Source organism: Patella vulgata, chromosome 4 (assembly GCF_932274485.2).
Source record: "Patella vulgata chromosome 4, xgPatVulg1.2, whole genome shotgun sequence".
In the NCBI taxonomy this organism is placed as follows: domain Eukaryota; kingdom Metazoa; phylum Mollusca; class Gastropoda; family Patellidae; genus Patella; species Patella vulgata.
Window position 1 is genome coordinate 79,629,259 of NC_065882.2, and position 72,089 is coordinate 79,701,347.

Here is a 72,089-nt window from a genome sequence, read left to right on the forward strand (position 1 = left end):
GAGACACAGACATGGAATTTAAAATGGATTTCATTGACTGGTATTCATGTTGCAGTACTGATTCTGATATGTCAACACTCTTCATTACACAACCAAAATGTTAAACTAAATTATGTAGTTCTTGTACATCATGTTTAGAGAGAGTTGCTGTCTGTCCTTAGGCCAAGAAGAAAAGACAAACACTGCTGCAAAATCTTTCAGTGGGCTCTCGTTAAAGACAGAAAACCTGATAATATATTTTAAAGAAAGTGTTATTAGTTTACAGAGTATGGCAATTGGTTTCCATTCACTACCTTAGCTCACACATGTAGAATGTAGTTTACCATAAGATCATCAGTGATTCATATGCATCAGAAAATGTCTATTTGATTGAACACCAATTGTTAATTATGTAATAAGTTATTAACTGAAGATTATCATTTAATCTAGATTAAATAAAAATATACATACCTTGTGTCTATGTAGTTGATGGGTTTTTTTCTATTATAGTTTTTGTTGTTATCATTTAAAAAATCAATAGGTGGACAAGATCCTGACTTCAAATCAGTTGTTCCAAATTTCTTTTCTGATGAATTATAAGATTGTAAAAACTCAAGCATATTAAGACCAGGGTATTCTTGCAGTGTCATTAATTTCAATACTGTGGCTTCCACCTCAGGCATCACTTCACTAACTAGTAACTTGTCATCCTGAAAAAAACAATGAACAACAACAATTTTTAAGATGGCAATAATATAAATCAACTCAATTCTAGATTATTTTCACTGAAATTTTAAATTGTCAAATATAACAGACACCAACCTTTGATAAAGTAGCTAGGGTCTGTAATAAATCAAGCAAGAGAAACATCACTTTTAAAACATGTGGATGTTTCAGTTGATTTAGATAATTTCTGGCCACTCCAGCATTTACATCATTCCGTGTGCTTGCCTCATCTAGATGAATGCAGACAATATTTAGGTTGGATTTCAGTGCCATTAAAGCTCTACCTTGACTAGCAACCCATCGTACCTAAAATGTAAAGAAAGAAAACATGAAAAAAACTATACAGGTATTCTCAGTATTCTGAAAAAAAACCTTTCCAAGACAGTGGCCTAACGGATTTTTTTACATAAACTTTCTAAAAATACAGCATATTAATAAAGCTTAAACTTGCCTCTTTAACATCTGGAATGTTGGCTATATCTTCATCAATAACTTCTGAAATAGCCTCTATTTCTCTTCGTCTACGTTGATTCGTTCGTTTCTAAACTCGAACAATCTTTAATTAAAACGCATAAATTAGCCGCGATAAATTAAAGTAGCTAAGTCTCTAACTCAATATCATCCAAAATCTTCAACATTGAAAACACGATTTATTTGTCAAATTAAATCAACATTCATGTTGTGATCTTACCGGAAAAAGATGGGCTTTTGATATCCAATATTTAAGACAAAATAAACATTTTACCATTGGTACACGAATCGTGTACCATAATGCGCTTCAGCCCCAGTTGTATCAAGAGACTCGTGGGACGAGGCTAGACACATTGCACCAAATCAAACGGCGTATATAGACTGAAATAACCAAACGCTAGAAATTTGCAGTCCCTTGAGACTGCTGGCATATTTCGCCGAACATAACTGATTTGAAATTGGAGTAAAAACGGAAACCATTGAATGTAAATCATTTTATATACATTCATAATACAGTATTATATGCGTTGCGACCCAAATGTTAGCGATTTAGCTCCTTTAAATACGAGCCAAGATATCAATTACGCAGTTTATATTTTGAACACCGCTACTAAAACGGGGAAAAGTCGCAAATTTTCCCCCACATGGAAGGGCCCGGGAGTTATAACGCAAGTAATTACGCCGTATTTATTCCGAATCAAGACACGGAAAGGTGAAACGCTTTAAATCACGACCGCATAAAAGCTTGTCATGATAGGGAAGTGCCGTCGTGATTTTAAGACTCCGTAGAAGATCAGAAACTAGTATAAATCCGATTGATGCCGGAAATATCGATATTTATTGTATTTGCCGAAAACCCGATGACGGTCATCCTATGATATGCTGTGACCGATGTGAAGAGCGGTTCCATTACCGCTGTGTTACTATAGACCCGAGCAGGGCTCGAATTAGTGGGCGAAATAGTCGCCTAACCCATTGATGAATTTGCCCTAAAAGGCAATAGGGCGAAGTTGAAGTCGCCCTCACTTCGCCGTACATTTGTGCAAGGGCGAAGTAGGTAACAGGCATCGATATCAACGGTAAACAAAGCATTTTCAAAACAACACAACACGTGTTCGCATTGTGAGCTTCGAAAGGAAAACTGAAAATTAAACAAGTTGTGAAAAGCAAAACATGTATTAATATTTTGTTTTTCGACTTTCTCTGTGTTGGCTGTGATAATGTTTAATAGTTTCAATGATAAACATTGTATTTGATGTCAACAGGAAATACAATTCTTTCAAATAAAGCGAAGGAATCGAATCATAAATCTCCGTTACAACCTCTGGCTTCGTCCAGAAATAACAGCCAATCAAAAGCTGCGATGGCCAATATGGCGGCGGATACGATATTTTTCATGTATTTCTGTCTAAGAATAGACACAGTAGCCTACTGAATTGGTCCTCTTTCTTTGAAATAATTTAATAATAAAAAGAATAATAAACATGAAACTTGTGATTGAAAGGTAACGAAAGGTGTACATTGTTGTGTCAACATGGTACAGTCAATAAAGAACAACACATGTGACGAGTGAAAATAGCGTTGACGTACATTTCTGAAGACGAATGGAGATATTAAAACAATTGTTATCAGAATGATTACAACATGTATTTAGAATGTGTTGATAGGTATAATGTCGGGTCCATAATTAAATCTACGTCAATATAATTAAATCTACGTCAATTTTATTAGTTCCACTAATCTAAACACATAAACGTAAAACAAAGAAGGTAAGTGAGTGGTGTGTCAAAAGAATAATTTCATACATTGTCGTACTACGTAACAATATGACTATCCTATTGAAGGCTATTGTGAAAGGTGCTAAAGCAATCACACAATAGACCCAGGACTAGTAATTAAATGTATTTAGGCACGAAAGGGTATAAATATTGATGTATTTGATAGAGGGGTATCACAAATCTTATTTGTATTGCTAAAGTCAAGTCTGTCTTAGTACTAGTATATAGTATATATAATTTATTATCACAGTAATTTTGATACCAGTAAGAGTATGATGACATGTACTGAAATAAATATACGTGTGCAGCTAAACGATGTTTGTTTATTTATTTAGCATATTGACTGTGTAACGACTTGGTAAGATTGGTTGCAGCAATGCATGAAATATGACCTCTCCTTCAAGTCCCCCTTACTTCTCCCTATTCTGTCTGTAGGGAGAAGTTCTCCCTAAAATTTGTCCCTAGTTTGAGCCCTGGACCCGAGTACAGAATGGGACGATAAGGAATATTATTGTCCCAATTGTTCTCTGTAATTATCCGTCGTGACGTTTATATGTAAGAGGGGGTGGACTTAACTAATCCAGTTACTGTCTTTACCGCCATAACAGTAAAGGCAGTGCTAGCTTTTTATTTTTTAGGAAATGGATAAACAAGGTAGACGATCATGGGCTCCATACAATTCTGGGAGGCGTCGTCAAACTCCGAACAGACAGGGTTATCAAGTACCTATGGGGTTCCAGGATTTCACCCCAGCTCCGCAATTACCCACGCCAACTCCCGTGGCTCTGCCTTCGTTTGAGGATTTTTTCAAGGAAGGGATAGGGTCCATTCCCATTGTTTTGTCATCAGAGAGGCCAGTCTCCCCTCATCCCGTAACCACCAACCCATTATTCCTTGACTATACCCGGACCGGTGTGGTTCCCAGGCTTTCGCGTAGTCATCTAAATAGCCCTAGAGTAGTCAGGAGGACCCAGGGGAGGAATCAGACCTGCCCCTTGATTGGATGCGGTTACAGGGATCGCAAGATTAAATTTCATTGTCTCCGGAACCATCTTTCGGATTGTTTTTCAGACGAGTATTCTACCAGTAATGCCGTGGTTGGAAAAGAAAACAGAAAGTATTGCAGTCTTATGTAGGGTCTTGGGGGTGACGCCCCATTCAATCGGTGGAAGCTTTTATCGGACGAAAGTCAGATCCGAGAAAAGAGTATCCCGGCCTGAGCATTATGTGCTCCCTAAACCACTGGCCCCGGGTCGCCAGAATCTCCCTGAGACCATTAAATTCACCCGCCTGTCTGTCCTACTGGCAATGCATGATCATTATGTTGAACTACCTCGGCCCCACAGATCAAGGGGAATTTGTAAATTTTTTGAGAACCTCCAGGTTACCTACACTTAACTCCGGTCGAGAACTGGGATGACGAGGCGGTGGTATTTAATCCTTAGGGCCACTGGTGTACTTGTATACCGTTGATGAGTGGGAGTGAATGCCTGATTTAACAAAAAAGTATATAGAAGAAAAAAAAAGGAAACAAATGTGTATATAGAAGGGGGAAAATGAACAGTATATAAAAGAAAAAAAAGTGTATATAGAAGGGGAAAAATGAACAGTTTTTTTTTCAGATGTGCAGGTAGCACCTTTCTTCTTTAAATAAAAACGGAGAAGAGTGTTGTGATTTTACCGACCTGACCAACTTCCGGTATAAAATCTGAGACCCGACTGGATATCCGGGACTACGGACAACCCTCAACCCGAGTTCCCGTATTCCTACGCCGTCAATGGATCGGTCTTCAAACCTTCACAGAAATTATAGAGAGACTTAAAACGGTAAATACATTTTGGGGACTTGACTCGGCAGCCAAGTTGGCTGGAAAATTCTGAACTTTTTTTTAACATGGCGGATCTCCATAGACATCGTGGACTGTGAACTCTGTGACCCGTGAACTCTATTGAATTAGAACTGTCAACAAAGAAAAATGTCAGCTTGTTTATGTTTGTACTGTAACTCCTGTTTCTTGTATATGTTTATTTACAAAATTTATTTACATTAACATTACGAAGCCTTATCATTTCAAGTGTTATCCCGTGATTTGATTGACCGTTGTCCCACACCGAATAACACGTGTGGAGAGGGTCAACAGCTTCTCTTACTCAGCTAGATCAGGAGAGTAAGCTAGGTGAGGAAGTCTCCTTTGCAGCGCTCATGGCTACTAAGGCTCTGTTTACTGACGCAGTGAGTCGCTTTGCATGGCGATATTTATCTCGAGGGTTTTCTGTGATTTGATAACGTAACATTCATTATGTTGGAACCCTTTTTTAGATATTTTATTATGATTACGCCCTCGAAATGTACACTGCATGGCGTATGCCGATCTTTATTAACCCAACTAGAAAAAGTTAAATCCCATTTAGTTTACTTAAAACATGTCAATGAGCTTCGGGATGTTAAACGCACATAGAACATATTTCATTACCAGCCCCCCCCCCCCCACACACACCAGTCTCAAACAAATAACAACATCAAACAAATACAAGTATTACTTTATATATGTTATTTATTGGGTGGTCTAGCAAGCAGTTTCCGTGCAGACTATTGAGCCATCGCTTCGACACCCGCACGTGTTGCAGCCATCGGAGCCCGGGAACGAGTCGCCTAGATGGTAACTTGTACCGTTGTACATACAGTTAATGCACACGACATCCGTGCATGCCACACTTCTATCTGGGAGACATTGGCAAGTGTTACAGCCATCGGTAGCATTAAAGTTATCCCCTGGTTGGTAACGTGTACCGTTGTACAGACAATTGATGCAGGCAATTTCGGTGCATGGTACGGTTCCATTTTCCGAACACCAACAAGTGTTACAACCATCGGTAGCATTAAATTTGTCCCCTGGTTTGTAAAGTTTACCGTCGTACAGGCAGTTATTGCAAGCCATGTCTGTGCATTGTATGGTTCTTGATTCCAAACACATGCAATGATTACAACCATCGGTAGCTCTAAATATTTCCTTTGGTTGATAAAGAGTGCCGTCGTACAGACAGTCATCGCAATTGAATTTAGTGCAAGATACCGTTCCAACTTCCATACACCGACAAGTGTTACAACCATCTGTGGCTCGAAACAGTTCCCCTGCTTGGTAAGGTGTACCGCCATACCTACAGCATTTATAGTCACTACAATTTGTCGTTCCATCTCGGAGACATTGGCAAGTATTACAACCATCGGAAGCAGTAAATGTATCCCCAGGTCGGAGGGGACCACCCAAGTCGTTGTATCCGCAGAAATAGCAAAAGGTATCGGAACATGATACGCGTCCATGACTTACACACCAACAACTGTTACAATCATCTGGCGCTGGGAGCACATCTCCTTCGCGGTAAAGTGTACCGTTGTACGTACAACACACGAATTTGGTACACCAGGTTCCAGATTTCGTACAATGACACTCGTTACAATCATCGGTAGCATTAAATGCATTGATGTTCCATGATTGGTAAAGTGTTCCGTTGAACATACATTCACTGCAATTGAAATTGGTACAGGTAACGGTTCCAGATTCTGTACACCGACAACTGTTGCATTCATCATCAATAACCGGGAATACTACGTGTTGCTCATAAACTCCACCTTCATAAAAACACCTAGACACTGAAAACAATTTAAAAAAAACATACTGATAATTTTGAGAGATTCACTATGAACGATTGGTAGATATGGTAACTTGGCACCATGAAATGTTGATAAATATATATGGTAATCTGGCAACACGAAAGGTTGATGGTTGATTTGGTAACCTTGCAACATGAACGGGTTAACTGTAGATCCAATTTGTAACCCCCTTTGTTTCAATGAAAGACCTAACATTCTGAATAACCGTCTATGTAAAGCCCCAGTTTGGTCAATAAAAAGACCAAATAAATCAATTTGTAGAGCAGTTTGGTTCGAAATTATTCACATTGATTTGCGACGGCCAAAGCAATTCGGCTGTTTAAGGATATATTAGTTAAGAGTTTAATAAAGGGTTAGCCGTTCTTGCTATAATAATTCAAAAATAGATGATACAAACAGAACATATTGAAAATTTCAGTCAAATTACTTTATTCAGAACGGTAGTTTGGATTAGAAATCGGCATCAGCTATCTCCGTCCCAAAGAATTATGCCCTACCGATCATTTGATTGACAGACGATAACTCCACCTATATATTCTTGATCACGTAACATTCTAAATGGCTATGGTATCTTCGATTGGAAGGCCTTTCATCGGCAGTCTCCTGTAGTTACGTCAGTGACTAACGGTAAACGTTAGCTTGGTCAGCCAGTTATTGAATTAATTAATACAATGAACAACTGTTTACACACAAGCCACCCGAGCATCTACGGGGTTGATTTTGAGCTTGGCATGTAAATAAAGGTCTAATTAATAATTTTCTATAACATCTGAAGAAAGACTGGCAATAGGCTTGTCTACGATATCACCTTAGGTGGAAGTGGACGTAAAACCCCAGAAACGAACGAATGGCAATAGGCAGATTTAGCTCCGAACTAATGTATCTTTAACCTATGCATCTGAAAGGCATACAACTGTTTTTAGGTCGAAACCAAACGACTTACTAACAAAATTGTGTTGAAGATTAGACTTACAGTTAGTTTCACCATGTACCCATGCTAGAGTTGAGACGACAGCCAAGAAGATATACAGTATCCATGATGTTGTCTTCGCCTAAAAATATACAATGAAAATATAGGGAATAAATCCATTAAATGAAATGTGGGTTAACGTCCTACTGTTCTGCCCTCATTAGGCTACATGTTACGCCATACAGAGTGATATGGGGAAATTTTGCCTACTATTATACCAACTGCCAAGGGATCTTTTACGCACACCAACCTCGGTTTTTCGTACCATCCGAACGACTAGACAGCTGTCATTGTCAGGCCCTCCGTCCTGCATCACTGATAAAGGGGAAACCACGCCGGAAAATCTGGATGAATTTTCTCGGCCAATGCAGGAATCGACGCCCGACCTCCAGGCTAGCGAGCCAGCGTCTTACCCACCGTGATCCCCTAATGAAGACAGAAAAAAGGAAATACGGCCGCATAGCGAATGTGTTTCGAATCAGGTCGCCACAGACAGAGGCGTATCTGGAATTAAAACTTGGATGTCATTGAGAGAGAGAGAACTTATTACGGGAGTAACATGGTTCAATTTTATTTTAAAAATTCGCTTGCGCAAAGGGGGGTCTTTATTGGCCGGCAGCAAAAATTTCTAGGGTGCAATTCCGCTACGTGGTCATACCTAATATAATCTGCGACCATTAAAAAGTAGATGAGCATGTTTTAAAGAAAATTTACGGGTGTTCCAAGCACCGGCAGCGCAATAAAGGCTGCTATAAATTTATTCGTACGGGATTTATTTAATTCGCGATGTTATAAAGCGTAGGAAAATAACTGGCGATTGGTCACCATGGGCCAATCTGAAGCTCGTATGGTGACCCGCTTACCCCGCCTAGAAAGTTGTAAACAACAACACACATGTAATGGCTGCGCCCATGAAAGAACGTGAATCGACTGATACTTCATATTTACGCGGTATTGTTTATTACGAGGGATTACGAAAGGAACGAGAACAACCATTTACAAAATCTCGTTGGGATTAATTCCGTGAATTTGCCTAGAAATGGCTAGAACTTGATGTGCGGGGAATTGCCTCGCTGAACAGGTGACTTCGAGTGATATAATCAGCAAGGAATTTATCGACGCGCCAAAAGATGCAGGACTTCACGCAATATGTTACAGGCCTTTTACAAATTCCGAATTGTATCTGCCCGTAATTGATTAGAGAAAGAAAAATTAAAAGCTCCGGCTACAAGTCAACCAGGGTGCAGCCGATCTGGGACTTAGCTCTCCAAAGAAATTAAGATAAAAAAACAGAATACATACAGTCACTTCAGCCGTTCCAGAAGTAAAAAGAAAGAGTAGATCGGTGCTGCCTGTTGTGCGTATAATATGTAAAAAAATAACTTGAAAGATTTGTCACTGTTGGCGAAAATAGGAAGAATGATGTATTAAACCAGACCCAAACAGCAGGTATGTTACTTACATTCAAATTGTAATTACTAAAAATTATATTCATACACTGTCCTACAGTTTTTAATGGTTGTGTCGTTGCAAATGGGATCAGCAGTGCTACTGCGATCACTGTAAAATTGTTATGAAACTGGCCAGTAAAGCCCTTTACCCCATTTTTATACGCCTTCATGTTCATGTGGACGTACATTGTCGTCGCCGCTGACCACAATATTGTTTGTGGACACTCTACAGGTCACAAATTTTATCCGATTTCATTGAAACTTGAAATACAGGTTTATCTCCCTACGATCTCGGTTCCTTTCGAAATTGGCATGTATCGCACCGTAGTTTCGCGGATTATGGCCTCTGATTGTACGAATAATCGCGCTTTTGGCTTTTGGACACTCTAGAGGTCACAATTTTGATCCGATTGTGATGAAACTTGAAATGCATATTTATAACCCAAAGATCTTGGTTCCTTTGGATATTCGTGCATATCGGATCGTAACTTCCTGAATTATGGCCCCTGATTGTACGAAAAATCGCGTTTTTGGCTTGTGGTCCATCCAGAGGTCACAATTTTGATTCGATTTAAAAAATAAAACAAAATTTGATTATATCACTGTTACACAGTAATGAAGGTTGACCAAAACTGCCGGACAAAATGGCCGCCGCTTGTACGCGAATAGTGTAAACATATGGTATATCAAGGTTGTGAACCCTGTTGAGGTCACAATTTTAATCCGATTTTGATGAAACTTGAAATGCATGTTTATAACCCAAAGATCTTGGGTTTTTTTTCGATATTTGCGCATATCGGGTCACAATTATTATCCGATTTAAAAAACCGTTTGATTATATCACCGTTACATCGTAATGAAGGTTGGGTTCAAAACTGCCAGACACAATGTTCTCCCCTCGTACGCTAATGGTGTAAACATCTGGTATATCAAGGTTGTGGACCCTCTAGAGGTCACAATGCATGTTTATAACTCGAAAAACTTGGTTGCTTTCGTTATTCGCGCATATTGGATCAAAACATCATGAATTATGGCCCCTGATTGTACGAAAAATCGCGTTTTTAGCTTGTGGACACTCTATAGAGGTCACAATTTTGATCTGATTTAAAAAAAAAAAAACGTATTATTATCACCGTTACACCCTAAGGACGACTGAGTTCGAATTTCGTGAAAATCGGCTCAAAATTGACAGACAAAATGGCCGCCGTTCGTTCTCAAATAGCGTAAAAATATGGTATATCAAGGTTGTGGACCCTATAGAGGTCACAATTTTTATCCGATTTTGTTGAAACTTAAAATGTAAGTTTATTACACAAAGATCTCAGTTCCTTTCGATATTCGCGCATATCGGACAGTAACTGTCTGAATTATGGCCCCTGATTGTACGAAAAATCACGTTTTTAGCTTGTGGACCCTATAGAGGTGATAATTTTTATCCGATTTAAAAAACCGTATTATTATATCACCGTTAGAGGAAACTGGAAATGCATGTTAATAAGCCATTAATAAGACAAAGATCTTGGTTCCTTACGATATTCGTGCATATCAGATCGTTAAACTTCCTGGATTATGGCCCCTGATTTGTCTAAAAATCGCATTTTTAGCTTGTGGATTCTCTAGAAGTCACAATTATTTTTCTGATTTTAAAAACCGTTTAGATACGTCACCATTACACCATAATAAAGGTTGAATGGGAATTTCCGGAAAATCGAAATGAAACTGACCGACAAAATGACCGCTCCTTGTATGCAAATTGTATATAATTATGTAATTCAAAGGTTATGGACCCTGTAGAGGTCACAATTTTTATCTGATTTTAATGAACCTTAAAACAAATCTTTATATTCTAAAAATCTCAGTCCCTTTTGATATTTGCGCATTTCAGGCCATAACTTTCTGGATTATGGCCCCTGATTGTACAAAAAATCGTTTTTGTTTTTAGCTGGTTCTCTATCCTGCCTGGCAGTCGCTGGTTTGATTTGGCACAGTCGTTGGTTGTAGTGTTGAACATTCGCTTCCACAAGGGGTGAAACACAGTTTTTTCTTTTATTTTCTTGCCCCCCGTCAAGGTGTTTCCGCTCACACAAGGAATCTGAACCATAACCGCATGCAAGAGTGGACCAGCCAGGTACATATAGGCCGCAAAGTGGCATCCCCCCCACCCTTTGATACACTCAACATTCAACGCTATATTATATGGTGTATAATTTGTTTTGTTTGTAGGCCAACTGTTGAAAGCTGCTGAATTGAATGGGGATATGTTAAGGCATATCAGAGGGCAAGAGTGTGTAACCATTGAGGGCAGGATATCGCCAAAAATGCTATTGGCAGTATACCGAATTTGTTAATAGACGGTTATTAGAAAGGTAAATATTTGCGATGTTTTGTTTTTATATTTGTAGCTGCACCCTGCTTCATAGATTTATGTCAGTAAAATTTATGCTTCTTTCTTTATGTTGATATTCCAGTTGCAGTTAATTTTTTATCTCGTCCTATAATGTCGATTACTTGAACCATCCACTAAAATTTATCATCTCTACGTAGCCCCCACTCACTGTCAAAGTGTGAAAGTATGTCTGCCCCATTAATAATTCCTTTGTTTTCTCCGGATGCTTCGCTTTCCTACCTCTGGTAAAGACTCTTGTGCACAAGCGTATTATTGAAATAAAACTGAACCATGGGTTAGTCCTGAAATGACTATGTTTGTGTCCAGTGGACGTTAAACCCCAATTCTCCCTCTCTTTGTACTGCTAATGCATTCCTATCTTCATTAGCTGGTTGCGGCATGAAAATAAGATGTTAAAACATGTGCAAATCTCTTATGCCCCTTACGTCTATGAAATTAATGAGAGTTAACCAAACTCCAGAATTTTGTCTCAATTGTGTACATTTATATGATTATTTATATTTTTCACCAAAGGTGACAAGCCCCCCCCCCCCCGTCAAATATTTAACCACTTACAAAATATTCTGTAATGATGTCATAAGCGAAAGACTCATAAATGGTCAGGAAAACATTCGACTGGTCAAGCTTTATGATATATGCAGGCAAAGAATTTGGAAACATTTGTATTTGAGTCCAGACGACACAGATGTGGCAATTATATCTGTAACTTTGCAGTCAAAAATAAGTGCTGACCTTTATACTTTGACAGGAGTGAAAAATAAGGCTAGGATTATTGATATACAGAAAGTTGTACATTGCATTGGACAAGATTTTTCCCGAGTCACTAGTTGGACTGCACGTCTTTACCGGGTGTGATTTTACTAGTGCCTTTTATGGAAAAGGAAAGAAACGTGCCTTTCAGATAGTTAAAGAAAATAAATAATTTTTAAAGGCATTTGAAAGTCTTGGTACAACATTTACTCTAAAAGTTCATACACGTATAAGTAGTGCCTTGCGGGAATCTTTTGTATGTAGGCCATATGTACAAAAATGTGATCATGTAAACGAAGATCTGGCTACAAGATCTTTTTTATCAGTTCTTCCTCTGAGCAAAATATGCCACCGACTGATTACGCTTTAAATCAACATATTCTTCGTGTGAACTCTCGGTGTGCCATTCATAAAATAGCCATATGTCAAACCATCAATGCGCCTTACCCGGAAAATCGTGGCTTGGAATTAAAAAAATAACCAACTCCTTATAACATGAATGAAAAAGAAAACCTGCGCCTGATAGTGTTTTAGAATCAGTGGCATGTGTGTCAAGGAAATGCATCAGTGGGCGCTGCTCTTGCCATTCAGCAAAATTGTTTTGTACAGAAAAATGAAAAAAGAAAACCTGTTTTAACTTATATCTACATGTATGTTTGTAATTTGACCTTTAATCATATCCAAAATAGAGTTTGTCAGCTACGTGTACATGTAGGCTACAGTTGTAAAAATACTGCAGTGGCTAATTGAAAGGGGTTGTGGGGTTAGAATGTTTATCTGAGCGGACAAAATCTTGTGGTTCAATGCGAATTCCAGTGATACTGACCTCCATTATTTCAAAAGCATATTACTCAACTACTGTGAAACATATCCTAAGGCTAGGATATACTACAAATCGATTCTAGCATGTTCCATACAGACGATAATTTCTGAGCAAACATCCACCCACCAACTCTTGTAGGGCTGTATGTTGCTGTATTTAGAGGCAGAAGAGATTTGATTGATCGACAATAGGCACACTCCATCTAAAGCTCAAGCATCCAAAGTCAATCCAGCAATGGCCAGAGAGGGATTTCTCGGGCCATTGCTTCAGGAATATGAGATCTATGTTCTAAACATACATATTCAGTATCATCAGAATTGGATAAACATTATGACCCCTAGAGTGCCCACACTTGATTTTTGGTACAATCAGGGCTCATAATCCGGGAAGTTACAGACCGATATACGCGAAAACCGAACGGAGCCTTAAAATCTGATTGAAATTGTGTCCTGTAGAGTGTCCACAAAAACAAACTGTGAACGGGCGGGCGGACCGCAAGAAAGTTTCACACCTTTAAATTAAGAAGTAATAATATAAATTTTTATATTTACCATCACTTTGATAGGTAGACGTATAATTCTCAACTATCGGGTTCCTAATCATAATTAAATACAACATACCGATCTGGTGCCTTATATAGGCCTAATCAACACACCACACATATTTTAAAGGGACAAAACGCTAAATACTGGGAACATTTTAAATGGACGTAAAACCCTTCTTGGTGGATATTGACCACAGTACCTAGAACGGATGGAAAGACGACAGCCATTTAACGAATTACTAAAATCATTGACATTTTAAAACCCGAGAAAACAATATTGAAACATTACTGATGACGTCACAAGCGCATTCTTTAATAAAGTGTAGCGCTTTAATGGAAGAACCTGTATTATTTTCTAAAAGTTAATCGATTTAGCGAAAGTTAATCGATTTAGCGAGAGAGAGAGAAATAGGGTTTAACGTCCACTCGACACAAACTAGGTCATTTCGGGACTAACATTGTTTAATTTTATTTCAATAATTCGCTTGCGCGTAGGGGTCTTTAGCAGTGGGGGGAAACCGGAGGACCCGAAGAAAACCCACGAGGTTGGACAGGCGACCCTACTCCTTGTCACGTACAACCGGGGATTCGAAACCACGCCAGATTACTCAATGGCAGGCTTTCTGATACAGCGGGCACGTGCTAACCATTCGGCCAGCCAACCCCCCAATCGATTTAGCTGTCATTATTATTTATCGTTGGGTAGAATATAGAAACATGTGGAACAATATGTTTATACATTGAATAATACTTGGACGTGTCAGTATTTTAAATATAATTTTCTAAATGGTTTTCTGTCAACTTACCTGTGTTGAAATGTCATTACTTTCTATTAAGGGAGTTATTTCACAACAAACAAACTGCCAAGCTGTCCATTGAAACGTTTATTTTGTGAAAGGTGTCAAATTGTTTGATTTGCGATATTGTTTACTTTATTTCAACCAGTTCCACCAGCGTGCAAAGTATGGCGACAGCTGTTTAAAGAGACACGTAATGGATACGCCATCTTGTCTACGTTATCACCCTTGGAAGTGGACTTAAAGCTCCAGAAACGAACGACGGATACGCCATTCACAACCCCTGTCACGTGGCTAACAATCGGATTAGAATTCATTGTGTTTCACTGAGTGTTACTCTCGTTTTTAATATAACTATGTTCATAACCCCCTAAACAATTCAGAATATAAGTTTTTGCAACATATTCCGACCGACTGTCATTTATATTTAAATTTAGTTGGATTATGTTGTCGTTGGAGGGGGGGGGGGTGTGCTTGTCGGATTAGCTGCATGTTGTCAGGGTGGTAAATGTCTCATTTGCTGCATGTTGTCAGGGTGGGATTGTCTGATTACCTGCATGTTGTGATTAGTTGCATTTTGTCTTCGATATCTTGGTCGGCAAGTGTCGATTTTATAATGTAATTTTTGTGAAAATACCTAATTTGTTTATATTGTCCTAAGCTGAGTCTCCCCAAAAACGACATGAACATACCTGCCTTAGAGAAATTGGAGGGTTAGGGTTGTCAGCCGAGAAGATCGTCCTTATCCTATTGTACTGCTTCTAAAATCGCATATTTGGCATTTGACCGTTGTTTTGGAAAAAAGGAGCCCTCCTAACAAGTTTATTTCGAATTTCACATGTTAAATGAAAATGGGGTAACTGTGACAACTTTATAGACAATTAACGTTTTGGGAATTGGGTCAAGATTCTGCAATTTGGCATCCATAGCAAAATGTTTGTTTCCTCAATATCCTCTTTGGAGCAGTGAATTATGATGGCCTTCTCAGTTAACTACGTTGCTAGTTGTAAATGTTATCAAAAGGTCCTTTGTCATGGCTTGTAGCGAAAAAAATTCCATACGTTTCTATGGGTAAGTGTCGAACCAGTGTTCTCTTACTTAAACTGATTTGATGGACCATTAGTAAAAAAAAAATAAATGTCTTGAATTTTTAAAAAGAAATTGAACTGGTGAATTTTGTTTTCAAAATTGTAAATTAATATTGTTTTTACTACGCCATTGTCGTCTTGTAAGTAATATGATACAATGACCATTAAATAACCATTAAAGCCCACACAGTGAAAATTGTAATTTGACTGTAGGTGCAACCCAATCTGTTTCACAGAGTATTACGAAAGTCTTCTAATATCTCTGTAAAAGATGACTGCCTTCAACACATGACGTCATATCACGCGGCGTCAATCATTGGCTCAATGGCGCGTGCATTGTTTACATAAGACGTTACTAATTCGAGCAGAATGGCGCATTTTACTCATTTTATTACATATTTACACTAAAATAGGAAATAATTTTTACCTACAACTAATTCAAACGTCTTTATTTATTTTTCTAATGCATAAAAAAAATGGTTTAGAATGTAATTTGTCGGAGGAAAAAAGTTAATAGTCGTGGTTCATTAAGTCGCATCGATGTCATCCTTATCAGTGATTGTCGAAGCCTAGCGAATATTCACTGCGGATAAGTGTGGGTGCAACCTATTTACGTAAAATCACCTGACTACCCATTTCATCTTAATTTTCGTTAACTGATTTAATTTCATTTGTATAATTTTGGAGTGAACTCTTTTGACAAACGTCTATTTAAAAAATATGGAACGAAATTGCAAGTAAATAAAAAAATTATTTTAATAGTCCATGACTTGGATATTAGATGATCAGTTCATCATCAGCTCCCCACTAATTGTAGCTTCACCTGAGCAGGTTGTAAGCGTGCAAACTTTGAATGGGCACAATTCAAATTTAGGTCCCATCATGAAAAATTATGTGAGCTTCTGTTAATGGAGTTAGTACGTTCTGGTTCTGTTTATTTTTTCTTCCTGGGCTTCCAGATTATCACTACATCTTTTTAGCAGGGTGTCCTCAATGTCTTCAGGACAAACCTCAACGCGGATTCCATAGAGCTCATTCTGGTTAGGCCCTAGGGTTTTATAGTGGTGTCAAATCTATATTTGAAGCTAGTGCTGTGATAACTGCAGACCTTTTATTTGGAGAACCAGAGCAGAGTGTCCCAACGTTTACGGTCGAGGCAGTTTTACAGCCAGTTGATCTTCTATTCTTACATTATCGTAGGAGTAGAACGCTCTCCAAAGTAGTTCTTCATAGCTGTCCAATTCTACTTCCGGCACACCCCTTCTTTCCTTCATAAGTCTGTCATTTTCTTTTATTGTTTTATTTCTATAACGTTTTGATTTTTCCCGTGGAATAACTGGCATGATGAATTTGTTAAAGCACTAAGTTTCTGTCAGTTAATAATAGGGATTAATTATAAATTCTGTTTTCAACTTCGACTACATGAAAAATAATTAGGCTTGGGTGGACGAATGCTCTAAGGCGTGTGCTTTAGGTCATTATGTTTGTCAATGGGTCAGATGGCGTGGTTTTGAATCCCCGCTTAACCATACAGAATCTGAGAATCTTCAGCAAATTCAGTCCCACTGCCAATACCACCCCTCTGCAATAATTCAAGTTAGTGTTCGTGAATTAAATCATTTATTTAGGTATGTAGTCTGATGTTGCCAGGGCGCTATTGTATTGTCTGATTGTCGGAATAGCTGCATGGTGGGATTGTCCCAATCAGCCTATTGCAGTTCTTTCTTTAGGCCTTAACTGTTATATAAACTATCAATTAGACATTTACTAACACCACAAGACCATAATCATGGAAACTTCCTCAGTGCCATCAGCAAAATGTATTCCAACTAACTGGGACTAAGTGACTTCATTGCGTGTATTACGGGTACCATACAAGGCTGTATATTAAGCCCGTTATTATTTTCGCTTTTCACAAATCTATATGTCAGGGAGTTGCAATACAAAACATTTAATGGTATCTTTGCATCCAATGTATTTCCCAATGTATTCTCAGCAACAAATTAACGTTCTATAGCATTTTTTTGCGATAAATATGGAATGTCCATCAAAACTCAAAAAACAAGATACGTGTATTCAGAAACGGTGGTCCACTGAGATCTTACGAAAAATGGAGCTACCATAATGTCCGAATAGATACAGTTTCTTTTTACAAATATCTACGTGTTGTGTTCTCAACAACACTGAAATGGTCAAAAACAAATGAAACTCAAATTCTACAATCCGAGAAAGTTATTGATGAAATTCATATACAAAAGGTGTCGAGCTATCATTCTTAGTTGTGCTGTACAAATATGTGATAAAATGATCCTTCCGATGAGGGCATTGTTTTCGCACAAAAATAGAAAATGTTCATTTAAAGTTCTTCAACTTAGATCCGATCTATTTTTCAACTCTGCAAGATGCATCGTAATATTGGGTTAAACTTGTATGCATGCTAAACAAGCGTATGTGATGTTACATAACTTGGATATGGATGGTGGGAAAACATGGGCAAGCGATTTAAAAAAAATCTAGTATTTAGGTATGGCTTTATTTAGTATAGTATGGGATTCCCAAACAACAGGCGATTGTGCTGAATTTATTTATCTATTCATGCAGAGACTCCGTGACTGCTGTGCCCAAGAAGAATGGCATTATTCCTTGAAAACCCAAGACTTGTATATTATAGCCAATTTAAAAGTATCCTTGGTCTAGAACCGTATTAATGTCAAATAATGAACAAAAAGTCGTTATAAATATCTCAAAATATCTATATTTAGCAACTGAAATACGTAAAACATTATTATCCTTTGCATACATCGTGTATCCTGTGTGTCAATTATCACAAGGTAATTATTCATATACAAAAATATAAGATATTATTCCTTATTTTAATAATCGTATTATCACAGGTAGAATTATTAATACACTATTATAACATTGTAAATAGTATTCTACACTAAACTGTTCCTTTCTTACGTATGCAGGACGGAGGGCCTAGTCGTTCGGATGGGACGAAAAATAGAGGTCCCGTGTACACATTGGCGTGCACGTAAAAGATCCCTTGACAGTTGGAATTCGATATAAGAGTAGGCCGCAGTGCCGCTGTCTGGGCAAGATTACCCTCATAGCACACTGTATGACGTATTCCCGTCTTCATTAGCCCCGTCGGAGCAGAACAGTAGGACGTTAAACCCCATTTCATTTTATTTCATTCTTTCTTTCGGTATTTTGTATACCGTTTAATTTATTGTATTTGTATATGTTTTTCATAAATTATTTAGTTAATTGCTTAACACCAACGATGATTGCAATAAGTGTACATAATTTCACTTCAATATGCTAAATTTGTACTTATTATCATTATTATAATCCAGTCTCGATGCCATCGGAAAAGTCTTAAATATTGGATATCAAAAAGCCCATCTTTCCTGGCACGCGATTCGTGTGCGAATTTTAAAATTTTCATTTTGTCTTAAATATTTGATATTAGAAGCCTATCTTTTCACGGTAAGATAACAACACCAATTTCAATTTAAATTGACCAAAAAGCCATGCATGCAATGTCGCAGACTATGGATGATACTGAGTTAAAGACTTTCCTCCTTTAACACCTATGTCAGGTAATATATCAAAACCACCCCTACTGTTAACATGATATATTTTTCTACATAATATTGGATTGGTAACCCCAATCATAATGTGATCGTATTGTGTTGTCGTAATTGGGTCTGTGTCTAATTAGGTTTTGGATCGCCTCAAAATTTTGCATGCTTATTCCTTATACTCTTATATCATTAATCCTAATACCCCGCTCCCCCTCATGTTAATATTTTGTCTGTAAATACTCTGCAGATCGCATTTATTAACCGGCGTCGATAAAGGTGATTGCTGAGAACAGTGTCTAGTTGCTCGGATGGGACAAAACAAGACACCTGGCAATTTGGCAGAAAAGTTGATAAAAGATTACATTTCATTTCCATGGTCGTTGTTGAAATAAATGCAACATGGATTGACAAAACTTCCCTACATCCACCCAAGAAAGCTAATCGATTGTGTTACTTAGATAGGGTGTTCTAAACGTTTCCGGCCTCCCTAAATAACATGTGATCTATATGATAACAGTTATTGTTCAAGATAATCTCTTGATGCACTTATAGCATGGTTTTCCAAGCATATTAAACAACGTCGGAAAACCACGGATTGTCACATGACCCGAAAAACTTCCCCACAGCATCGGTCTGATGACATATTTGAGTTGTGTGAACATGAAGAAGTCAGAGGAAACTAGATTTAGAGAATAAGCAGGGAGAGAGAGGAGGGGGGGTGGTGGAGCCACATTCATGTGTCCCACTCACTGCTGCTTGGGCGTTGTGAACCGTAACATTGTCCTGGAACAATAAAACACCTCGACTGAACACTTCTTGAATCGATAATCCATCATGAGTACGCCCTCGGATATCCTCGCATAGCACACTGCATGAAGAATGTCCATCTTCATTAGCAAAATGAAATGAAATGAAATGGGGTTTAACGTCCTACTGTTCTGCTCCTAAACTGGGCTAATGAAGACGGGCATACGCCATACAGTGTGCCATGAGGGAAAGTTTGTCCGGGCCTATTCTTATATCGAATTCCAACTGCCAAGGGATCTTTTACGTGCACGCCAATATGTACTTTTCGTCCCATCCGAATGACTAGACAGCTGTCCTTGTCAGGCTCTCCGTCCTGCATCATTGACAAGAGGAAACCACGCCGGAAAATCTGGATGAACTTTCTCGTCTATTGCAGGGATTGAACATCCGACCTCCTGGCTAGCGAGCTAGCGTCTTACCCATTTAGCCACGTGATCCCCTATCTGCATTAGCCTGGTTGGTGTATAAAAGTAGGACGTTAAAGCACATTTCATTTGGTTTACTTTAAAAAATGCCACATACCCGGTTAAGCCTCCACCATTCTCAAAATAGCTATCAACAACACCAAACAACTACAAGTATTCATTTATATATATTATTTATTCAATGCTCTGGCAAGCAATTAACGTGCAGACTACTAAGCCATTGCTTCGACATCCGCACCTGTTGCAGCCATCACCAGCTAGGAATGAGTCGCCGGGTTTATAACGTTTACCATTATATAAGCATGTGGCGCAAGCGAGTTCCGTGCAATGTACACTTCCATCCTTGTAACATGTACAAGTGTTGCAGCCATCGGTGGCCGGGAATGAGTCGCCTGGATGGTAGCGCGTACCGTTGTACAGACAGTTAATGCAATAGATTTTGGTGCAAGGTACGGTTCCATCTTCCGTACACCAGCAGGTGTTGCAACCATCGGTGGCATTAAATGTGTCCTCTGGTTGGTAAAGTGTACCGTCGTACAGACAACAGGTGAATTTGGTACATGCTACGAGTCCAAATTCCGTACACCGACAAGTGTTGCAACCATCAGTGGCAGGGAATATTTCTCCGGGTTGGTAATATGTACCGTTGTACATACAGTTATTGCAATAGATTTTGGTGCATGGTACGGTTCCATCTTCCATACACCAGCAGGTGTTGCAACCATCGGTAGCATTAAATGTGTCCCCTGGTTGGTAAAGTGTACCATCGTACAGACAACAGGTGAATTTGGTACATGATACGATTCCGAATTCCGTACACCGACAAGTGTTACATCCTTCAGTAGCAGGAAATATTACGCCCTGCTCATAATATATACCATTATAAAGACACGTAGGAACTGAAAAAAATAAGAAGAGGTTCGCTATGAAAGGTTGACAGATATATGCTAACATGGCAATATGCAAGGTTGAAACTGTTAGACGTTGATTAAACAATTGATAATGATATAGTTGTTTAATTCATACTACTCTCAGGTGTTAGATATTAGAAATAAAGTTGTTTAAGGAAAGAAAACTAGGTTTTTGCGAGTACTCTCCGCTTCATTAAGCTTTTTGGGGCAAACTTCACCAATTCCAAAAATTGATGTTATGGAAATTGGTTAAAGATACATTATGGGAGATAAGATAAAGAGATGGCAGTTCTCGCTATAATAGTTAAAAACTAGATGGTGTAACGGTAATTTGCTGAAAATATCAGTCAAATTGATCCACTATGAGCCGAGAAAAAAGCAGGTGAAATTTTTGCATAGTCTCGGTCATCATTACTAAAATCGTAGAGCAGTTTGGTTCAAAATGAATAACAAAATGGTGTTAAAGATTAAACTTACACTTAGTATCAGCATGTACCACGAATAAAGTTGAGACAAAAGCCAAGAAGACATACGATATCCAGGTTGTTTTCGCCTGAAAATATAGAATGAATAAAATATACCAAGATCAAGAGGGTGTTTATTGTCCAATCGACACAAATATGGTTTACCGATATTCGTTTTTTGCAGCACGGACGACTTTGATTGTGACGGGTGTATCAGCGTACATGGTCTGGAAGAACCCGCATCCAATTGCGAATCGCAATTAAATCAGTTTTATTTAAATAATTCGCTTGCGCGTAGGGTCTTTAGCATTTTGAGGAGACGGGGGGGGGGGGCATGAGAAAATCCACGAAGATGGACATAACGCGTAATGTAGTAGAAAGTCACATAACGCTGAAAATCAACAGATTCATCCCCTAAGGGAATTCTGTCGGGGCCACTGTTACAAACCAGAATTGCGGAGTTGTCTTCTCTTTGAACTTTTAAAGCCTCTGACTGAATTTCAGTATATGAAAGCCCAAGGAGGAACCACAGCAGAATTCAGAGTTGTTTCCCCCGGCATACTTTAGCTTCGAAATTTAAGGCCTGCGAAAACAGTACATGATAGATTTACCGATATTCGTTTTTTGCAGCACGGACGACTTTGATTGTGACGGGTGTATCAGCGTACGTGGTCTGGAAGAACCCGCATCCAATTGCGAATCGCAATTAAATCAATTCCCATGATCAACAAAAACCACATCAAGAACAATCTTTGTACATGAGACTACATGCATTCTCAACGAGCAAGTTCCGCCTATCCAAGTCAAACTAATTAGAAGCCAGGCTGTGATTGTATTTAAAGTCGTACAATAGTCAAAAACAAACCCGAAAATCTCCCAAATGTACGTTACAATACATAAAACACCGCAAGAAAGTTTCACATCTTGAAATTGTGAAGTAATAATATAAATACTTATATTTACCATCTCGTGGATAGGTAGAGTTACAATATTCAGCTATCAGGTTCCTAATCACAAATAAATATATCACAACGATTTTATGCCTTATATATAGGCCTAATCAACAGATGACAGCTTTTAAAGGGACATTACGCCTAATACTGGAAACATTTTAAAGCGACATAACGCCAAATACTGGGAACATTCTTCTTGATAAACCATTAATTTCCTCATTGACTGGCCATAACATTTTCTCACATTTTCATTGGGTTGAACGCTTCGTACCATAGATAAAGCAACATGTGGCAACTATGGTGGGGTATCTGGTTCAAAATTCGATCTAGTTTAAAATGTAGAAAATCAAAAGTAAAAGGAAAAATTCTTACCTAAAAGGATATTTTTATGGTGCAAACCTATAAGTTTGTGTATTTAATCGGCAAAAACATCAAGCTTTTCAACTTTAAATCGTCAGAATTCCATTTTCATTGACACAGTTTCTACTTTCTTTCATCAAAATTTGACTTTCTTCTATCAAAATTTTATGCAAAAAAGAGAAAATTACTTGGCCGCTATGAGCTACCATACTATTTGAGAACTATGCGTTAGCAAATCTCGAGTAGATAGTATCATGAAGAAAGTAGAATATCAAATACCATAAAAATACCCTTATAAGAAAACATTTTCCCCTTTACTTTTGATTTTCTACTTTTTAATCTAGATCGTATTTTGAACCAGATACCCCACCATAGGCAATTTCTTGCTCAAAAGCAGGTATGAGAATCCCCAGGGAAATTTTGAGATACACAAACTGAAAGTAGTATACACGTAAACATGTAATTATCCGCCCTACTTCAACGTAACCAACCTCTTTACTTTCTTATCCTTCCGCCTCAAAATCATGAATATTCACCAAAACCTGGCAGACAACGTGACATTAACTCTCTTCTCATACTAAACCCTCAAATTAACGAAAAGTCGCTAAGTAAAACAGGGAAAGTGGCAAGGGAGACAAAGACTACCAATTAAGGGATTAATGATATCCTGTGTTCTTTTCGTTTCCGGAGACTAAGAGATAACTTCCCATGACCGATACTCTTTTCCTGACAAACTTAATTACAAACTGCCACGTACTTAGAACGAGAGAGAGAGATGGAGTTTAACGTCCACTCGACACAAACTAGGTCATTTCGGGACTAACACATGGTTCAATTTTATTTCATTAATTCGCTTGCGCGAAGGGGGCTGTAGCAGTGGGAGGAAACCGCCTGAGTACCCGTAGAAAACCAAACAATTGTCATTTGGAACGCGTGGAAAGGCAAAAACGATTTAGCGGTCATTATTATTTATTTGTGGTTAAAATATAGAAAAATAAGGACCAACCCCTTCAATATTAATATTGAATAGTACTCGTTAACACTTGGACGTGTCTATATTTCTAATATAATTTAATACATTTTTTTTGTGCCAACTTACATGTTAATGAGTTCTTTTACAACAAAACAAAAACTGGCAGGCTCTTCGTTGAAGCATATAATTTGTGAAAGGTGTCAAATTGTTTGATTTACGATATTGTTTACTTTATTTCAACCAGTTCCACCAGCTTGCAAAGTATGACGTCACAGATATGTCAATCCTCATACAACAAAAAACCTGGCAGGCTCTTCGTTGAAGCATATAATTTGTGAAAGGTGTCAAATTGTTTGATTTACGATATTGTTTACTTTATTACAACCAGTTCCACCAGCTTGCAAAGTATGATGTCACAGATATGTCAATCCTCATAATCTCTGTAACTTGGCCTAGAATCTGATTAAAATTGTTTTTTTTTACTAAGCGATTCTCTAACTTTATTAATGTAACCAAATTCTTGTCCCCATCACTGTCTTAATGTAGACAAGTTCTTGTCACCACAACTGTCTGCCAAATCATATTTTAATCAATGATTCAGAATTTGAGAATTGTCAGCACTTTCAGGCCCACTCTCATTACCATTCCTTGTGGTTAAAAGTTCGGGAGGGGGGTGGATGGCCGAATGGTTAGCACGTGCGCGCTCTATCATAAGGTCTGTCATTGAGTCAGCTGGCGTGGTTTCGATTCCCCGGTTGTACGTGTCCAACCTCGTGGGGTTTCACAGGGTTCTATGCCCCCCCCCCCTCCACTGCTAAAGAGCCCTACGCGCAAGCGAATTATTGAAATAAAATTGAACCATATTTTAGTCCCGAAATGTCCTATTTTGTGTCGAGTGAATGTTACCCCCACACACACACACCCACACCCCTCTCTCTCTCTCTCTCTCTCCCTCTCTTTCTCTTTCTCTCTCTCTCTTGCTTAGCAGCCCCGAAAACATATAAAACAAAATTTCACTTGTCTTGGCGAGAAAATCTATTTTTTATATTTTTCCAAAGCCCAGTTCCTCATGATTGACACGAATATACTTACCCTAGAAAAAGTGGAGGAATCTTTAACAATAATAGCGCAGATAAATTTAGTATATCAAATACCCGAAAACCGGTTTGTTAGTCAGCCAGGGGCTTACGCACTGAGTCACCGTGGCTCCATGAATTGAAACATAAATCAAAGTCAATAAGGTGCTGCGTTTTTCTGTCAAAATACAAATTACAAAAATAAATGTTGGTGAACACTCCCCCTAACATATTATTGAATTCGAACGATATTAATTTTGAATATTTATATGAAGATGAATCCCCTTCCATTAACACCTGTGTCAGGTAATATATCAAAACCATGCCGTTTGTCAAAACAATATACTAGTCTACAAAATCTGTGATCAGCAAAATACATTTTAATTTAATCTTTGGACCTTCAACCGGAATATTAGATTAGACTGATTATGGTAAATATATTTATATCTATATTTTTTTTTAAACATTAAAAAATAAATATATAATGTGGTATTGTTGGTGTCTAAACACACATATTAAGCAGGTAACAGTAGTCTGACTCGATATGAAATTTTACTCAACCAAAATCCGGACAACAATCTCCAACAAAAGAGCGCGCGGGATCCTGCTTTACCGTAGTAACAGGTCACATGACCAAACATGTGACAGGTTAGATCTATTTCTTAATCCCACCTCCAGCCAGGTTTGGTCAAAGGTCACGAGATGTAACATGGCTAGTGCTAACCGCAACCGTAACCCTGGACCTATCCCTTACCCAAACATAAACCCTAACCCACAATCACGTGCCCTAACCATGACGAAATCTGTAGCTATCCTTGAGAAATAGATCTAGTCCGTGTGACAGGGAAACCTGTCAAAGAGCTACCATAAAGGGGTACATTACAAGGAGATACTCTCCACAATAAATATTTCGTTTAAACATACTTTATTCACAGTTATCAAAAGGATGAGGCGCGTTTAAAAACCTTAGAGTAGCCCTTTCCATACGTGTTGTTAAAAACATTAAAATTTAAACAAGATAATATATGCAACAAGTAAATAATTATATTAGAATTTAAGTTGTATCTTAGCAGTATCAACGAGTTAAAAACTAAAGCTTCATAAGTGGGGTATAATTGAAATGAAATGATGTTTAACGTCCTACTGTTCTTCGCCGACTGGGCTATATGAAATTCTAACTGTCATAGTTTTTTTTACGTGAACCTCGGTTTTTCTCTTGTCAACATTGTCCTTTTCCAGGTACTCGGTTCTGCACCAGTGGCAAATGATAACCACGCCGGACAATCCCGATAAACGTTTTCTGCTCCGAGACCTCCAGGCTTGCGAGTTAACGTCATACTCATCGAGTCACCGCGCTTCCCGGATATAAATAAAATGATGTACAACACGATGCCCTTTGCTAATAGTAAGTTCGGGAGAACAGCACCAAACATAACAACCAGGGAGCTACGGTGGCTCAGTAAGTAAGGCTTTGACTCGCTAACCTGGCGGTCCCGTGTTCAATCCCTGCATTGGCCGAGAAAGTTGATCGAGATTTTCTGGTTTGATTTCCTGAGTTGTGCAGTACCGAGGGCCTGCCATGGGACAATGTATAGTCCTACGGATGGGACGAAAAACCGATATAAAAGTAGGCAATATGTCCCTCAGCACATTGTATGGCGTATGCTCGTATTCATTAGCCCCGTCGGAGCAGAACAGTAGGACACACAACACGCAGACAATGTAGGACTTTAAGGAGAAAAACCCACGGATAAGACAAAACAAAAGGACATTGTAAGTTTTAAATACTAGAAGTAACATCACCTGAAGTGAATGAATCGTGGGTCGGCCGTAAGAGCCCACTGAAGTGTGCGGGTATATTATAAATTAATTGGGATAGTTGACAATACCTTATGTAAGAGCTAAATCTGCATTTTGGCTTCAAATGGTATATAAACTGTCATTTAGACATGAATATTTAAGCCTATAATCAACTATCTTGGCCATCGGATCGCTCCGATTTTGAGTAGATTAGAACGCTTCCTTCGACCATTGATGATTTAATTTAAAAATCGAGAAGCGAGATTCAGTCTCAAATAACAAGTACCGTTGTTCCAAATATGAATAATCAATGCACACATCTTGTCAAAATTACAAACCGTGTTAACAGAATAAGCTAAGTTGAATGAAATTTTGAACTGTTATAGCAAGAACGATCAGCTTTAATGCATCTTTATTTACATTTAAATCTTTATTGACCATTTAATCATGTGAGGGAGGGGGTAATTTTGGATTATAAGGTTTACCAATGAGTCAACTGGCATGGCTTCGAATACACATTTGGACCAACAGTCGGGTTACCTGCTCATCCTCGAGGGTGTTCATCCGGTTCTACAGACCCAAACACCATATTATTATGTTAGTCCCGAAGTAAACTGGTTTATGTTGAATGGACACTCTTATTTATTGGAGAAAGGGTGTTTTTTTTTTGTTGTTGTCAGAACAAAATGGCGAGCATATTTTGAAATCGCCGTATTGTCAGTTAAATCTGTATTTATTGTAGGTAGGAATTAATGTGACGCCGTTCCTTTTCTTGTGTTTTACACTTATTTGGAACCAAGTAGAAGGTAAGTATATTCATATATTAATACAGAGAGAAATAAGAAATCGAAGACATTTGGATGGGTTGGGAGGAGTCCTTGGGGGGGCACAGAACGGAATTGAACCATTTTTGACTGATAATTGTATCAAAAAGCAGTGCATGTTGCGATTATTTACAGAGTTATTGTCCTTACCTGTAATGTCCATGCTCCGTAAAAACAGACTTGTGAATTCGTGAACCCACTGTTCACTGAATATATTACACTGATAATCTTCCCTATTTGACGGCACGGACGTTTGCTCTAAGTGGGCCAACTGTTGTTCTTTTGGCAGGTGGTTGTTCATTGAGTTGTTTGAATGGCGGAGTTTGTAAAACAAGGGCGACAACTGGTTCAATACAAGCAGAATATTGTGAATGTCCTAGAGTTGATACGGACACCATTTATACCGGAAATAGATGCGAGAAATTGAGAATTTCAAGTGAGTGGCTTTTGGCAACTGGTAATAACACAACACATTTGTTTTACTACCGATGTTTAGACAACGGTTATTTCACTCTCTTCATAAAAACTAGAGAACCATCGTCGACAAATCGCTAGTAACATAAACCAGTAATGGTTATCTATATCATGTGTTGTGTTATTCAAGTTAGCTAGTTTTTATACATCATGTATTCTTCTATATTAAAATATTATAAAATCAAATTTAATTAGAACACAATTGGAATAATTAATTGGCCAGACTGTGTGGTAACACATGTAATATCCCTTATTTTCAACCACAGGGCGATTATTTTTAAATTTATGAAATCGTTCGTGAGGTTTGATAGGCGTATTAGTTTCCCGGGCTACCTGTCAATTTATGTTTTAATTTAATCGCTTGAAATAGGTTTGACGGCCAGTTGTTATTCACAGTGCATTTTATGCTGAAATTTCTTGATAATATAACTTACCAGAAGGCATGAAATCTCACTCCGTCGCAGCTTCACCTCGATACGAGTTAACAGCACGAAGCCATGGAGAAGACAAGAAATAATAAGTGCGAAGCCAAGTAGTCGAGTCACTTCATAGCTTCGCCTTGTTCATCTCTCGTCTTCTTTTAACTCAGCGAATCGAAGCCGGGAGGATGCGAGATTTCCTGACTTCTTGCCGCCGATCCTTGTAAGTCTGTACCTTTAGGGTCGGCGATTTCTGCTACTAAAACTGGGGTTGGTTGAGTAACTCTAATCGCAGTTATTTTCCAAACAGAAATATTACCGAAGAAGAATAACCCTAACATTTACATTTACCTATAATTGATTTAAGGAAGTTGTAACAAGACATGTCAACATGGCGGCGAGTGTGTATTTACGTATGACCAGGATTCAACTTGTAAAACATTCCATCAACAATGTGACTGTCAAGAACCATATACTGGCGAATTTTGTGAAAAATATTCTGTTGAAGGTAAGAAGCGGCGTGTGCAAGAATGTTTTCTTATAGGGGTGGTACAGGTATTCCGTTGGACGGTACGCAGCGATGGATCGTATAGATATTTCGTTGGACAGACATCTCGATGGATTGTATAGATATTCCATTGGACGGTACGCAATGATGGATCGTATAAATATTCCGTTGGAGGGTACGCAGTGATGGGTTGTATAGATTTTCAATTGGACGGACTGACCGATGTATCGTATAGATATTCCGTTGGACGGACGCAGTGATTAACCACATAGTCTGTTGGACGGCACGCAGTGATGGGTCGCATAGATAGTCAGTTGGACGATATGCAGTGATGGATTCTTTAGATATTCCGTTGGAATGACGCAGCGATAGATAGTATAGATAGTCTGTTGGACGATACGTAGCGATGGATCGTATAGATACGCACTGATGGATCCTATGGTTAGTCCGTTGGGCGGTAAGGGGGTTGGTTCGTCTGTTGGACTGTAAGGAGAGATGGATCGTAAATTACAGTTTACTTTTTATACATAAGGTACAATTAACCGGTAACTCACGATGTAAAGATATCTATTTTTGTTTACTATTTAAGTTGAATGTATGAAAGCTTGCCAGAATGGTGGACGGTGTACTCTGGTTGACAATGGTGATAAGAGGTGTACTCGGGATAGTTGTGTTTGTCCTACAAATTACAGGGGAGAATTCTGTGAGACTTATGCCAACACCCGTGAGTATTAGGTTTTTTGTTGACGTCTTTATTGAGTATTCTAAAGCTCTCCATATTTAAGTGATTTATAAAAAGTCTAATAGGACTCTTGAAATCTCTCACAATCCAGTCTTGAAGTCTCTCACAACCCATCTCTCTTGACATCTCTCTTAAAACAGAATAACCCCCCTTATGCGTCACGATCGCCTAAGGGAGAATGGGCACAGTAATATTTAGCTGTAAATGTGTATATTTTGTAGTTGAGTGTATCCCGCCATGTGTATCCGGACAAGGCGATTGTATTATTATAGAGAATTCCAAACTAGCACCTCATCTAACAGACAAGGCTTACTGCAATTGTTCATCTAATGCTACGGGTTATTTCTTTGGTAGCCAATGTGGGTTTTACAGACAAAGACCTGCTGGTAAGTTAATACTGATGATACAGAAATAATATAGAAGTTAACTACCGGATGTCTGTCTCGTGTTGGTTAAAGTCAGCTAGCCCAGACATATAAGTATGAAGTATGGCGTATAGAGTGGCGTGTGACGTATAGCCATAACGTCAGCGTTTCTCCGTCAGAGAATCATAAAACTTTTTAATCAAAATGTTACTTTTCTTCCTGGCTAAATAAGATGGCAGTAATATCTGAACTTTATGTACAAACTGTGACCCACCCTCCCTCTGAACAATCAGCGACCCTCCCCACCACTTTAACGAACAAAGGTCAGTTATGGAGGACAGAAGGTTCTGCGAAAAGGCCGAAAGGTGCAAATCATTTTCAAATGCGCCAGTTCTAAATTAATGGCCATTTGATTTGATGTGAAGTTTATATTTGTATGGATTCGACGCGGCTGCATTTATGCGTCTCGAGTAACTAATAAATTAATAATTATTTTCCTAGCTTTCCTATTTCGTTGTGCAAATCTAGATTATCGTGATATAGCTCGACTGTGATTTCACCCTTGGTGAAAGCGGACGTTAACGTTTACGAATGAATGATCGGACGAGCTCGGATCCACTTTTTAATAATTCACATGGATTTCACAAGTTGATTTTTTTTCTTTCCAAGGATATATCAAACGTGCCTATATTTCAGAATGTAATATGACTTGTTTAAATGGGGGAACGTGTTTAGGATCAACCTGTAAATGTGCTAGAAATCTGACTGGATTCTACAACGGTGACCATTGTGAAAACTTCACAAGAAATGGTGAGCAAAACATGTTTAAAAAATGACTATTTACGAATAAGGAGAAGTCGCGGTGGCCCAGATTTGGATTGGTTATTCCCCCACCTCTCCGATTCCGCGACAGAAATTATCATAGCGAATACACAAACTCGCGCTTTCCAACTGAAATGTCTAGCTGTGATAATCGCGTTGCAAAGTTTAAGGTTCGTTCAATGTCAAGTTTTCTAGAACTTTTCCGCAATTATTATGCTATGACCAACTTCATGATCATAATAGCGCAATAACTGAGTTGGTTATATAGAGTCAATTTATCGATTAAAGACAGTTGATTAATTTATGTAGATGTTTGTGTGCCATCATGTTTTAATGGATATTGCCAATATGGAAAATGCCTGTGTTTCGACAATTCCACTGGAAGATTCTCTGGAAAGCAGTGTGATCAATTTGAAAGTGCAGACGGTAAGTAGAACTCATTAAGAGATTCGTTAGCATAAACTAAATGTATCTTATTGAAGACAAAGATTAATAATCTAAACCAGCATAGGTTTTCACTCGACCTGACTTTGCCTGTCTGATCCCTTTCTCAACGCGGGTCTAGATTATCAAAGCCCTTCGAAAGATTTTGTGGAAGTTTCAGTATCAAGAACTTAGATTGGTCTTGATTCGACCAAGCCCAAACTTTATTACAGAACGCGCCTATAAAGACATGTCTTTAGGTCAAATCGACCTGAAGCAAACAAACAAGCAATTACAACTAAAATAAATATTGGTGTAATTTTAATTTGGATTTAATGAATCAATGTTATAGGACAAGTAAATTTATTGCCCCAACGTTTGTGATTTTTTTATTTAAACTATATTTTATTCAATAAGAATAGGATTGGGGAACAGGCTAGGCCTACATCTCCCCCCTCCCTTCAACAAAACATTATAATTACAATAAGTTTACTTACATACATGTATATAGTCGAAACTATTCATATTGTGTTATTAATTATTAAAATTCTGAAAGTATACAATAATATTTTTTTCAAATAAAAAGGTTATTTGATATACATAATGACTAAATTTGGTTTAAGGCCTGAAAGTGTTTAATATGTACGATACCACTGGGGGTACCGAGGATACATATCGAGGACCGCCCCTAACAATTGTCACCGAGATGATGTTCATTAAAAGTGGCCCTGCTGTGAAGAGTGGAGCGTTACGAAGATTCTGGAGGGAGAGAAATCGCTGAACCATATCAAATATGAATTTACATTACAGAAGCCTGTAGTCCAGCGTGTGAAAATGGTGGTGTCTGTAGCTATGGTAGATGTGAATGTGAATCTAATTCAACTCATCGTGTTTATGGCTATTATTGTCATCGAACTACAGGTATGTTTCTAAACATTTTAGTGTTGGTAGGCATTGAATTACCCTTGTTAGTGGTGCAGGAACACCGCCTAGTCGTTCGTATGGGACGGCAAAAACACCATGACAGTTGGGATTCGAAATACGAACATGCCTATCAGCCAAACATTCCCTCAATACACTGCATAACATATGCCCGTCTCTATCAGCACAATTGACGCATAAGAGTAAGACATAAAAAGTCCTTTCCTCTCCAATTATTTCCATATATATATATATATATATATATATATATATATATATATATATGTTTTGTACGATTTCGGCGACTATACAGAGATCAGGGGAACAGACAAACTGCCAATGTCATAACTATGTCCAAAGATATTGTGAATAAGGTACGGGGCCTTACAGAAAGCTTTTTTTACTAAAATTGTCGGAGCTAATTGTGGGTTTCGTATACAAACTGTTTGGCGTTTTTGTTTTGTTTCTTGTTTTTTTAGAATGCTCTCCAGAATGTGAAAATGGCGGTATATGTGGCTATAATGAGAAATGTGAATGTCCATTTAGATATACCGGGGAACAATGTCAAGATTACGTACAGGGTACGTTAATTCTTTTTCTCGTAAAGACGATTACCACGTCCACCACGACCACCACGTTAGTCATAACCTCTTAAGAGATCTTTCAATGTGAAAATTAAATCTTAGTTTTCTTTCTACTCATTCCAGTTGACAATTGATAGTTCTGATTCAACTATTGACGAGATGAACACATTTTTTAATATTTCTCCATGTCAAGTTTGTGACGGTTATGATGAAACAGACTATACAGTAGTTTTTTGTAAATTATGTTTAACGCAGCAAGCTTTACATGACGTCTTCAAGCTATGACGATGTTTTTGAAACAAACTATAAAAAGTAATGTTTGTAAATTATTTTTAACGCAGTCATTTTATCATGACATCATGAAGCTTGTGACGATTTTGTTAATAGACTATAAATAGAAGTATATATAACAGTGTCGGTTTTAGGTGAGGAGAGACCCAATCCTATTCCATTATGGGGACCTTTTCATTCCACCATCCTCGTGACTAGAGGAAGACGACACCGAGGATAATGAAGGATGTTTAAGACTACGCGTACGTTAGAACGATTTATGACAGTGTCAAATATATTTATATCTTGGTGCGAGGACGCCTAGATCTTGAGGCCCTAGACTGAAGCTTCCCAAGGCTATAGATACACCCGGCATTTTATGAAGAAGTCATCACACTTGTGATGGTATTATGAAGCGGATGTTGGATTAAAACTTACATGTATTTATAATTACAGAATGCCCGTGTGTAAATGGAGGATTTTGTGCGGACAATAAATGCAATTGTGTATTTAACGAAACTGGAGTTAGTTTTGGGTTATCATGTCAAATTTTCATTCCACTAAGTAAGTACACATTTAGTTCTGACGTATTATATTTGTGTGTTCTAGCACACAAGGTTGGGTCAACGACGAGTCCAGGCATGCGCCGTGCCCGCGATATATGTCCCCCCCCCCTCCATATCTTTTTATATGTTCCATACTAACTAGTGAATAACTGCACGTCGTATATGTTGTAATTTATCCTGTCCCAGTAAACGGTGGATTCTGTGTTGCACTGCTTTAGCCACGTGTTAACCGGTCTCACTTAACGGTTAGATCCCTTTCACAAGGCCACCTGCAGATGTCATCATAGGTCACGAGATGTAAACAGGGCTAGGGCTAATCTAACCCCAGACCTAGTCCTAAGCCTTGCCCTAACCCTAACCCTAACCTAAAATCCTCGGCAACAATCACACACCCTAAACCTGTTTACATCTCGTGACCGTGGCGAATTCGCAGGCGGCCTCTTGAATTAGATCTAACCCCACTTAACGGTGTATTCTATGTTTCACTGTTTTAGTCCCGTGTTATCCTGTCGCACTAAACGGTGGATTTTGTGTGAATGAAGTTACGGCTTGTCCCTATGACGAGTATGGTTATTTCCATGGTGACCAGTGTGTCGAGTACGGCCGCCACAGTAAGTAACCATATGTTAGATTATAAAATCAGCAGAAACTTGTCTAGTTTGCCAAACGTTTTAATATAACCGTTTTGTTAATCAACACATATGCATCGTCTTGTTGATGTACTGATGAATCCTTTAGTAGGCCTATCGACTCTTAATGCTCTGTTGCTTCCAACCCTGTTCCACTGACATTCGTAATGCTCTGATGCTTCTAAACCTATTTCACGGAAATTCGTAATGCTCTGATGCGTCCAACCCTGTTCCACTGATATTCGTAATGCTCTAATGCTCCCAACTCTGGAATTCTAACACATCGTTACAAAAGTTAAATTTTTAGTTAAAATCCATTTTACTGATTTTAGCTTTTGTTTTTGGTGAAACACGGCCCAGACCTTTAATGTCCAATCCCAAATACTACGTATATTTTTACCAAAAAAGTAGAAAATATCTTGCCATTCTTTGCTTGAGAGAACCCTCATCGAAACTTCACCAGAAATAAATCTTTTAAGTAACTTGTATTCCATATAATTGTCTCATGTATTATTCTAATTACATTATTGTAAAACAAGTCACATATTATATACAAGCGGTTGACCCTGTGTAGCGCGAGTATAGCCATGAACCGGAAGTAGCATAACTCCGAAACCGGAGGTAGTAGTCCGTCGCACCCAGGCCTATATTTCTCCCCGGTCCGAGCTACGTCTATACACTAAATTGCAGCCACCAGGCCTAAACAGACAGACACACAAACGACGTTCACAAATATTAGTATAGCTTTATTCTAATTGATAATCTGGTCAGACTTTTCCTAGTTCGACATTTTTTTTTTTGTTATCCAGGTTGCACAACGGCATGTTTAGATTTCCAGGATTGTGTAGGAGACATCTGTTCATGCCCGTTTAATTTGACCACGTCGCCAAGATATCTTACTGAAGGTCTAAGATGCGAAACCACACGATATGTGTAAGCAATGGTTTATTTCAAAGCATATTGAAGCTGCTCATCCACACTTAAACTTGCATTATGCAAAAGGAAATCTGCCTATTGTAGGTCTTTCCTTAGGCCTAAAATGTTATCTAAATTATTAAGTAGACATAAATTAAATTATCCAGACCATAATCAACTCTCGATGCCATCGTTAGCAAGCGATATTTAGTGGATTTGAATACATTTTGTGAGGGATAATATAACGTAAAATAGGATAATGGAGACTTTGTTTATTATAGTACCAACGTCAGTAATGACAATCGAGGCTAGCATAAAATTGAATCGCTCGTATCTAGGTTCACAGTGCAGCAATTTGACTGAAATTTTCAACATATTCTGTTTTCATTATCTATTTTTGTAACTATTATAGCGAAAACTGTCAGCTCTTTATGTAGTCTTACCTAATACCCCTTTAATGAAATTCAGCCGCCATGGTTGCACAGTGGTTGGCTGATTAACAAGACGGTCCCGAATTCGAATGCGATGTTGGTCGAGAAAATACATGCATCTCAGGATTCTGCAGCGCACCTCCTCTCTTGATACCCGCAGAGTAGATGGTTTAGCAAAATAATGATAGATGAGAGTTTACAAGCATTGTAGTAGGATAGATCATTTACATGGATTGTAATAGACCAGAGCGTCTACATGGGTTGTAATAGACTAGAGCGTTTACATGGATTGTAGTAAGCTAGAGCGTTTACGTGGATGGTAATAGGCTAGAGTGTCTACATGGATTGAAATAAACTAGCGCTTCTACATGGATTGCAATAGGCTAGATCGTATACCTGAATTGTAATTGGCTAGAGTCTCTTCAACGCGTACATACCATTATTCCGTTATGTATTCATTTTGTAATAAGCCCGCTGCGATTAATTGTAGCGAATCTAAGCATTTTCTTATCACAATTGTAATTATCCTTAAAGTATTCGTGATAAACTGTAGAGGCTATACAGTGTCAAGAGAACTGTATATATTTGTTGTAAAGATCCACGCTTTTGTCTGTTACCTTAAATAATACGACAGCTGTGTAATAGAATCACCACCGTTGTCATCTAATACCCCCGGATGTGTCACAAATAAACAAGCGTTTAAAAAGGGTGAATCTCCAATGATCTGCAAGGTCATAGTAAGTCCAATTTTGGTGAAAATTGAGTTAGACAAATACGCGTACTTAGTGTATCATAAAGGATTTTATCCTTCATTGAAAACGCTTCTAATTATCTTTAACTAAAACGCCAAAATAAAAAATCTTTTATATTCAGTAGCTAAATCCTGAAACAGAACAGTGTCCTTTGTTTTTCGTTAAATTTGCATTCAACAGACTTACTAGGTTTTCCAGATTACAGGAGAATTTTGATTTGGTGTATTCATGTTATCTGTTTATCGTTTCAGGTAAGGCAGACAGAAAGTGAAATAAAGTTTCATTAAACACCATCATTAACGATCTTCTCTCGTTTTTCTTGATTAAAGTGCGACAATAACAACAATATTAACAGATCTATTACTTCGGGTATTATTGGGTCATATATTTGATCCACAGTAAAGACAATTGATTTAGAGATTGTAGAAAAGGATTCCCTTGCAGTATCTTTGACATTAGATGGTCTCACTCTTCAATAGCTACTTTTAGAACATTTATGGCTCGCTAACCTGGAAGTACCGTGCGGAATCCCAGCGTTGGCCGAGAAAGTTCATCAGGATTTTTCGGCGTGGTTACTCTTTGTCAGTCGTGCAGGACCGAGGGGCTGGTAAGGGACAACGTATAGTCGTTCAGCCGGGGCGAAAAACCGAGGTCCAGTGTACGCAATAGCATGCACGTTAGAGATTCACCTTGGCAGTTGGAATTCGAAATAAAAATAGGCCGTAGCGCCGATGGCCGGGCACAAATCACCTCGTAGCACACTGTATGGCGTATGCCGATCTTCATTAGACCAGTCGGAGCAGAAAAATAGGACGTTAAACCCCATTTCGTTTCATTTCATTTAGAACACCCATAGACGCCCCCCCCCCACCGCCCCATTAAAGAGCTACTTTTCAATAAAGAATACATTCGTAGTGTAATAAACACTATTGGATCTTTCAATATGAAGCCCCCCAGATTAGTCGATAAGTCTGGCGCTATAGTTCTGGGGCCTGTTTCACCAAATTTTAACTAAGATAAAATCCAAATTTTAGTAATTTGATTGGATAATATTAGATTGATTTTAGTGCTTAGCCAATCAAAATTGAAGTATCTACTAAAATTTGGATTTTATTTTCAGTTAAAATTTCGTGAAACAGGCCCCAGAACCAGATTTGCTGAGCAAGTTAGCCGAGAAGTTCCTCGCGGTTTTATAGACTGATTGTCTGTGGTCCAGGTCAAGGGTTGGGGGAGACATGGGTGTCCATCCATGTGCCTGTTGGAGGTGTGGGTAACGGAACCTTTTACAGAGGTGCCGCTGTCTGGGCAAAATTACCCTTCATAGCACACTGAATAGTCAATGCCCTTTTTCGTTATCCCGGTTGGGTGCAGGGAAGTCAATGTGGCTTAAACTTACAATATATTGTAGTACAACATACAAAATGATGAATTGTCCGCTTTTATAGTCGTCGCATCACAAATCTCGGTAGTGATCGGATCAAAACAGGATGTTTGTAATGACCCCGTCAGACCGGGGGGGGGGCGTCCTTATTGCGCTGCTGCGACAGTACAGCGACCAGAAAATCCACATGGTCGCCGGCAAACGTGAACACAACGCAGAAAAAAAGGTCCCCAAAACTTTCAAACTTGGAAAAAGTCGCGTTCTCACAGCTTTCCGTGTCATATCGCAGAACCTTAGCCTTTGCTTTGAACATGCTCAAAACAAACGCCGTCATCCGGCGATCATTGGCGACCATGTAGACCACAGCACGATACCACCACGTTTTTACCACGCTTATGGCGATCTTGACGCAGTAAGGATGCCATCCCGGTCTGACGGGGGTATAAATGATCAACAGTCTTGGTGGGATTAGGTGTGTGTTGGATGGGGGGGGGGGCATTCTAACATGTTCCCCGTTACCTTTCAAGTCAAGGGCACAATCCCGCCGAGTAACTTGTAGGCGACAAGGTGTTGTGACGTCTGCCTAATGTTCACTGTTATCTATGCAAGTCTAGAGTTCAATCCAGAGGTTGTACCCACAACGAGTAGTAATGCCGCCTACCTAATTTCTTAGTTGTTTTTTTTCTTTTGGGACTCCGATGCGCTCCAACTTGTAAAACATTATGTAAATAAACATATTACGTTAAACCCGAAATGGAACAAGTCATAACAATGGCTGAAAGGTAAAATATTATTTTACATTTTATATTTGTGACTTGCTTTAGGTCTTATTTGAGTTAATTAAATACAAGTTCGGTGAAACATATACAAGATTTTTTTTCACTAAATACAATGCGAGTATCTAGGCTGCTATATTTGTGACTTGCTTTAGGTCTTATTTGAGTTAATTAAATACAAGTTCGGTGAAACATATACAAGATTTTTTTTCACTAAATACAATGCGAGTATCTAGGCTGCTATGTTGTTGTTGTTGTCCTTAGTGCTTAACGCCCGCTTCCACCGAAGATGATATCACAGACAAGTTGTCTTATTTTCATTTTTTTTTTATCTTAGCGCACGCGCAGGGGGTCTTTCCTGTGGGAGGAAACCGGAGTACCCGGAGTTAACCCACTAGGTTGAAAAGGCGCCCCTATCTCCACGGCACATACGCTCACATCATGGATCGAAACCAGAACCGCAAGCCAGAGGTGACCGGCCAGCTAGGGGTCGAAGCGCGACATCCCAACCTCCTGTCTGCCATGCTTGCTGTACCATTTATTGTTATGCAATAGTGAGTGCTCGTAATGATTTCTTGCCACGTCAAAGGTTGTTTATATAGAGTTGTGTCCCTTTAACTATAATATTGTCAGCATTATTTATAGCTTAATAATACTCACTACTAGTCGTCCTTACCTTAATTGACGTAGATTCCGTTTTGGTTCGACTCCTTGTACATGTTAAAACGAGAAGCTTTAAAAGGTAAGAAATTGTCCCTACGTCATAACAGCCCGAAACCGTTGCTTCATTTCTTTTGCTTTTGATATTGAATTGTATTTGTTATCTATAAATCTGGATTATTTATTTTTATCTGTATATGGGTTAAGGTGACTCCTAACAAGAAGGTCCTGCAGGTTAGATGCCGGTTTTGGGCTTGACATTTATTCGACATTTGCCACTCTGGCCTCCAGTTATCAGTGATGCAGGACAGAAGGATTGGCAAGTAACAACGTCTAGCCATCTTTTAAAGAACTTTAACATAACACCAGCTGACGAATTCGAGTGTATTGGTATTTTAAACCCCATGTTATTGTTTATCAATTTGACTTTCCTGCTGCTGCTTAACCCATGTTAGTGGTTAAACAATATCCGTTTCCAAGTCCTTCTCATCCATGTTGTAAGTGTTTAAACACCCATGTAAGTGTTTAGCAATCTGACTCCCCTAGTTCGTCCCACCCATGTAAGTGTTCAGCAATCTAACTCCCCTAGTGTTTCTCACCCATGTTAGTGTGTAACATTCTGGCTATCCTAGTGCGTCTCACCAATGATGGGGGTTGGGTGGCCGAATGGTTAGCACGTGCGCGCTGTATCATAAGGTCTGTCATTGAGTCAACTGGCGTGGTTTCGATTCCCCGGTTGTAGGGTTTTCTCCGGGTCCTCCTGTTTCCTAAAATTGCTAAAGACCCCTACGCGCAAGCGAATTATTGAAATAAAATTGAGCCATGTGTTAGTTCCGAAATGACCTAGTTTGTGTCCGAGTGGACGTTAAACCCGATTTCTCTCTCTCTTTCTCTCACGATAATTGATGAAAGATCCTTCAATAGAAACTGCCAAGCAGTGCCCACCACCACACCACCACCCTCAAGTGGCACCAAGAGTACGTGCCATACCTACGTGTATGTCACAGTGACCAGAACCATCCGTGAAGACTTTCTTATGGCTACAGTATAAGATCACCTTACGAGGACAATAATTCTGTTTCTAGCTGATTATCAGTTTATATAGGCTGGACAAGATCTTCCTTAGTGTGGCTAATTATATCTGCTGAAGTTAAACACGTAAATGGTGGGTTCATCACCTACGGTGGGATTTTTTTTGGTTTTTTTTGACTGCCTTATATAGATTGCAGCTGAATTATAGAGCAGTCAGATTTAAATACAGCCTTGAGATAACCATATGGCTATTCTTACTGTGATAAGAATTTCATTCAATAATACTCCACATTCTTGATTCGCAGTCAGACTGCATTTTGTTCGTGTACAGACGGAATACAGTTTATGAACATTCTTTTAACAATGAAGCGTGTTTTTATAGTCTGTTTATTATTCGTGACGTCATATTTTGACCACGTCACGTCAGCGGATATTGTAATAGATGTGACGCATCTAAAACCCATTCAGAATATTGATATGCGCTTTGCTAGTGTTACCATAGATACAAATCTCATTGTTCATTGGGCTGGACGAAATTATAAGTGAGTGAATTTTGTCATCAAATGGAGGTTTTGTACTAAAATAAGAATTGGATTCATTGGCTTTAATGGCAGGCATACCCATCAATGATACAGAGTGGGATGGGGCACACATCAAAAAGAGTACATGTCAATAATGTCGAGCAGTGCGAGTCGTCGAGTTTTCATTTTGGACTAATAATTGTAGATAAATAAAGCTACATGTTGTTTGGAGCTGGGGGAGTTATATAAAAAAAAATATGCGACCTTTAAACATCTTTGAGGAATGAAATAACGTCATCTGGTTTGAATCACAACTGATATTTCTATCAATAATTTCCTTTTAGTTCTCAAAGATTGAGGAATTTAATGAAGGCCCTGACACCATGTTACATGAGAGTTGGGGGTACATCAGCTGATTACATGGCCTTTAATGAAACCAGTCAGGATCATATTCTCAAGGGTAAATATCATGTTTTTATCATATTCTCAAGGGTAAATATCATGTTTTTTATCATATTCTCAAGGGTAAATATCATGTTTTTATCATATTCCAGTTTTAGAGTTGTATACTAGAGATATGTAGAAATGATATTGGGTTTATTTATTTTCTTTTTTTACGTTTCTGCAGCAACCCGTTTAATGTAGAATTAAAGACTTAATATGCATGAAATGCGTCTGTGTGTTCCTATAGGACGTAAAAACCGAGGTCTTGTATACAAATTGTTAGTACCCGTAAAACCGGTGTCTTGTACGCAAATTGTTGGTACCCGTAAAACCAAGGACTTGTATACATATTGTTGGTACCATAAAAAATCTATTCACAGTTGGAATTCGAAGGGTAGTTCCTAATCATCCGTTTAGTCCCGACCCTACCCCTCTTTTGGATAGGACAAAAAAAGATCACGGTCTGGTGTATACGTTACTCATGGGGCTCACGGGCAGCTGCCCAACATGAGTTATGAAAGTCTTTATTTTACATTTATACTGCAAGCATTTGTTTGTATTATATATTCATTATCATATTATTTTTTTGTGATGTATAGTATATATATATTAATTATTATATTTCCCCCCTCTCTCTATATTCCACTAATACACTATTTGTATTATATATTAATTATTATAATTCACCCCCTGTCTATATCCATTTAATACACGGTTTGTAGTATACCTTAATATTATATTTCACCTCTCTCTCTATATTCCATTAATATACTATTTGTATTATATATTAATTATTATATTTCACCTCGCTCTCTATATTCCACTATTACACTGTTTGTATTATATATTAATTATTATTATATTTCACCTCGCTCTCTATATTCCAATATTACACTGTTTGTATTATATATTAATTATTATTATATTTCACCTCGCTCTCTATATTCCACTATTACACTGTTTGTATTATATATTAATTATTATTATATTTCACCTCGCTCTCTATATTCCAATATTACACTGTTTGTATTATATATTAATTATTATTATATTTCACCTCTCTCTCTATATTCCACTAATACACTGTTTGTATTATATATTAATTATTATTATATTTCACCTCTTTCTCTATATTCCACTAATACACTGTTTGTATTATATATTAATTATTATTATATTTCACCTCGCTCTCTATATTCCACTATTACACTGTTTGTATTATATATTAATTATTATTATATTTCACCTCTCTCTCTATATTCCATTAATATACTATTTGTATTATATATTAATTATTATATTTCACCCCTCTCCATATATTCCATTAATACACTGTATTGTCTATATAGCCTGTGAAGAGGACGGTCGCACTTTTAACACAGTGAGATTCACCCATCCGTAACCGTTTTTAGGTTTTCAATTTTTGTTGAAATGGGGCCTGAAATTGCTATTTGGAGGATGCAAATTAGCTGTTGTCGATACAAAAGTGCATCTTTGAAGACATATGTTGGAATTATTCGACAGAATAATAGGATTATGACACTTTTGATAATCTCCACGCTGGTATTGCTGTTATCGGGTGATATCGAGAGTAATCCAGGCCCTTCTACCCGTCAAGGTCAGATCTCAAGGACCGGAGATATTGTTTATCCACAGGACAAAGATAAGGATTTAGACCTTATGACTGTGCTTCAATCATTAAAAGGTGATATAGCCGATATGAGACAAGAAATGCGAGATATGAATATTAAAGAAGAGTTTCTTAAACTAAAATCGGATGTGCATGACATGAAAACGAATTTTGTTAACTTCGGCTCAAAACTGGATTCACTGGAAAATAAAGGCAAAGAGAAAAATATTATTATCTATGGAATAGCAGAAACAGGCGATAGGAATGAAAATGGAGAAGAACTGGTAAGGAAAATTTTGTCTGAGGAATTTAACATTGACGGTTGTAAGAGTGACAAAGATATTGGGATTGAACGAGCTCACCGAATTGGAAAAAGAACGCCAAACGCAACAAGACCAAGACCTATGTTAATAGTGTTAAATAGATTAAAAGACCGAGACACGATTTTACGAAGTTGTAGACTACACCTCAAATCATTTGACTCTAATTTGAGAGTCGGAGAAGATTTCAGTGAACGAGTTCGAAAAATCAGAAGAGCGCTCATACCTAAGTTGAATGAAGTTAAGAAGAATAATCAAAATGCGAGAGCGTATTTGAAATTCGACAAGTTAATAGTTAATCAAGATGTGTATACGTTCGACCTTGAAGCCGAAAAGATAATAGTTCTAAGTGAAAACAACAAATAGCAAATCACATCACATCCGGAAGTTTCTGAATTTTATTCGAGTGTTAAAAAACTAAAATGTGTCTGTTGGAACGTAAATGGACTAAAGAGTAAATGTAAATTTGGCGATTTTAAACATTATTTGAGCCAATTTGATATTATATGTTTAATAGAGACATGGTGTGGAGATGACTTTAAATATTATGAAGTTCTTACAGATTATAAATATGAAGTATGTATTCGAGGAAATGGTAAAGAAAGGGGTGGGTTAGTCGTGTACTTCCGAGAAACTATAGCAGCTGGTATTGTTAGAATAAAGAGTTGTTATACAGAAACTATACTTTTGAAATTTAATGCTGCCTACTTTGGTTGGGAAAAGGATGCAGTGTTCTGTTTTGTTTATATTGCACCTGAAGGGAGTAAAGTACACACGAATGGCTGCCTGTTTGAACAATTTGAAGAAAACTTAGTTGAAGTTGAAAGTGAATATCCTGATGTAAATTTTATATTGGCTGGGGACTTCAATTCCAGATGTGGCCAGCTGAAAGATTATATATTAGATGATAACATAGAATATTTACCGGGTCTCGAAGATGCTGAATACAATACTGACGGTTTTGACATTCCAAGAAATTCGCAGGATAATGAAGTTAACAAATTTGGACTTAAATTAATACGCATGTGTGCTGTATTCAATGTTCATATGCTAAATGGGAGGAGTGATCGTGATAAGTTTGGTGCAATGACTTGTATAAAAAATAATGGTTCTAGTGTTGTAGACTATGTCATTACTTCCACTGAAATGTTCAATCTTATTGACTATTTTTATGTTCAATGTAAAGACGAATCGGATCATCTGCCCTTAGAATTCCATATTCAATGCCATGTAGAAGGTTTCTTAACCGAAAGTACAAATATACAGACAACCCCCTACAACAAATATGTATGGAAGCCCAGTAAAAAGGACGAATTCGCTATGGAGATAAATACGAACTTTGATAATTTTAATTTTGAATTCAAACATTTACTGTTAACGGAGGTGGACCTGGCTATAGAATGTGTAACGAACTTTATTAAATCTTGTGCAAAATCAATGAACAGCAGGAAAAGGTCATATCATTTTAAAACAGAGGAGCAACCGCCATGGTTTGACTCCGACTGTGTAAATAGCAAGAATAGTAAGTACTGCGCATTAGATAAATTTAGACTTAGTAATTCTGTTATTGATTTGAAACTATTTAATACATGCAAAAATAAATTCAAAGAATTGTGTAGTTTTAAAAAAATAGAATATAATCGACATGTCTGTAATCAGTTACTTCAAAATTTAAATGATCCAAGTAAGTTTTGGCAGACTGTAAAAGGTTTTCGTCAAAAGGTTTCGGTATCTGACAGAATAACCCCAAGTCAATGGGTGAACTACTTTGAAACACTGCTAAATCCAATAACTGATTCACAGAGAGTAGATAATATTAATATTAATATTACAATTAGTGAGTCTAGTAATATTTTAAATGAACCTATAACATATTATGAAATTAAGAAATGTATAGACAATATGAAAGCAGGTACTTCACCTGGTCCAGACGGTCTAGGAATTGATTTCTATAAGTCATGTGTAGAACTAATAGGCCCAGTTCTCACAACTTTGTATAATACCCTATTTGATGAAGGCAGATTTCCAAACTCGTGGTCAAGGAGCCTAATCACACCTCTGCACAAGAAAGGAACAAAACATGACCCATCAAACTACAGAGGCATATCTCTGACTGATTGTATCTTTAAAATATACTGTGCTGTGCTCAATAATAGATTACAAAATTGGTGTTGTGTCGAAAATAAGTATTGTGAAGCACAAGCAGGCTTTAGGAAAGGGTACTCTACTGTCGATAATATTTTTACTTTACATGGTCTTATTCAAAAATATCTCACAAAATCAAAGGGGAGAATGTATTCTTTATTTGTAGACTTTTCTCGTGCTTTTGACTCATTGAATCGAAAGAAACTATTAGCATTAATGCTAACAAAAGGTGTGAATGGTAAGATGTATTTAGCATTAAAAAGCATGTACTCCAATGTATTATCAAGTGTAAAAGTAGCATCCAACATAACCCCCTATTTTGACTGTTTATCAGGCGTTAAACAAGGATGCATATTAAGTCCTCTTCTATTTTGTTTTTATGTCAATCAACTCGTAGAAATGATGGAAGCTAGTGATGTAAGAGGGTTGTTCACTACGCAAGAAGCAAACGATATAATTATGTTATTATATGCAGATGATCTTAGCATATTATCAGACTCGGTTGGTGATTTACAAAGAAAACTAAATATTTTGTATAAATTTTGTACTAATTTTAATTTAAATGTAAACCTTTCAAAGACAAAGATTGTAATTTTTAGAAATGGTGGTATTACTAAGAATATCGAAGTGTTTTATTATAATAATGTAAAATTAGAAGTTGTTTCTTATTACAATTATTTAGGTATATTATTTTCGTCGCGATTATGTTGGAGTAAACCTTTGTATAGTTTAAGTGTCAAAGCTGATAAAGCTCTTATACCCGTAAAATGTCTTCTTAGAACTGTCGACTGTATATCCCTAGATCATGCTTTCAAAATATTTGATGTAATTATCAAGCCGGTATTGTTGTATGGGTCACAAGTATGGGGCTTCGAATACAGAGAAGATATTGAGAAAGTTCATAGTGCATATTGTAAATACATTTTAGGCGTACACAAATCTGGCACAACCGTAGGATCACTGGGAGAATGTGGCCGCTATGGTTTATCGGTATCTTATATTTCAAATTGTATTAAATATTGGGTCAAATTATTAAATATGACCTCAGATAGATACCCTAAGCAAGTATATATAATGTTGTGTAATTTAGATAGTGCTGGAAGGGAAACATGGGCGACCAAAGTAAAACATGTGCTTTGTTCTTTGGGATTCGGCTATGTATGGTTTAACCAAAATGTTGGAGACAAACGAATATTTATGACATTATTAAAACAACGATTAACTGATATTAACGCACAGGAATGGTCATCGAAACTAAACGAGAGCAGTAGTCTATCAGAATATAAATGTTTCAAGCTTAATTTAATTCCAGAACAATACTTGTCTGTACATATTCCAAAAGTAGCCAAAAGAAATATCACTCTGTTACGTTTAAACTTATTGCCATTATATGTAAATATGTTTAGAAGAAAATTAAGTAAAACAAATTTGTGTCCATTATGTGAATTAGAACCAGAAGATTCTTTTCATTTCATATGTAAATGTAAATTATTACAAGACACTCGTGTTAAATATTTAGATTTTGTAGACTCTTCCGATATTAATTATTTTTATAAATTGTGTACATATAAAGATAGAGAATTTTTATTATCTTTGTCAAATTTTATAAATGCAGCCATAAAGATTAGAAATCATCAAATTATGAATTAAACTGTTTATTGTAAATAAATTAACACTTTTTAAAATGTTCATAATAGTAGCTAATTTATTTATTTAATGACCTGTTTGATATATTTGTATACATGTATATATTTATTATTTATATATTTACAACCTTGTAACTTTGGGTCGATGACCTGTTTACTGAATAAAACATTATTATTATTATTATTATTAATACACTGTATTGTATAATAATTATTATTTTTCACCCCCTCTATATTTTCCATTAATACACTGTTTGTATTATATATTAATTATTATATTTGTTCGTATTATATGTATTAATTATATTTCAGTATCGGATTGGGATCAGTTGAATCGATTAACGAGAGAAGCCGGCTGGGATTTAATATTTGGTCTCAATTTGAGAATGCGGAAAAATGGTCACTGGGATCCAAAAAACGCCCTGAAATTATTTCAGTATACGATTAAAAAGGGATATCACGTTGCTGGCTGGGAGCTGGGGAATGGTAGGTTACTATAGAAACAAATATATGGGGTTTCACGTCCTAGTTTTATTCACCAAGAAAGTCGGGAGTTAAGTCATGTAGGGTTCTATGCGTAACATTGGGCCAGGACAAAGACTCTAGGGCCTGCTCCGGTAACATTGCTTTCATAGCACCAGAGCCGGATTAAACTTGCATAGGGTCCTTGAATTATCACTAAAAAGGGGGCGTGTCCTGGCTCCGAGTTACAAAGCATTCTTAGACTTAAGTTAAGAATTTACTCAAAGTTGTTCGTCTTATTTTAACTACAATATGGCCCTTTATAAAACTTTTGTTGTATTAATGTATCAAGTATATCAATAAGAAACTATACAAAGTTTTGTGTTTCTGGATCAAAGATATTTCTCATAAACAGTGATTGAAAGTTGAGTAAATTCTTAACTTAAGTCTGAGAATGCTTTGTGAGCTCGGGGCCTGGACATTATCCACCACTCGCAGAAATGCCATTTGTATGTCTGTATAGTAGATAGATAAATAGATGTATATGGCACAAATGCAACATAATGGCACTGAAATATTTTTAGAACTAATTTTGGGACCCCTTTAGTTTTGGCGCCGCTGGCTGCAGGCCAGTCACACTTATTTTTAACTCTTTAATTAATCCTGCACTGCATAGCCCAGTGCATATTCATGCCAATCTTCGTTACTCCGGCCATTGCAGAAAAATAGGACGCCAAGGCGTAGGACCCGGGCAGGAGAGGGGAGGCTGCACCCCCACCCCACCCCACCCCGATTCGGTGAACCGTCTTTTTTTTTCGGGCAATGCATTTCCATTTTTCGGGCACAAACATCAGAGAATGAGAATATATATCACAGAAATATAATTGTATAATTGTTAAATGAAATCGCTCGTGGTTTATGTTTAAATAGTATAATACTTAAGACCTAGTGCAATAACATTTTTGGGAAAACTCTTATAGTTAATAATCGATTTATTCTCGAAATTCGGGTGACAAAGAAAATTTACGGACAAACAGCCTCAGTCTCCAAACCGAGATTGGCCCCTACACCTAATATGGGACGTGAACCCCCATTTCGTTTCATTTAGTTTTAATCTAGTTATATTAAGGTGGTTCTTATTTTAATTTCAGAACCAGAGTATCATCACCCAGAGAAATTTACAGAAGAGAACATCGCATATAATTTTGGTCGTTTGAGAACCATTCTCGATTCTATACCGCAACTGAAACCTTACGTTCTCGTTGGTCCAGATGTAACGCATGTTCAACCACTCAGTCCGTAATAATATATAGATTTTCTTTATGGGTTTCTGTGTTACTCTGCAATCAAGGCTGGGTGAGGTGGGATATTGAAATTAACGTCCACTCTACACAAACTAGGTCATTTCGAGACTAACATAGAGTAAAACCTGTATCACTACAAGCCCGAGACTGTACATCGCAGTGGGCGGTTACGGCTACCACTCGGATCCATTCACTTAATTTGATATTATAAGTTGTTTTTTTCTTGCAATCCAATCACTTGATATGATTTTTGTTGTTTTTTATCTTACAATGTCTGTGTGGCTTGTCTTTGCCGCGGTTTTGTTGCTATTGTTTTGCACGGCGTGCGGTTCTCTTGCACTTGTATACTCTTTCAGTAATTCGCTTTTGCATAAGGACCTTTAGCATGAGAGGAAAACGGAGAACTCGGAGAATACACACGAAGTTGGACAGACGACCCTACTCTTTGTCGCATACAAATGGGAAATCGAAACCAAACCCCTTGATTTAACAGTCCTTATGATTTCAAACATACGCCAACTACCATTCTGCAAGCAAGGAGAATTTTGTTTAATGGTTGAAAGAGAGAGAGAAATGGGGTTTAACGTCCACTTGACACAAACTAGGTCATTTCGGGACTAACATATGGTTTAATTTTATTTCAATAATTCGCTTGCGGTGGGACGAAACCGGAGGACCCGGAGAAAACCCACGAGGTTGGACAGGCGACCTTACTCCTTGTCACATACAACCGAGGATTCGAAACCACGCCAGTCGACTCAATGACAGACTTTATGTTACAGCGCGCGCACGCTAACCATTCAGCCATCCAACCCCCCCTTTAATGGTAGAAAGATGTGAACGTCCAGACCTTACGTCTTCTGAAGACATGTTTTACAGGGATATTTGAATACAAGTTTGGCGACGCCATCTTGATATTTTAAACCAATAACTATTCGATATTTCGCCAAGACACAGGCGCAAAGTCTACTCTTGTTTCAAATTCCAAATGTCTCGACCAACATCGGGATGCAACACGGGACCTCCACGTTTGCCAACCAGAGCCTTGCACACTGAGCCACCATGGGTCTCTATAAATGTCTATTATTATGGTGTTGTTTATTTCAGGTTTCTGAACGGTGGTGCCACCCACGTGGTTGATGCTGTCACTATGCACCAGTACGTTTACTTATGTCACTTATTGTACTGTATGTAACTAGTATTATCATATCACTTTCAATAAATTAAAGGCCGTCACATCTTTATTCAAAAAATAAAATAAACAGGATACAAAATCGTGTATCTACCGTTTTTCGTAACAATGTGCAGCCATAAAAACAATAATAATCGTATAGTTAAACAATAAACGCTACTCGACGGAATTAAAAAGAGACAATACAGTTCATCCAACATTTGTAGTTGCGTTTATTTCTTCCGAAGAGGACTAGGATCTAGTTCTTAAGGCCAACTCAAGATTTCGTCAAGGTCGCTGAGATGTAAATAAGGTTAGGACAGGTGATTGTTGGTGGGATTGTAGGTTAGGTTTAAGAATTTGGGGGAGAGGTTAAGTCTCCACATAAGCACTGACCTAGGATGATGAAAAATTAGTTCGTGATATTTCCTAGTTTTATTAAAAATACATACAATACATTAGATTTATATACAAAGGCGATTTCACTGTTTATTGGTGTTGGTGGCGCTGATGGTCTTCCTTGGGTGGTGCTTCTGGTATTCTGGTATTATTGTTTCTGAAGAAAAAAGAAAATAAATTTGAGGCTCTCGGGAGAGAGCCACATTAGTGTGTTTCCTACTACGGATTGGATTTTCTAAAAAATCGTGTTTGTTCCACATCACCGGGTTAGGGCTAGGGATTCTTACATCTAATTGATTTTATTTACTAACGGTTAGGGATAGGATTTGATATATGGTTTGTTTTGGGTCAGGGTGGAGACTGGTCTTATTTAATCTAATTTACTGTGCACTAGGATGTCGTTCAGATTTTTATTTTTAGAATGTGCAATTATAAGTTTCTGTGTGAATATTTTCGGGTGATTTTCTTGGTGATCAGTATAGTGTTTTCTGATGATTTTGGATGCACTTGCTGCTGTTGCGCTAAATGGAACTACAAAAGGAGCTATTGCGCTAGCCGTATGAATATTCAAACCTAGGGGGGCTGTTGTTTTCAATTTGTCAATCCAGAATTTTTCTCTTGTTAGCCTAAACGTTTTAATTTCTTCTGAAGTTTCAAAGTCGCTCTTGGTCTTTTCTATTGGCGTGAAAATGAGATCAGAAATGTCGTGATTTGGTTGGTTGAAATGAATTGAGACAGGTTTGTCTTTTTTGGTGACTATGTCTGACCGGTGACCGTTAATTCTTTCCCTAAGTGCATTTTGAGTCTCCCCTACGTATTGCTTGTCACATTTTCTGCATGAAATTAGATAAATTATGTTTGAACTACTGCATGAAAGTTGGTCTAATATTGGGAATTTTGTGCCAGATGTTTTGTTATGGAAATGGTTGGATATGTTTAAGATTTTGCATGTTTGACATCTTGGATGGCCACAAATTTTGGTTTTAACTGCTGATTGTATATTAATTGTTTCTTTGGCGGCAAGCTCAGCGAGGTTTAGGATTAGGGTAAGCCTTAGGGCTAGGTCGAGGTTTAGGTTTAGGGTTAGCGCTAGCCCTGTTTACATCTTGTGACATTTGCCCAAATTTGAAGTTGACCTTTTGAAATAGATCTAACATCTGCAGAGGATGTCATATCAGTTATGCGTAATTTTAAAAATGTAGTTCTGCAGACATTGTCCTTGACATTCAATCCGTCCAACCATTTGTAAGTACTGCACACTTAATGTGAGAAGTGCATTTTGTCTTAAAGCAACCGTGCGTAATTTGCTTAATGTAACATTTGATTAAGAAAACAAAATTCAAATATCAACGCTAGCTAATCTCACGACTCGGATTCTATCGGATTTAAAATGTTAAGATGGCGGGTACCACTGATATAGGGGGCAGCATAGAACGGTGGAATTTCAGTTCTTGATATCTTTGAACGGAATTGAACCATTTGTGGGCTGACATTGCAGATTGGAAGAGATTCTGTATCACGCATATAGACTTTAATCAATGATTTTTTGTAGATATTATATGGATGCTAAAAAAGCAGAGATCACCGATTTCTACGATGTGGCCAAGTTGGATGAATTTAAAACTAAATGGATAGCACCAGCCATGTCTATAGCTAGAAACCGCGGTGTTCCACTCTGGTTGGGGGAAACATCTTCAGCATACGGTGGAGGAGTGGTTGATATGTCTGACAGATATGTGGCGGGATACATGTACGTTAATATTCAAACCAAATGATTTAAACCATACGAGATTCGCGATCGATCAGTGTGTAAGACGTTGGGTTGCTAACAAGGAGATCTCGCGTTCGCTCCAGGTGTTATCAGACAAGCCCACGTGGTTCCCTCTTGTCTGTGGTGCAGGACAAGGACGTTGTCCAATTGTTCGGATCGGCCGAAAAACCGAGGTCCAGTGTATACAATTTGGTGGACGGAAAATAACCCTTTACAGACCCACCCACCCCATCGCATAATCGGTGCAGCAAAGTAGGACGTTAAACCACATTCCATTTAAATCATTCGGCTTACACGCATACACGAACCAATAATTATTAAAGGAAGCATGCATGACGCAATACAGACACAGACAAATGGGTTGTCAAAACAAAAATAGTTTATAGTTTATTAAAAATACCTTCAGATGTTCTGGAAGGTATAATACACATATTATCCCAGGCAATACACCACCAATACCTCAGATTACTAGGATTAGTGCTAAATAATAAGGCCAGCTCAATTTTTCGTCATAGGTCACGAAATGTAAACAGGGCTAGCACTAATCCCAACCTTGACTCCAACCATGGATCTAGCCCCAATGCTTACCCTAACCTACAATCTAGCCAACAATCACGTTCCCTAACCTTATTTAAATCTCAGCGACCTTGACAAATATTTGAGCTGTCGTTAACAAATAGATATAGCCGATTACTAGTGATTTACTACTTTCGCTTCCACCAAGTTCAGTAGATTCAGTACTCCCATTTACATACTGCCAGATTACCATTGATGTAGAAAAGTTTATCATCTCTTTATTATTGTTGATGACAGGTGGTTGGATAAGCTCGGTGTGGCTGCATCACTGGGAGTAAAAATAGTCCTAAGACAAGATCTTATAGCTGGGAACTACGCATTGCTCGATGGAAATTATCATCCGTTTCCGGTAAGATGACTATATTATATTGTCTGGTTTGGGTTACAGTTCAAACCTAAGTGGCCGAAACAACGTTCATTCTCAATTATTTACCAGGCGTAGAACGGTCACTGTTTTGGGTTGGTGTGGGGTCTATCATTGAGTCAAGTGGCGTGGTATCGATTTCTCCGGGACCTCCGATCTCCTCTCGCTGCTAAAGATCTCTAAACGCAAGCGAACCATACGTTAGTGCTAAAATGAACTAGTTTTTGTCACTGTTAGATCACGATCTTAGTAGAAAGTCGATCAGTTGAGACGTGGGCTATTTATGGAGAGCGTCGCCAACAAGTTGATTACCAGGTGCATTTCATGTTCCTGAAGCAACGACTGCGAGTTTTACAACATCTGGACGTTGCTAGATTACATCACAATTCTCGAACTTATAGCTACGTTATCTACAGACACATGAACAGTAGCGTCCAATCACAGATTGTGACATTGCGACCTCCACGGAGACCTTGACATTGAACGAACCTTGAACTTTGCAACTCGATTATCACAGGTAGACATTTTAGCTTGAAAGCGCGAGACTTGGTATTGGCGACGACCGAGGAATCTGATAGGCTCACAAACTGGGCGTGTAACCAATCAAAATAAGTGCCAAAATATGCAGGGAATTACGTGAATGCCTTGATAATATTTACGTAGTTAAAGCGAGATCAAGCCTTCTATTGAAGATGTGTGTATTTAGGAGGAGTGGGGTTCTCCATTCGGCAACAAGCACCAGATGCCACCCATTGCCCAAGCTTTACATGTTTCCTCTAAATATATTATGGCGGCCAATTTTGGATCATCAGGATGTATGATATGTTAAAACATATATCTCTGGTATCTAAACCTACATTTTATTTACAAGGTCAAGGAATACGATCATTCCCTATAGAAATGTAACCATTTTCACCAAATATATTATGGCGGCCATATTCTATCTCAAAATTGGAAAGTTAGTGGATACTATTATTTCTCATCCACCCTTAAATCTACTCGTAACCTGCCTGGCTATATCTATAAGGATCAATACCTGACTAATTTATTGTAGGATTATTGGTTAACAGTTTTATATAAAAGACTGGTAGGAAGTCCAGTTTTAACTCCACCAACATCTAACAATAAAAATGTTCGAATCTACGCCCATTGTACCAACACACACAGGTAAAAAAAATAGTTAATCCTTGGTTAAAGTCACTGATACGTACACAGGTAAATAATATACCATCCTTGGATAAATTCTTTGATCGTAATTTAATGGATTTACTCCTACAATATTGTGAAAGTTAAAGCGTTTTTTTTTAATATTAAGTTTAACAATACAATTACAATAAATTTGCTAAAAATAAATAAACGTTAAAATGAGTTTCGACTTCAAATACAACCGGCACTTATCTGGCGGGTGTCATATTGGGTGAGACACGGTGACTCAATGAGTAAGACGTTGGCTCGTTAACCTGCAGGTCCCGTGTTGGCGGATTTTTCCGGCGTGGTTCCTGCTTGTCAGTGGTGCAGGACCGATGGCCAGGAAAGGGACAACATATAGTCATTCCGACGAGACGAAATCCGAGATCTTACGTGCACGCAAAAGATCCCTTGCCAGTTGGAATATGATATAACAGTAGGTCATAGCGCCGCCGTCGGGGCAAAATGTTCTTCATATGGCGTATGCTCGTCTCCATGAGCCCAGTCGGGCAGAACAGTAGGACGTTAAACCCGATTTTATTTCAGTTCCATTTCATTTTTGTTTTCGCTGTAAGAAAACGTTATAATGTGACAATGATTATCTATGTAATCCGTATATTTTGAAATGAAATGAAATGGGGTTTAACGTCCTACTGTTCTGCTATTAAACTTGGCTAATGAAGACGGACATACGTCATACAGTGTGCTATGAGGGAAATATTGCCCGGGCAACGGCGCTACGGCCTACTCTTATATCGAATTCCAACTGCCAAGGGATCTTTTACGTGCACGCCAATGTGTACACGGGACCTTCGAACGACTAGACAGCTGTCCTTGTCAGACCCTCCGTCCTGTATCACTGACAAGGGGAAACCACGCCGGAAAAGCTGGATGAACTTTCTCGGCCAATGCAGGGATGGAACACCCGACCCCCAGGCTAGGGAGCCAGCGCCAGCGTCTTACCCACTTATCCCCCCCCCCCCCCCATATATTTTCATTTTAACTATTTATATATTATATACAGGATTACTTTTAATTATTTAATTATATTATTTTTTAATTTTGTTATTTTTTAATTTTGTTATCTATACATATAAATATATATTTATGTGTATTGTTTAATTTGGCGCCATATAGATCGATTGTAGCTGACGTACCATTGAATTCTTTTTATTTTTCCAAAATGTATTATATTACATCCTCTAGATCCCTCAATGTATTATATTTTATCCTCTAGTTATCTAATACAATGTATTATATTACCTAGATCACAAAGTTATCTAATACAAAGTATTATATCCTCTAAATCACAAAGTTATCTAATACAATGTATTATTTCATCTAGATCACAAAGTTATCTAATACAATCAGGGGCGTACCCCCCCCCCCCCCGAAAGAAAAATAGTCGGTCGCAAAATCACTGCAGTCGGTCGCAAAATAAGAGCAGTCGGTATCAAAATAAGTGCTCGCTGCATACGTCACGCTACTCACGCAAAACTTTAGTATAAAATATCCTTGTCAAATGTGTTTCACTCTTATTCTGTTGTGAGTATGTTGGTCTATGAACAAAATTTCCCCCAGGAAGAAAAATAGTCGGTCGCAAAATAGGAGCAGTCGGTATCAAAATAAGTGCTCACTGCATACGTCACGCTACTCACGCAAAACTTTAGTATATAATAACCTTGTCAACTTATCATGTTTGAAAAAATGTTGTGTTTCACTCTTATTCTGTTGTGAGTATGTTGGTCTATGAACAAAATTTCCCCCAGGGACAAAAATAGTCGGTCTCAAAATAAGTGCAGTCACTGCAGTCGGTCTCAAAATTATGCATCGGCGACTCAATGAATTAATGAGGTAAACAAACAATGCCAGAATAGATCCCAAATACATAGTATTTGGGTCAGTCCGTGAGCCTAAATTGCATACGTCACACAAAACTATAGTATAAAATAACCATGTCTGCTTGTCATGTTTGAAAAAATGTTTGTCACTCTTATTCTGTTGTGATTATGTTGTTCTATGAAATTTTTTTCCCCCATGGCAAAAAAATAGTCGGTCTCAAAAAAAGTACTCACCGCAGTCGGTCTCGGACTAAATGAATTAATGAGATAAACAAACAATTACAAAACAGGCGAAATTGACAGATAGGCCACAAGATTCTGTCTCATTTCTTATCCTCTCGTTAGCGAGAATTTGGTTCCATTTGCCATGACAATGACTTAAATTTTCAGGCCCAGTCCCGAAAAATTAAAAGTTCGGTTACATATCTGAAATTTGTTCGCACCTGCGGCGCTCGATTCCGTTATAACATCATTCTTCTATTCCTCTGTTTTCTTATACTGTCTCAGCACTATCCTACTGGGGTATGTGCATCAGTCGGTCGCATTTTGGCTAAACACCCCCCCCCCCAAACAAAAGTTATGCACGCCCCTGAATACAATCTATTATATTTTATCCTCTAGTACTCACAGTTATCTAATACAATATATTATATTATATCCTCTAGGTCTCACAGTTATTTAATACAATGTATTATATTATATCCTCTAAATCTCAAAGTTATTTAATACAATGTATTATATTTTATCCTCTAGTTCTCACAATTATCTAATACAATGCATTATATATTATCCTCTAGTTCTCACAATTATCTAATACAATCTATTATATTATATCCTCTAGATCTCAAAGTTATCTTATATAATGTATTATATTTTACACTCTAGTTCTCACGGTTATTTAATACAATGTATTATATTTTATCCTCTAGATATCACAGTTATCTAATATAATGTATTATATTTTATCCTCTAGATCTCACAGTTATTTAATACAATGTATTATATTTTATCCTCTAGTTCTCACAATTATCTAATACAATCTATTATATTATCTCTAGATCTCAAAGTTATCTTATACAATGTATTATATTTTACGCTCTACTTCTCACAGTTATTTAATACAATGTATTATATTTTATCCTCTAGATCTCACAGTTATCTAATATAATGTATTATATTTTATTTAATATAATGTATTATATTTATTACAATGTATTATATTTTATCCTCTAGTTCTCACAGTTACCGACGAGGTAGTGTTACTATATATATGATGAATTTTATGAATACTCAAGTGATGATTAATCTAGGGCCATTTTCTAATAAACCGGCGGATGTTTACATTTTGACACCTGGACCTCTTAATGGTCTTAAATCAAGGTAACACATTTGTTTTAACAAGTACCGTTGCTACGATAATAAACAATATATACCACTTCTTATTAAAACTTCAAACAGTGATAACGTGGTTCAGATTACAGTAATGTGAATGAATATTTCAATATATTCAGTTTGCATTATCTATCTTGGAACTATTATAGCAGAAACGGGCATTTCTTTATCTAAATCTTACATAATGGATCTTTAAGACAGCTACTATCCTGTCTTAACTTAAAATGACAAAAATAAGGACCCTAATCAGGACAGCAGGCCCCTCTCACCCCCCACTCCAACCAAAATAAGGCTGGTTACTGTATTATTTTTATATTTGATTTCAGCACGGTGAAGTTGAATGGTAAAGAACTACTACTATTAAATGATCTAGACTTACCTCCCCTGTCACCACAGCAACACACGGGTGATATACAGGTCGGACGAAAAGCCATGGCGTTTATTGTTGTTCCTGATGCTAATCACCAAGCATGTTTATAGAAAACAATAAGTTGTAGGCTAATATAAAGGTTTAATATGGGTATATAGAATCATGTCTTCTTTTCGTCGATTGGACTGCGCAACGATATGGGAGTTCACGTCCTATTTTTCTGCTATATCTAGGATAATGAAGATCGTCCTACGGTACTGCACCAACCGGACTAACGAGAAAGGGCATGCGGCCCAATGCACAACTGTAGTTAACCGCAGTTAGACTTAGTTAACCGCAGTTAGACCTAGTTAACCGCAGTCAGACTTAGTTAACCGTAGTTTAACGTAGTTAGGCCTATAAATGTAGTTTGGATTTAAAGAAACCATGGATTTCAAAGTAGTTCAAAACATCTGTACGGTGATCTTGGATGACAAGTCCCTGCTGCGACCGTAGTTTGGAGGTAGTCTACCCTAGTTAAATCCAGTTGAACGTAATTGCCCTCTTTGTGATGTCCGTAAATTGTGTTATGTCCGTGGGTTTGTCTTGTTTAATTGTGTGGTGCAGAACTTACTATTATGAAAGACAACTGGCGAGATCAATGACAATAATCAAAAGAAATTGCGCATAAACACAAGATGGGATATCTCATTTATCAAATTGTGCAGGTCTAAATAAATATCTGACAATAAATGAAATATTACTATACAATTTATCACATCAGAAATTAATTTATAATAATTTTACTCTCGTTACTTATCTGCGACATGTTTTCATGGTGGTTTCTTTCAAAAATGATTAATAACTATAGTTTCAAATATTGCTATAAAATCACATCCATATTATGCAATACTCATCTGGACGATTGTTTAATTTGTTACTTAGTCATAAATGGGTAAGTTTCTTTACAGTTTAAGAAATTAATTATATTGTACTTTAAATTTGGAAGACGCAGTGGCTCGCTAATCAGGAGGTCTTGGGTTCGCGCCCAGTGTTTGCCGAGAACGTTTCGCGGATTTTCCTATTTTTGCGGCGGGGGGGGGGGGGGCCTGGCAAGGTACAGTGTCTAGTCGTTCGAATGGGACGTAAAAGAACCCTTGGGAGTTTGAATTGGAAATAAGAGTAGGCGGTTGGGTCGCTGTTCGGGCAAAATTTTGATCATAGCCTACTGTATGGGATGTATGCCATAATACGCCAGCGCAGGTCAATAATGGAAATTAAAATATTTTGGCATAACTAGAATATAGAACAAAGGCTGTCGGTGAGATCGAATACTTCTCAGATTCAATCGGGCTAATGAAGACGGACTATGACTGAAATTTGCCAGGACAGAGGCGTTGCCGCATGATCGTCCTCGAATGTCAGCCGTTAAGGGCTGTTATACGTGCTCGCAAATATGTACGTGCCTTTTCCTGTTAAATCCACAGTATTGTACCACTGACAAGGTGGGACCCGGCTGGAAAATCTCGGTCAATACCCAGAACGGTAAAAGTCAGAAATGTAGATCGGATCGTAAGTGCCTGCGCTCGTCAAAGCGTACGCAGACACCTGTAATAGTATAATAAGAAGGTCAAATACCTGACAACTGGGACCCGCATCGAGTTTCTCTCATTCAAAGCGACATTTGACATTTTCCCTAGATAATGGGGGCACTGAGATGTTTTAGAATTTGACATGCTGTGGTTAATTTCTACAATTAAGAGACAATCCTCTATGTTATTGGGGGGTCACGGTGACTAAGTGGGTAAGACGCTGGCTCGCTAGCCTGGAGGTCGGGTGTTAGATCCCTGCATTGGCCAAGAAAGTTCATCCAGATTTTCCGGTGTGGTCCCCCCCTTGTCAGTGATGCAGGACGGAGGGCCTGACAAGGACAGCTGTCTAGTAAAAACCGAGGTTCCGTGTACACATTGGCGTGCACGTAAAAGATCCCTTGACAGTTGGAATTCGATGTAGTGCCATTGTCCGGGCAAACTTTCACTCATAGCACACTGTAAGGCGTATGCCCGTCTTCATCAGCCCAGTTCGGAGCAAAACAGTAGGACGTTAAACCCCATTTCATTTCATTTTCATTTCTATGTTATTGGGGGCGGGGTTAGTTGGCCGAATGGTTAGCACGTGCATGCTGTGTCATAAGGTCTATTATTGAGTCAACTGCCGTGGTTTCCTTTCCCCGGTTGCACGTGACAAGGAGCAGGGACGCCTGTCCAACCTAGTGGGGTTTCTACAGGACCTCCGGTTTCCTCCCACTGCTAAAGAACCCAACGCGTAAGCGAATTATTGAAATAAAATTGAACCATGAGTTAGTCCCGAAATAGCTAAGTTTGTGTCGAGTGGACGTTAAACCCCATTCATCTCTCTCTCTCTCTCTCTCTCTCTCTCTCTCTCACTCTCTCAGACGTTAAACCCCATTTTATTTCATTTAATTCATATTTTTATTTTAAATCGCAGGTGTGGTAATTTTATCAAATCCCGTAAAGATGTTTGTATGCCTCGTGGTGATCACTCTTGTGTCTGTTGGTGCTGGTACAAAGAATGAATTTACGTGTTTTAAGTCTATGAAGAGGTGTAGGAATTGGTGTGGTGGGCATGCCCAAAGTCCTGATGGTGCTGGATATTACTGCAACGATTACTGTCAAATTGTCGAAAGAAAACGGTTTGGTTATTGTGAAGTACAAACAAATACATTATATTGCCCAAACCAGGTTGATATCCCATATGCTTACCAATGTAGATGTTCAAATGAACCACCATCTCAGTCTTCGAATGAAGTCGGTCCCGATCCATTGTCTCGTTCTGGAAGTAAATCGAAGAAAGACTCCAAATCTGATTCTGAAAATAACTCCAAATCTGATTCTGAAAATAACTCCAAATCTGACTCTGAAAATAACTCCAAAACTGACTCTGAAAATAACTCCAAATCTAATTCTGATTCTAACTCCAATTCTGATTCTAACTCCAATTCTGATTCTAACTTAAAATCTGATTCTAACTCAAAATTTGATTCTAACTCTAAATCTGATTCTTCCGAAGACGAAAATGGGAGAATTTGTTTCAGTACCAGACAGAGTTGTGAGGCTTGGTGTGGTGGATACGATGAGAGTCCGTTTGGTGATGGATATTACTGTAATGAGTATTGTCAGTTTGTGGAGGGTCTGGCTGGCGGTCGATGTGTATACCACGGTCATACCGGAACATGCCCAAATAGAATCGGCGTACCATATGCGTACCAATGCTTATGTTATGGAAGAAAATCTCCAACAAATTGGAGGGGTTGATGAATAAAACTGACGCATTGTATTCCAGTAATAATAATAAATTATACAGCAAGCCTACTCGCTGTGTTTGTCGATTTTATTATTTTAGCGAATATTATATGTAAGCCGATTAGTAACCTTTCAAAGTGCCACGGTGAAATGCAGGACCGGTATTACGGGGGGCGGAGGCGGGGCCCTTCTCCATGAGACCCAGCAAGCTGCCCCCTTGAGACAAAAGAAGAAATTATTGCAAAAATGGACTTTTTTGCAAAACATGGTTCCCTCGACGTTCTACTTTTACAATATATCAACCATTTTTGCAATGAAATTTCGATAATGAAAAAACATTTCTCTGTAATGAAAAATAGGTATGAAAATGAAGTTACTGGTGATAAGAAGAATGATGAATGCATCAATAATGATTCTAACAATCATCAGTGGTTTAAAAAAAATGACTATGATGAAATCGACAAAAGAGACAATTATTGCAGAAATAGTTTTTTTGCAAAAAGAGAAAATTATTGCAGAAATAGTTTTTTTGCAAAAAGAGAAAATTATTGCAGAAATGGTTGTTATTGCAAAAATGGTCCCGTGCTGTTTCTAATTTTGCAAGATCGCAATAATTTCATTTTATTGCAAACAATGGTTGATATTGCAAAAGGTCTGCTTGATTCCATTATGTCATTATTCTACCACTCCCCTGTGGTCTTATACTATCTCATCATTATCAGTTATTAGTACCACAAGTGATAGGGTACCACTTCACGTTGCTCACATCCAAGCACCCCCACTCCCTTCCTAAAAATCCTGCCCACTGCCCCTATGGTTCACAAACAAAAATATAATAACAAAATCAATAACCATCTTAATATGATATGAACTTAATATCAGCTTGATGAAAACTGCTTTCCGACGAGATAACGATCGGGGAACAGTGCGATCTATATTCTACCGAGGGGCTTAGCCTATATTTTGTTCCAATCATTGCCATTCTGGATGTCGAGCTAGATTTGGACCAGCCCCAACCCCCCCCCCCCATTCACAGCTTGTAGATACGTTCCTGGTCAAATAGTCCTTAATCTCTCTTAGTTGCCGCTTCGGAGGCAAGAAATACACAGTTTGGAGGTAAGAAGGCAAGCGATGAACAAAATGGGGTTTAACGCCTACTTTTCTGCACCGACTAGGCTAATAAAGACAGACATACGCCAAGAAGTTTACTACAAAAGAAAATTAGGCCTGCTCTTATATCGAATTCCAACTGTCGGGCACACGTGAACTTAGTTTTTCGTTCCATCCAGGTGACTATATAGGGGCTACCCAGTACCACTGACAAGGGGAAACCACGCTGGCAAATCCTGGGTCTCTCCAACTCAGGGGAACAAGACTGAGGGTTTGCCAGGAAAAGGCGTTTACACGTTGACTTACTTGTGAAACAAACCTTGACATATAGCTGTTATTGGCTAATTAAAACACGACGGGATAGAGTTTTTCTAACATTCTATAGCAGGGGTTAAAACTGTAGAATGGAAGATTTCATGCGTACCAAAGTGAAACTCATCCAAGAACTTTTGATCCTCAACACATAGTTTAATTTTCATCTTATGAATCGGACAAAAACTGGCGCCTCTGGGAGGTCCACAAACGTCATTCATATTTCACATTTTGCGTAAAAGGCATTTGGCATAACTCCAGAACGGAAGGTCCAATGAGCACCAAACTTGAACTCGCCCAAGAACTAGTGATACTTAAGCACTTCTTTTAAGTTTCATCGAAATCGGATAAAAATTGTTGCAACCTTGGTATTATGTACCTACTTTTACGCCATTTGACGGGAAGTTTCGGTACGATTTTCTGTAAATTGTGTTATGTCCGTGGTTTAATTGCTTGTGTGTGGTGCAGTACTTACTATTATGAAAGACAACTGGCGAGATCAATGACAATAATCAAAAGAAATTGCGCATAAACACCAGATGGGATATCTCATTTATTAAACTCTGCAGGTCTCCATGTTCTAAATAAATGACAATAAATGACAATAAATGAAATATTACTATAAAATTTATCACCTCAGAAATTAATTTATAATAATTTTACTTACACCTCATTACTTATCTGCGACATGTTTTCGTAATGCTTTTTTTTTCAAAAATGATTAATATCTATATCTATGTTTTGCTCCGAACTGGGCTAATGAAGACGGACATGAGGGAAATTTTGCCCGGCCTACTCTTATCTCCAATTACAACTGTCAAGGAATCTTTTACGTGCACGCCAATGTTTACACCTGACCTCGGTTTTTCGTCCCATCCGAACGACTAGACAGCTGTCCGTGAAGGCCCTCCACCCTGCATCACTGACAAGGGGGAACCACGCCGGAAAATCTGGATAAACTTTCTCGGCAAATGCAAGGATCGAACATCCAACCTCCAGGCTAGCGAGTCAGTGTCTTACCCACTAAGTCACTGTGGCCCCAGAATATAGAACAAAGGATGTTGGCGAGATAGAATACTTCTCAGATTCATCCGGGCTAATGAAGACGGACTATGACTGAAATTTGCCAGGACAGTGGCGTTGCCGCATGATTGTCCTCGAATGTCAGCCGTTAAGGGCTGTTATACGTGCGCGCAAATGTGTACGTGCCTTTTCCTGTCAAATATGTACGTACCTTTTCCTGTAAAATATGTACGTGCCTTTTCCTGTTAAATCCACAGTCGTGTTCCACTGACAAGGTGGGACCCGGCTGGAAAATCTCGGTCAATACCCAGAACGGTAAAAGTCAGACACCTGTAATATAATAATAAGAAGGTCATATATACTGGACAACTGGGATCCGCATCGAGTTTCTCTCATTCAAAGCGACATTTGACATTTTCCCTAGATAATGGGGGCACTGAGATGTTTAAGAAATTGACATGCTGTGGTTAATTTCTACAATTAAGAGACAATCCTCTATGTTACTGGGGGGGGGGGGGGTCACGGTGGCTAAGTGGGTAAGACGCTGGCGCGCTAGCCTGGAGGTTGGGTGTTCGATCCCTGCATTGGCCAAGAAAGTTCATCCAGATTTTCCGGTGTGGTCCCCCCTTGTCAGTGATGCAGGACGGAGGGCCTGACAAGGACAGCTGTCTAGTAAAAACCGAGGTTCCGTGTACACATTGGCGTGCACGTAAAAGATCCCTTGACAGTTGGAATTCGATGTAGTGCCATTGTCCGGGCAAACTTTCACTGATAGCACACTGTATGGCGTATGCCCGTCTTCATCAGCCCAGTTCGGAGCAAAACAGTAGGACGTTAAACCCCATTTCATTTTCATTTCTATGTTATTGGGGGCGGGGTTAGTTGGCCGAATGAAGCTGGTCCCGATTCATTGTTTCATTCTGGAGGTAAATCGAAGAAAGACTCGAGCTCTGATCCTGAAAGTAACTCCAAATCTGACTCTGAAAATAACTCCAAATCTGATTTTGAAAATAACTCCAAATCTGACTCTGAAAATGACTCCAAATCTAATTCTGATTCTAATTCAAATTCCAACTCAAAATCTGATTCTAACTCAAAATTTGATTCTAACTCTAAATCTGATTCTTCCGAAGACGAAAATGGGAGAATTTGTTTCAGTACCAGACAGAGTTGTGACGCTTGGCGTGGTGGATACGATGAGAGTCCGTTTGGTGATGGATATTACTGTAATGAGTATTGTCAGTTTGTGGAGGGTCTGGCTGGAGGTCGATGTGTATACCACGGTCATACCGGAACATGCCCAAATAGAATCGGCGTACCATATGCGTACCAATGCTTATGTTATGGAAGAAAATCTCCAACAAATTGGAGAGGTTGATGAATAAAACTGACGCATTTTATTTCAGCAATAATAATAAAATAAGACAACAAGCCTCCTCATTATGTTTAGCTATTTTATTATTTCGTGCACGTTCTTTTTCACTCCTTCTTGTCTTCGCATTAACTTAAAGCGGGACGGTGAAACCATGAATTCGTGTAAAATCCCCCCCGCCAATACCTCCCCTGCGACGTTCGATTCCATTACGTCATCATTCTTCCACTCCTCTGTGGTCTTATAGTATCTCATCACTATCAGAAGCCACAGTGGGTAAGACACAGGCCCGCTAACCTGGAAGTTTATCGGGATTTTTCAACGTGGTTTCCCCTTTGTCAGTGGTGTAGGACGGAGGGCCTGACAAGGAAAGCTGCCTAGTCGTTCGGATGGGACGAACACCCGACGTCCAGCGTACCACTGCCACTAAGGTTCACAAAATCAATAATAATACCAATAACAATTTTAATCGTTATATGATATGAAGTTTATGTCAACTTGTAGAAAACTCCTTTCCGGCGAGATGATGATCGGTGAACAACGTGATATATGTTCTACCAGCGCGCTCAGTGTTATAGCCAGTATTTTGTTGCCATCCATGGTGTTGTTGGATGCTGGATGTCGTCCTAGATTTGGAACCGCCCCACCCCCTCCCATTTCACAGCTTCTTGATACGTTACTGGTCAAATGTTCCTTAATCTATCGCAGTTGGCGCTTCAGAGGCAAGAAATAATCCGCGCGGAGGCAAGAAGGCAAGTGATGATATGAAATGGGGTTTAACGTCCTACTTTTCTGCACCGACTGGGCTAATGAAGACAAGACATACGCCATGAAGTGTGCTATGAAAGAAATTAGGCCAATACAGTGCCGCTATGGCCTTCTCTTATACCGAATGCCAACATTCGGGGGTTCTTTTACGCGCACACCATCGTGCATAGATGAGCTCAGTTTTTCGTACCCGGAAAAATCATGGGTATGCGCAAGTCAGTAATACAAGACTGAGGGTTTGTTACGAAAAGGGCGTGTACACGTTGACGTACTCGTGAAACCACCCTTGACATCTGTCATTCATTTGCTGTCTGGACAAACTTTTCCTCATGGTACACTGCAATCTGATTAAAACACAGGTCCTATTTCGTTTCGTTTTTTTGTTTTTATATTTCAAAATTTTGTTTTTATATTTCAAAATTTTGTTTTTATATTTCAAAATTTCGTTTTAGTTGTCTTTAGTACATTAGGATCTGGAAGAATTGTTATATACCCCGCGTTGTTCTGGATGATGTGAGAGCTTGGCTAATGAAACGGTCTGTTACGGCGAGTTTTTGGCGTGGTGAGTTGCATGGAACTTTGAGTAAACCACTAACGTCAACGCTGTTTGATTAATCAGTGTTTGAAGTCTTTAGGTCAAAACGCCGCTCGTATGACACCTGACGCGACCTTCAACTACCACTGGTCAGATCTTCATGTAGTGTAGGCCGTCGAAAATATAGAAAAACCGAAACGAAATATACATCTGTATTTTAATCAGATTAGGTAAACTGTAAGGCGTATACCCGCCATTCATTCCCACTAGAGCTATCGTCGAAGTAAGTAAGTCAATTGGGTTTAGTCGTTAGGGGTGAAAGTAATTTTTCAGTTGTTATTCTGTCCCATTGGTTATATAGTGCAGACCATATTCCTGAAACAATGACTTTATTTGACGTCCACTTCCACCGAAGTGATATTGCAGACAGCTTCTGTTTGACTTTTTTGACTTTGGTGATATTTATATGGCTTGGCTGTTTTTATAGAATATTTCTAAACAAGTAGACCACATTGTGTTTCCACGAATCAATATGAAGAAATTTTGTACCGCGCTGCGATTTGCCGAACAGTTTCGTCACTTGTCGTAGACGACTTAATGTCACGGTGGAAGCAACAATGTATTAAATTATGTATGATAACCCACAATTACGGTACTCGATTACAACTAAAAACTTCCTTCTGAATTAATCCACTACTGAGTTGGTCAAAGGCCACAAAGTCTCAGCTACTTCCATTCTACCTGAATGGAACTCAAACTGTAGATTGGGCGTGGCCGACAAATGAGGGGGTGGGGGACAATGTCCAATATCGACTACCCAGAAGGAGATTTATACGGACAATTTATATTGACGCGGTTTTATCCCTAAATAGCCTCCTCGACGGCTTTACGTTGAAATATACTATTGTTAACGATATCCGAATGGTATGTAACTCACAATTCAAATTAGGGTTAGGGTTTTTCCCTTTAATCCTGTTTTAGTAATTAACCTTTAAATCGCTAAAATCCCGTAGTTGCAGGGACCAGTGCGTGCTAACACTTAAAACACCGCGTTGAGAACCCACCCAACTTCTTTAAATACAAAGATACAATTCCAATTCTCGGGGGTTGAACTTTCAATGTTTTTGTTTCGATACTAGCGAAATGAGATGGGGCTTAACGTCTCGCCTATCTGCACCAACCGTGCTATGGTTAAATCTATTTGTTAAGGCCAGCTCAATTTTCATCAAGGTCGCTGAGATGTAAATAAGGTTAGGGCACGTGATTGTTGGCGAGATTGTAGGTTAGGGTTGGGTTATGAATTGGGGCCAGGTCCCGGGTAAGGGTTAGGGTCGGAATTAGCGCTAGGCCTGTTTACATCTCGTGACCTTTGACCAAACCTGCCTTATCAAATAGATCTAAACAATGTGCTGTGGGGTCAATTGTGCGTGAACAGCCGGGATTTCTTTTATGTTAATTTCAAACTATTAGTTAACCTTGCTTACACCAAACATCGCCTTTTTGATGCCTGTGGTAGCCGAGAAATGAAATGAAATGAAATGGATAACGTCCTACTGTTCTGCTCCGACTGGGATAATGAAGACGGGCATACGCCATGCAGTGTGTAAACAGGACCTCGGTTTTTCGTCCCATCTCGATGACCTTTCTCCGCCAATGAAGACCTCCAGGTATCGAGCAAGTTTCTTACCCACTTAGCCACCGTAGCTCCTGGTGGCCGAGAAAGTTCCCCGTCTTGTCGTTCGAAGTGAGCTAAAATAGAAATCTCGTATACACGTTGTTATGCATGTAAAAGGACCCTTGACAATCTTAATTGGAAATAAGAGTAGCCCATAGCGCCGCTGTCTCGGCACAATTACCCTCACAGCACACTGTGTGGCACATTATTCCGGTTGAAACAGGAAAGAAAGACGCTTCGATGTTTCAATTCATGCAATACCTGCCTAGATCATAAGGTATATTATCTATACAGGTCTAAATGGGGTTTAACGTCCTACTGTTCTGCTATACTGGGCTAATGAGGACGGACACGGACATACACCATACGCCATACAGTGTGCTATGAGGGAATTGTACACTACGGTCTACCCTTATAATGAAACCAACTGCCAAGTTCGGTTACGTGCACGCCGATATGTACACGGGACCTCGGGTTTCCGCCACATCCGAATGACTAGACAGCTGTCCCTTACAAGGAGAAACCACGTTGGAAAATCCCAACGAACTTTCTTGGCCAATACCGGGAGCGAACATGTCAACGTAGCTCGGTGCAAATTGTTGAGTGAGAGGAGGGGCCATGAGGTCGAGTTACAAGAAGTGGGATCGTTATTGAAAGCAAAATGATAGGTTAGTTTAAAAAATTATCTAATAATTGTTTATTGGTCCTCTTCCTCCCGATTCTGTTGGAATTCGACAAAGAGTACTCTAAAAAAACGCTTCTGGACAAAATCACCCAACCCCTGCAAACTTAGAAATTAGAATATGAATCTCGAAATGACAAACTCAGTTTTGACATGTTAACCTCCAATCGCAATTTCTTACTTTGGAGAATCCACTTACTTTGTTCGAGTCGATTAGAAAGGGGGTGGTTAGCACGTGTCCGCTGTATCATCATAAGGTCTGCCATTGGAGTCGACTGGCGTGGTTTCGATTCCCCTGTTGTACGTGTCAAGGAGTAGGGTCGCTTGTCCAACCTCTTGGGTTTTATCCGGGTCCTCCGGCTTCCTCCCACTGCTACAGATCCCTAAACGCAAAGCGAATTATTGAAATAAAATTGAATCATGTGTTGGTCCTGAAATGGCCTAGTTTGTGTCGAGTGGACGTTAAACTCTATTTCCCTTCCCTAAAGTCGATTGTTGCTTGGACTTTGTTATTTTGATACAGTTAACAATTTATTGTATTAAAACAACCTGAAAGAAGGGGAGGGGGTCTAGTGGTTGAATGTTTAGTCAGTTGTTCTGATGGGACGAAATACCGAGTTCCTGTGTACACGTGGGGGGAGGGGAATGGTTATCACGTGAGGGTGGAATCATTAGGTCTGTCATTAAGTCAAGTGGCGTGGTTTTGATTCCCCGCTTGAGCGTGACTAGGAGTTGAGTCGCCTGTCCAACATCGTGGATCTTCTCCGGGTTCATCGGGTTACTCCCACTGCTACAGACCCCATACGCGCAAGCGAAATATTAAAATAAAATTGAACAATATGTAAGTCCCGAAATGACCCAGTCTGTTGAGTGGTCGTTAACCCCCACCCCCTCTCTCTCTCTATCTCTCTCTCTCTCTCTGAAGCGAAAATAAGCACAGATAGATATATGCAATTATGCAATTATTTATTCATTTATTTCATTGCTGTTGGCTGCATTTATGAACCCCAGCAGTAACATCGGTAAATGCCATAGTAACGGATCCGGTTCGGACATCCTGTGTTGTTCCTGTAATATTTGCAATAACCGCCTCCTTTCTTTTGGACGACTTTACAATATTCATTACAGTAGTAACCGGAACCGTCCGGGCTTGAGCTATAGCCACCACACCATGCGTTACAACCACTGACGCTAGTGTAACAGGTTCGTTCATCGTCGTCATCTTCATCGGACGTGGAAGAAGACGAAGACGAAGAAGACGAAGACGAAGATGAGCATGTACATTGGTAAGCGTAACGTGTACGTACGCTGTTGGGACAACTCCTTGTACTCAACACACGTTTACAATAACCACCATCACGACGTTCAACTTGTCTGCAGTATTGGTTACAGTAGTAGCCAGTACCATCAGGCGATGCAGAATATCCACCACACCACGAATAACACCCACTTCGCCTACTGTAGCACGTTCGTTCATCTCTGTTAGCTACAGTTGTTGTGACCCTAGGTGCAGGGGTAGTAGTTGCTCGGTTGTTATAGCAGGTACATTGGTAGGCATACTGGGTACGCAGAGTGTTCGGGCAGCCAGAACTTCGGCGCAACCTACAGCTACCACCGTCTTGTTTCTGCACCTCTTTGCAATATTCATTACAGTAATAACCTGACCGCCCGGGGCTCACAGAATAACCTCCACACCATGAATTACAGCTGCTTCTTGAGAGATAACAAGTTCTTTCTTCTCTGGTCCTACTCGCCGAAACGTTGTAACAGCTGCATTGGTAGGCATAACTGGTGTATATTCTGTTTGGACAGCTTGACCGTCTCTGTAATCTACACGACCCTCTATCTGCGTGTTCTACTCTTCGACAATATTCGTCACAATGATAACCCAAACCATTGGTACTTTGTGCCTGTCCACCATACCAACTAAGACAAAGGGTCTTAAAGTAATAGCAAGTTTTTACATCATTCCTAGTACTAGGGGCAGACGTTGTAGTAGTGGTTCGTACGGACAAGGGTGTTCGTCTTATGATCCTGTAACATGTACATCGATAGGCGTAGCGGGAACGAATTGGATTTGGGCAATATCTACTCCTATGTAACAGACAATAGCCACCGTCTTTTTTCTCGACTACCCGACAATACTCATTACAGTAGTAACCGGAACCGTCTGGACTCACGGAATATCCTCCACACCAAGCGTTACAGCCAGACCTAGTGTTGTAACATGTCCTTTCATCTCTCGCGGGCGTAGTCGTTCTAAGTGTTGTTGTTGTTGTTGTTCTGGGTGTTGTTCTTGTACTGCCAGAACATACACATTGATATACAAAATCAGACGTAAGTCTATTGGGACAACTTATGGAATTCCGAATCTTTCGACACGAACCACTGACTTGGTTCTCTACTCTTCGACAATAATCGTTACAGTCATAGCCCAAACCATCCCGACTTTGAGCATATCCTCCACACCAAGCATCACATCCAGCCTTGTTTACGTAACATGTTTTCTCGTCGGGCCTGCTTGTAGTAGATATTTCGTCCGCAGTGGTCGATGTTTCTTCCGTAGTAGTTGGCGTTTCCTCCGTAGTGGTAATTTCTTCCGTAGTGGTTGGTGCTTCTTCTGTAGTAGTAATTTTTTCTGTGGTCGTTGGTGCAGTAGCCTCTGTGGTTGTTATTTCTTCTGTAGTGGATGCTGCAGAACAGATACATTGGTATAAAACACCATGAAAACTGATCGCATTGGGACAATAATCAGTGTTTGTAATCATTCCACACGAACCGCTGACCTGGTGCTCTACTCGTTTACAGTATTCTTTACAGGAAAAGCCTGAGCCATCGGTACTTTGAGCATACCCACCACGCCAAGCTTTGCAGTCCCCAATATTGCTATAACATGTCTTCTCGTCCGGCGGGTTTGTAGTGGTTGGCGCTTCCGTCGTGGTAGTTATGTCTTCCGTAGTACTTATGTCTTCCGTAGTAGGTATTTCTTCCGTAGTGGTTGGGATTTCTTCCGTAGTAGTGATTTCTTCTGTGGTCGATGGTGCAGTAGCCTCTGTGGTTGCTATTTCTTCTGTAGTGGATGCTGCAGAACAGATACATTGGAATAAAAAACCATGAAAACTGATCGCATTGGGACAATAACGGGTGCTTTCAATCTTTTCACACGAACCACTGACCTGGTGCTCTACTCGTTTACAATATTCGTTACAGGAAAAGCCTAAGCCATCGGTACTTTGAGCATACCCACCACGCCAAGCTTTGCAGTCCCCAAAGTTGCTATAACATGTCTTCTCGTCCGGCGGGTTTGTAGTGGTTGGCGCTTCCGTCGTGGTAGTTATGTCTTCCGTAGTAGTTATTTCTTCCGTAGTAGTTATGGTTGTGGTATCTTCCGTAGTAGTTGGCGTTCCTTCCGTAATAGTAATGTATTCCGTAGTGGTTGGGGTTTCTTCCGTAGTG

At 38.7% G+C, this 72,089-nt stretch overlaps 5 protein-coding genes and 1 long non-coding RNA gene across 6 annotated transcripts in view; 3 read left to right on the forward strand and 3 right to left on the reverse strand.

Annotated features, from left to right (window-relative positions):
• Positions 1 to 5,491: 5,491 nt before the first annotated feature.
• LOC126819372 (kielin/chordin-like protein) lies at positions 5,492 to 13,642 on the reverse strand. Its single transcript, XM_050547383.2, has 3 exons — positions 13,580 to 13,642; positions 7,601 to 7,679; positions 5,492 to 6,606 (listed from the first exon to the last, which is right to left on the reverse strand). The coding sequence occupies exons 1-3, from the start codon at positions 13,580 to 13,582 to the stop codon at positions 5,522 to 5,524; spliced, it is 1,167 nt and encodes a 388-aa protein (XP_050403340.1). The 5' UTR covers positions 13,583 to 13,642; the 3' UTR covers positions 5,492 to 5,521.
• A 6,793-nt stretch (positions 13,643 to 20,435) lies between these two features.
• LOC126819385 (kielin/chordin-like protein) lies at positions 20,436 to 22,683 on the reverse strand. Its single transcript, XM_050547408.1, has 3 exons — positions 22,618 to 22,683; positions 21,668 to 21,743; positions 20,436 to 21,178 (listed from the first exon to the last, which is right to left on the reverse strand). Exons 1-3 carry the CDS (start codon positions 22,618 to 22,620, stop codon positions 20,454 to 20,456), a joined length of 804 nt encoding a protein of 267 aa, XP_050403365.1. The 5' UTR covers positions 22,621 to 22,683; the 3' UTR covers positions 20,436 to 20,453.
• Positions 22,684 to 25,361: 2,678 nt separating this feature from the next.
• On the forward strand, positions 25,362 to 36,757 carry LOC126819360 (neurogenic locus notch homolog protein 1). The gene is made up of 14 exons (XM_050547362.2): positions 25,362 to 25,447; positions 27,559 to 27,622; positions 27,930 to 28,076; positions 28,901 to 29,041; positions 29,631 to 29,765; positions 30,005 to 30,169; positions 30,845 to 30,958; positions 31,280 to 31,396; positions 32,204 to 32,314; positions 32,794 to 32,895; positions 33,625 to 33,732; positions 34,229 to 34,345; positions 35,173 to 35,296; positions 36,713 to 36,757. The coding sequence occupies exons 1-14, from the start codon at positions 25,445 to 25,447 to the stop codon at positions 36,714 to 36,716; spliced, it is 1,452 nt and encodes a 483-aa protein (XP_050403319.1). The 5' UTR covers positions 25,362 to 25,444; the 3' UTR covers positions 36,717 to 36,757.
• Positions 36,758 to 41,185: 4,428 nt separating this feature from the next.
• Positions 41,186 to 58,069, forward strand: LOC126818105 (hyaluronoglucuronidase). Its single transcript, XM_056100321.1, has 8 exons — positions 41,186 to 41,291; positions 47,329 to 47,502; positions 48,630 to 48,777; positions 51,905 to 52,102; positions 52,937 to 53,048; positions 54,118 to 54,230; positions 57,326 to 57,472; positions 57,811 to 58,069. Exons 1-8 carry the CDS (start codon positions 41,198 to 41,200, stop codon positions 57,962 to 57,964), a joined length of 1,140 nt encoding a protein of 379 aa, XP_055956296.1. The 5' UTR covers positions 41,186 to 41,197; the 3' UTR covers positions 57,965 to 58,069.
• A 103-nt stretch (positions 58,070 to 58,172) lies between these two features.
• On the forward strand, positions 58,173 to 61,225 carry LOC126819387 (uncharacterized). Its single transcript, XR_007679590.1, has 2 exons — positions 58,173 to 58,788; positions 60,342 to 61,225. It is a non-coding gene; the product is annotated as an uncharacterized LOC126819387 (long non-coding RNA).
• An 8,359-nt stretch (positions 61,226 to 69,584) lies between these two features.
• Positions 69,585 to 72,089, reverse strand: part of LOC126819344 (mucin-5AC) — a 4,567-nt gene continuing 2,062 nt past the window's right edge. The window contains exon 2 of the mRNA XM_050547327.1: positions 69,585 to 72,089. This exon is cut by the window's right edge and continues 1,122 nt beyond it. Coding sequence (XP_050403284.1) covers positions 69,632 to 72,089 — 2,458 coding nt within the window. The 3' untranslated portion in view covers positions 69,585 to 69,631.

Bases quoted from the DNA above. Each gene is read 5' to 3' on its own strand.
- LOC126819372 (XM_050547383.2), bottom strand. The intron at 6,607-7,600 runs GTAAGTCTAATC...AATTGTTTTCAG, and splicing joins GGTACATGGTGAAACTAACT to TGTCTAGGTGTTTTTATGAA.
- LOC126819385 (XM_050547408.1), bottom strand. The intron at 21,179-21,667 runs GTAAGTTTAATC...TATTTTTTTCAG, and splicing joins GGTACATGCTGATACTAAGT to TTCCTACGTGTCTTTATAAT.
- LOC126819360 (XM_050547362.2), top strand. The intron at 32,896-33,624 runs GTACGTTAATTC...TTATAATTACAG, and splicing joins ATGTCAAGATTACGTACAGG to AATGCCCGTGTGTAAATGGA. The intron at 34,346-35,172 runs GTAAGTAACCAT...TTTGTTATCCAG, and splicing joins TGTCGAGTACGGCCGCCACA to GTTGCACAACGGCATGTTTA.
- LOC126818105 (XM_056100321.1), top strand. From the start codon at position 41,198: ATGAAGGCCCTGACACCATGTTACATGAGAGTTGGGGGTACATCAGCT. The intron at 47,503-48,629 runs GTAGGTTACTAT...TTTTAATTTCAG, and splicing joins TGGCTGGGAGCTGGGGAATG to AACCAGAGTATCATCACCCA. The intron at 57,473-57,810 runs GTAACACATTTG...ATTTGATTTCAG, and splicing joins CTTAATGGTCTTAAATCAAG to CACGGTGAAGTTGAATGGTA.